General features: G+C 37.2%; 1 pseudogene; it reads left to right on the top strand.

Moving 5' to 3' along the window:
* Positions 1-39261: 39261 nt before the first annotated feature.
* LOC149177528 (uncharacterized) lies at positions 39262-67671 on the top strand (annotated as a pseudogene).
* Positions 67672-72089: the final 4418 nt, after the last annotated feature.

Below are 72089 nucleotides of genomic sequence, written 5' to 3'. Positions count from 1 at the left end.
CTCTCTCACTCACTCTCTCCCTCTACCTCTCTCTTCCTCCCTCCATCTCTCCCACTCTCCCTTGCTCCCTCTATCTCTCTCTTTGTCTTACTTATTTCCTCCCTCTACCTTCCTCACTCTCTCTTTCTTCCTCCCTCCCTCTACCTTCCTCACTCTCTCTTTCTTCCTCCCTCCCTCTCCCTTTCTACCTCTCTCTCTCGCTTTGCCTCACATATTCCCTACCTTTACCTTACTCACTCTCTCTCACTCTCCCTTCCTCCCTACCTCCCTCTCCCTTTCTATCCCTCTCTCTCACTCTCCCCCTTCTCTCCCTCTCCCTTTCTACCTCTCTCTCTCACTCTCCCTCCTTCCATCCTTCCCTACCCTGTCCGCTCTCTCTCTCCCCCTTAACCTTGCTCCCACTCTCTATACCTTAATCCTTCCCTGCCCCCACCTCCTCCTCTCTCTCTCTCTCTCTCTCTCTCTCTCTCTCTCTCTCTCTCTCCTATCCCTCTCCCTCTCTCTTCCTCCCCCCTCTCTAACTCTTTATTCGTCCCTCCCTCTCCCTTTCTCTGTCTCTCCCTCTACCTCTTTCCCCTTCCCATCCCTCATGCTTCCTCTATCTCTCTCTCTCATTTCTTCCATCCCTCAACCTTCCCCTCTCTCCCTACCTCCTTCCCTCCCTCTCCCTTTTTACCTATCTTTTCTCTTGTGCTCTACCTCCCTCCACCTTACTCTCTCTCTCTTTCTCTGCCTCCCTACATCTCCCATTCTCTCACTCTCCATCCTTGTCTCTCCCCTCCCTCTCCCTCTCTCTCCCCCCCCTTGCTCCTCTCTCTTTCTCCCCCTTCCTCCCCCCTCTCTCTCCCCCCTCACTCTCTCTCTCTCTCGCCCCATTCTTCCCCCCAACTCCCCCCTCTCTCTGTCTCTCTCTCACTCTACCTCCCTCCACCTCTCTCCCTGTCTCTCTCCCTCTTTCTTACTCTCCCTCGCTCCTTCCATCCACCCCTCCCTCTCTCTCTCCCCCTACCTCTCTCCCTCCACCCCTATCTCTCTCTTCGTCTCTCTCTCCCTCTCATTCCCTCCACCTCTCTGTCTATCTCTCTCCCTCTTTCTTACTCTCCCTTTTGCGTTCCTTCTCTCTCCCTTCTGTCTTCCCTCTCTCTCTCCCCCCTTACTCCCTCTCTCTCTCTCTCTCCCCTTGCTCCCTCTCTCTTTCTCTCCCTTCCTACCCCCTCTCTCTCGCCCTGTCCCACTTCCCTACCACCCCCCTCTCTCTATGTCTCTCTCTCCCTCTACCTCCCTCCACCTCTCTCCCTCCCTCCTTCCATCCACCCCTCTCTCTCTCCCTCCACCCCTCTCTCTCTCTCTTCATCTCTCTCCCTCTCACTCTCTCCACCTCTCTCTCGATCTCTCTCCCTCTTTCTTATTCTCCCTTCCGCTTTCCCTCTCTCTCCCTTCTTCTCTATCCCTCTAAAGGAAAAAGATAATTTTATCCTCTATCAAAAGAAATAATAATTAGAATATGCTAATTAAAACATAGTAATCAATAAATAATGACGTCACACTTGTAACAAAAATCATCTATATTTAATAATATTTGGTCGAACCTAAATAATCATTAAATTTTAATATTATTGATATATCACTATGATGTTTACTTCATAATAAGCACTCTACACTAAAAATCTATATTAAGTTAAAAGTATAATTAAAAATAATATAACTTAAAAACAAAATTATTATTTCAATACATATTAAAAATTTATTTTAAACATTAAATTTAAAAATTGTTCATTAAAATAAAAATTAAAACTTAAAATTAATAACCAATTAAATTTAAATAATAATAATAAAAAAAACATAACAAAGCTAACTAAAATTACAAAAATCTAAGCCAACAAAAAATTTTAAAACTTTTCAAGCTGTACCATCTAATACAAATTGTTACCGTACACGGAAAGACTCAACACGATGCAGAGTAGCTCAATTGGCGGTAAATGGGTTCACAAAGATTGGTCAAAATCATTAAAATCATATATATAAAAAAATTTATTTATTTGTAATTGTGTTTGCAATTTAAGGAAATATGTAGGATTGCATTTTAATTATAGACTCTTTCTGCAGCTGAATCTAAATTCTCATAACAGCTGTATGACTTAAGAGAAGAATCTTGGGCAAGAATTACATAGAGATAATTTAGTGACTATTTGGAATTATCATGAGCAACTGACCTCTTAAACAAGAAAACTAAACATGGTCTCCTTGCTATATTTATATTCAAATTTATAATAATTTATTGGAATAATATTTTAAAATAAATAAATAATCTGGAGGGATATTCCAACAACCACCGTGAAGAAATCCCAAAACTCCTTTTCACGGCATCTTTTTTCAAATATTTGTTCATATCGTTACTACTGAACGAGTAACGAGAGTAGCGACAGTATTTAGTTCGTTTTCCCTGAATTCATAATCTCTTTTTGCTCACAACTCACAGTCTATATTATCAATAATAAACCGGTAGGGTTCGTTTTCCCTTAAGTTTAGAATCTGTCTATCACGACTATTTTAGGAAAAGATAAGTTAAATTAGTGCTAAAACAAAATGAGGACGCAGAGGAAGAGGAGGCAAGTGGGGCTTGCTCTTAGAATATCAGGATTGTGAAGCCTAAACCAAAATTATTTCTGTTGAAACAAAGTTAAAAATATCAACTCGTTAACAATGTTAGCAAATATTTTAACTCTGTCAAACAAAGTTAAAAACTTAAAGCAAATACAACACGAGGAGGTTGATCAAATAATGCAGAGATTTGAAATTGAGATACACACCTAAGATAGCAGATTTGTTCAAAAACGGCCAAGGGTTCAGCAGCTCCCGATTTCAATGACAACGCTCTACTTTTCCCTTTCCTCTCATCATTTATTCATTCCGTCATAACCAAACCCTCAAGGCAAAGGAAGGCTCTGTGTGAGATTTGAACTTCATTGGAGATTCATGAAATTAGTTTACATAAAGAAAGAAAAACGGCTACCTCAGAACTGGGAAAAAAAAAAAAATACATAAAAATAACATAACAGAGACAAAACACCTATCATTGGGGATTCATGAAATTAGTTTACATAAAGAAAGAAAAACGGCTACGTCAAAACGAGGAAAAAAACAGATACATAAAAATAACATAACAGAGAAAAAACACCCATAACAGCGTTAGAGAAATGGCAGAATAGAACATATACATAAAAAAAATTACAGAATAGACCCAAAACACCCATAGCAGAGTTATAAAGAGGCTCCACAATACATACCATGTGACAGTGAGCATTGATCTTCATGTATGGAAAAATGATCCTTGAGCAGCTAGACCGCTTTGTTCCACCTTATCCAAACCCCTCCATCACATATAAACACACGTACCCAAGAAATAAAGAAAAGAAAACAGACACAAGGGACTCAAATGCAGGCACAGGGAGAAGCGCACTGAGAGACGTGGAAGAGATGGCCTAAAACTGTGGAGGACGTGAGCTATATATAGACACACATGCTTCTTTTTCAAGTTACAACTTACACTTCAACGGCTATAAGATGCCAACTCAACTTTGAGATAAGATAAAAATAGATTACTTTCGACTTTTATCGATGGCTATAGGAGAAAGCATTTTTTTTTTTTTCAATTTGCTTTTTTGCACTTTCTTCAACAACTACAAGATGGGGTGCGTTATCGTTTTGTAATCGATTACCTTTAGGCATTGGCCGTCTTCAGGGGACTTTTATCAACGGCTATAAGAGAGAGAGCCTGCATTTTTTTCTCAATTTGCCTTTTTGCATTTTCTTGAATGGATATAAGATGGGGTGCGTTCTCTCTCTTTAATCTAGATAAAATATATCACATTTAATTAATAAATAAATTTATTTTTTTTTATGTTTTTTTTATGTTTAATTTTGTTGAAAATTATTTTAAAAAATTAAGAATAAATTTAATTTATTTAATTTGTTAAATTGTAGTTTTTCAAAAACTATTTAGAGTGTTAAATTTATTTATACATTTTAAATATAAAAAACATAATATTTTTTTTTTTCGGAAGGTGGCAAAACTTATCAAACTCAGGTGTCAAACCAACAGTGAGGACAGCCATCTCTGGCTGCTATCCGCGAATGGCAGTTTGACTCATCACTGTTATCAAGGAAAACCACGCCACCTGTAATAACCCGCTGGTGGTCCGTAAGGGAGCAGGCTTTCACTCCTGCCAGATGCCTCTGGTCTTGGGCCGTTAACCTGTTTCCTTACGTCCGAGGAAAACGAGCTCTTAGCCAAGCAGAAGCAGTTTTACGGCATACTCCAGGCCATCCAAAAACATAATATTACTCCAAATTATATTGTGCCAAATATATTTTTCCGTTAAAATTGTATTACGCCAAATAAACCATTTTGTTATCTCTTATATCCGGTCTCTTTGGAAAAGTTTCACACAATGAAGCAAATTTAAAACATTTCATTCCGTAAGTGTGAAGTTAAAACAGCATTCTTCAAAACCAGATTTCAAAGTGAATATCATGGCACTATAATCAATCGCGCATTCAAACTGAATATCATGGCACTATAATCAATCGCGCATAAGTGTGTAAAGTTGAAGTAACATTTTTCAAAACCATATTTCAAAGTGAATACCATGCCACTATAATCAATCCTCTGTGAGAGATTTATTTTAATGAATAAATATCCCTATGTAATGTATGTTTGATGATTTGAAAATTTATCTTTTATCCTGTGATATTAAAATATGTGTATTTTTAGTTTATAGAATGAGATTTACAATGTGTTTATTCATTCATTCAAAGATATTGTGTACCAAATAACTATTTAACATGGTTTGAAACCTTAAATATATAAAGTTCAGATTTTTTAATTTTAAAGTACATGATCTGCATACAAGTAAACCAAAAAAATGCACCGTGGTATCTTTTTATTTTTAATTATTGATACATATTTTTATCGTGTGGGAATTCATTATAAAAATTTCTAAGGTTTGAAACCTTAAATATATAAAGTTCAGATTTTTTTTTTTTAATTTTAAAGTACATGATCTGCATACAAGTAAACTAAAATAATGCAACGTGGTATCTTTTTATTTTTTAATTATTGATACATATTTTTATTGTGTGGGCATTCATTACAAAAATTTCCTAGAGTACGTTTTAATTTCGTGGAGTAAGACATTCTCAATAGAAGGATTTATACCCAGCATAAATTGGTTTTTCTTCAATAGAGAGGTAAGAGCAAATATTTTTGAAGCTTTCATAAGGAGCTCATAAAAGGTTTTGTGATAGAAAGAAATACATTCTGATTGGTGTTAGTTTCTCTTATTTATGTTGGACACCTAATCCTCTAAGGGTTGGTGTGGAAGTTGAATAGTCTAAGGAAGTCAAAGAGACCTTGGAATACGAAACCAAAAGTCATGTGAATGTACTATAAATGTATATCATTTATTAATAATAGATATAATCTCATGCTTATCTTTAATATTCTGTTGTTGCCATGTATGTGTTTAACATGGTATCAGAGCAGGCGTACTCATGCCCTGCTCCAATTTGAGCCACTTGTTTTGTGGCATCTTTGTGCATGTCAGTTTTGCATTTTATGAATTCTAGCTGCCATCTCTGCCCAATTCTGTAGGAGCTCTAAGAAACGTTCCATGCACAGTTACATTGTTTTGCATAAACGCGTCTGTTTGTGGGAAATCACGAATACTGTCTTTTGGTCTGCACTGTACCCAGCTAGAGAAATTCTTGTATGCATGAATCCTTAACATTCTAGCTAGGCCTGCACACCCTCATCTTTGTGAAAAATCTGTGTATGTTGACCATTAAGTTTCGACCGATGAGGAGGAGGACAGAGATGTGTTCAATGTCTTTTGTGCCGATAGCGCCCGCAGGATTGAGTGGGTTTGTCTGTAGAGTCTTATGAGAAACGACATCACCACCACATGAAGCTCCATTTATTTTAGATATATCATTGTGGCACCAGTTCAAATTGGTTGTACTCATGGCATGGGTATGAGGAACTATGATAAGGACTTGAAGTCCCGATATTAATTGACTCTTTCTTGCAGCAGTAATTGCAATGAAAAAAACTACGATAAATCCATTGGCAGCCTGTATGCTACCTGGACGTTGGATTATGCACGCATTCAATTGTTGAGCCCCATGGTTTATTCTTTGTGCGTCGATTCATAGTCTCCATGACTGGTTTAAATGTGATTGAGTTGTCTTATCCTGTCAACTGGGTGCATAAGCCAAGCTAACATTGTCTGTTCAGGATTTAGGTCATTGACTAACTAAGCAACAGGTAATTTCTTGCCGAGAGTTGTAACCAGACTTGCCATGAATTTGATGAACGTTATGAAGCTCTTCATAATTGTCAAATCCCCCAACTTGTGTAGATAAGACTGGATGAATCTCATTGTAACTAGAAATCCCATTACCCTTTATGTGTTGTGGTGAAAATGAGATGCTCTTTCTGTGTTGACTGTGGCAAACATTTTCTGTTTTTGTTTCTCAAGTGGACCTTAAGCCCCTCAACCCTTGATAAGTATTCATTTTACCAGATCCTTATGTAGTCTCAAGCAATGATTCCCTTGTAATGCCTGTTGTTAGTCTCCATGACTCTGGTGTGTTGTTGAAGGTGGATTGGCTCAGAGGAAAGTGTTAGCTTCTAAAAGACTGTCAGTACAGAAACATGACGAGCGATGAAGCGGAAGCATGGTGATACCTCTGGTGCGAATATAATTTAGAGACAAACTAAACTTGGCGAAAGTGCTAGTCTTGGCGGAACAAGGAAACCCTGACAAATTCGTGATAAACCCAGGAGAAGATCTAAATCGTTCGATCTACAGATCCAATAGATCTAATGGTTATCACGTGCCAACAAGCGCAAATGTTAATCAGAATAGAAGAGAAATCTTCGTATGTGTAAGTAGTATCTCACATGGTCTCAAAGTGGTAAATGGTATTTTGCAAATTCACGCGATTAACCTGAGGGGTTGACACGTAGCACGGGAAAACCACTTTTCTCGCATGCTCTCGACTTGTTATGCATCGTGCAAGATTTCACGCGAGATTATGCAATAGCCATTGGATCAAGCGGGATTGATCAATGGTGGAGATCGGCCAAGCTAGTTGGTGAGCGGGTGACACGATAGTCGTTTGATTAGACGGGTCAGATCTAACGGTGATCACGTCGGAAGATGCAGGTGAGTTAATTTAAATTTCGGACGCGATAAGGTTATGAAATGGGGTTTTAATTCCTTTTGGTTCCGTGGAAAATTTGAAGGTTTGCCATATACCGGGTAAATTAAATAGTTCTGCTATTTTAGCAGAATAACTAAAATTGGAGGTTGATGATTGATACTCCAAAGGAAACCCGAGAAGAAGTTCCACATGACATCAGTGTAATACTCCTGGGGACCGTCGGAATCACTATCCGAACCAGAACCCGAAGGGCGATTGAGATCAGAGAGCATCCTAATGCCGCCGCAGGTTGGTCGTTCACCATAGGTTGGTCTATTAAACTTATTAGCACATAAATATCACAAATCCAACCCATATGAAGCGGGTGTTTATATACTTTGTCACGGAAAGGATCTCTGTTTTGTTGGAATCAAGAGACTTTGGGAAAGGCTTATCAATTTCTGAAGGTGAAGGGTGGAAAGCAGTAGCTTTGTTGTCTTCAACATTACCTCTAAACTAGAACATAGAATATCTACTCAAATGTGCATTAATTCTATATTGAAACATTGAAGTTTGTACACTCGTTCGTTGGATAAAACGCTAGATTGTGAACGCATATTGTCAAGTTGATTGAAGGCTAGTGTTATATGTGCATTGGAGTTACAATATATTTGTGAGATGGGTTGTAGAGTAAATGTGTTTATATGTACAGTGTGAGTGTTTAGGAATGTATGTGCATCTTTCTGCATTGTGTAGGTGTCATTCTTTGCGTTGTATAGTTGCAAACCGTGGTATGTGCGTTAAACACTAATCTTGGAGTCTATGTATTGCTACTGAGTGCTGGTGTACTAGCGTTGTGGGTCAAATATGCCTCTACTATGTATTGGAAAAACTCTATGATTGCACCAACGTTGTTTATAGAGTTGTCTCTATAAATAAATAGAACCATTGTTAGTGTATTCTCTGCACTTAAAGGATTCTTCGTTTCGGCCCTGGTTGCTGTTAGAGCTTGCGGCGGCAGGGCGACCTCGAATCTGTGCCGGCCCCATCCGTCTTCGTTCGCTTGGTGCTCAAACGGACAGCAGCATCGGGTGGTTTTATCAGCGGCTCCGGACGAGGTTTCATTTTCGGCCTCCACTTCCCTCTTCCTGCGGTTTTTTTCTCTGCGCGTCTCTGAACTACTTCGGCACCAGATACCCTCTTTCCTGATCCTCAGCGCGTATCTGAAGGGCTTTGCCTTGAGTTCAGCGTGCGTATCTGAACGGCTTTGCCTTGTGCACAGCGTTTGGGCGGCGGCGGAGGGTGATCTCTCTCGGCGGACCTCGGCTCGGTTTATAAAGCAGAGATCCGGTATTAAGTGCTCTGTTTTAGGGCGTCGGTGAAGTTTCTCTGACTCTCCTCGGATCTTTTATTTTGAGTTTACTTCCTAGCCTGTGCTGAACCTTGGAGCGGGAGCGGGGGCTTATTTGGCCCTATGGGGGCGAGGTGGCTGCCCTAGCCGCCTCTGCCCCCGGACTCAAATCACCATAGCTCCTGATGGGCCCTGATGGGTTCACATGCTGAGCTGTGGTTTACTTATTTTGGTTTTTTCGCCGGCTCTCCTGGACAGTTATTAGAAGCGTTGAGGGATCTGTGATGTGGATCTGTCTCTGCATCGATTCGTGCCGTCTCTACAATGGCTGGTTCTGGTTGGCTATGTCTTATGGCTTCTTTGGATATGGGCGGTATCTTCCTCTGGCTACCTCACAGCAGGAGAGTTGAGGGGATGGGGGGTGTGCTTTCGTGGCTGCCCTTTTTCCATTTCGTGCCTCTCCCCTTTGTTCTGGTGGTTTTTTGGAATTTGCTGCCCTGTTTGAGGGTTTTTGAGATATCGTTTATTTACTGTTATTAGCTGGTTGAGTAGGAACACTGCTCCCTGTGTTAGCTTGTTGAGCAGGAACACTGCTCCCTGTGTGGAGACAGCCTGCTTTGTTTTTGTTTATACAGTACCACAGACTGATCTTGTTAGGCACTGATGCCTATATATGAATGCTTCGGCATCTGCAAAATGTAATTTCTTAACTTTAATAGAAATTACGACTTTTTCCCAGGGGAAAAAAAAATTCTCTGCACTTAAAAAAAAAAATATTGTGGAGGAGAGAAGACATTTGTATTGGCTATAATATTGGTACATTTGTTGTGAAATGGTTCTAATTAGTGAAGTATTAGAGTTCCTCAATACTATGATACACTCAGCGACTGACAGCACATTCAGAATCAACAAATACTCTCTCCAAAATTCGGACCTGTCTACAACATGCATAAGAAAGCATTGCCTTTTTGTAGCTTGAATCTCAACTATAGCATGAAGAATTACAGCAGTGGAGTCATCATTCTGAACCTGTTTCTGTTCAGAAGATTGAAACAGACTCCCATAAATAGCAAGACAATAATGTTACAGTTGATTCAGATCCAGTCCCCAATAAAGCAACAAAGTTACATGCAGATGAAGAAGTTCAGTTTGCACTGCCCAAGCCCATCATCAGACCTTGGGAATAACTTGCCAGCAACAAGCACAGAACAAGTCTTGGATATGATAAGGAGGTTTCCTTTCATATTCTAGATTACTCAAAGCCCATTCAGTTTCAGAGTGTTGGATTCCTTCATGACAGTTCACCTCCAACTGTTTCAAATTCTACTCCTCTTCCACAGCAACAACAGATTGTGAAATGCCAACATTGTGACCGAGTTGACCATATGAAAGATCATTGTTTTGATCTTCATCCATGTAAGCACTGTCATAAAAGCAGTCATTCTTCAAACAGATGCTTAAGAAACAGATCTCCTGCAAGAACAAAAATTCATCTTGGATGGATCGCTTCTTGGCAATGGGCATCAACAGCCAAGAAGATATTCCAGTCATATGTCAGAACTTGTTCTAGAATATTGAACAGTCTTACAGTTGAATTTTCTCCATCATCTCACCTTGTATCTGACAGGGGGGGAAATGATGGTCATCTACAAGCTTCAAAGCCACATCAACTGAGCTTGAGCCACAACCTGCCATACCAGATTCAGAGTTGTAGAGTGAGACAAAGATGCCCCTGATCATGCCTTCAATTGATGATGCCTCTTCAAATAATTTGGGAAACTTCCTCTAGCAGAAGACTTCAGCTTCTTGCCATTTTTGGAAGAGTTCCAGGGATTGCATTAAACATTCCAAAGTTGTTGGTCATCCTTAAACCATCACAGGTTGAGACCTCCCTTTTCAGGTTGAGGTTCTCCCTTTTATGTGGGGTGAGACCTCCTTTTCATGGTTGAAGGTTTCCCTCTTCAAAACATCAAGAGCACTTCCTCTAGCAGAAGACCTGAGCTTCATGCCAGACTTGGAAGAGTTCTGGGAACTGCACTAAGCATTCCAGTGTTGGTGGTCATCCTTAAACCACCTCCCTTATACCAACATTTCAGATAACACATTCAGCTTAGTGCTGCCATGCATTTTTGCACGTTTTGTATTACAACTCTCTTCTTGGACTCATACATAACCCTTCGGATTAAGGGGGGAATGTTGGACACATAATCCTCTAAGGGTTGGTGTGGAAGTTGAGTCTAAGGAAGTCCAAGAGACCTTGGAATACGAAACCAAAAATCATGTGGATGTACTATAAATGTATATCATTTGTTAATAATAGATATACTCTCATGCTTATCTTTAATATTATGTTAGTGCCGTGTATGTCTTTAACAGTTTACATGAATGTAAGAGCTACCAAACTTACATATAGTACTAGAGAATTGTTTCAATAAATTACAAAATAAATTTTTAAATATAATTCTTAATATCTAATGTAATTAAGATTTTTCATATAATACTAGAGAATTATTTCAATAGATTACAAAATAAATTTTCAAATATAATTCTTAATACGTCAGATTTTTTTTTCATTGATCTCACTTTAAGATAATTAAAAAAGTAGTTATACGACCCCTCATGTGTAATACCCCTCATGTGTAATAGTGTAAAACATTATACTTAAGGTTTTAAACCAATAGTTATTTGATACACAAAAATTTTGAATACATAAAATACTTGATGTTTTAAACCAAGTTTAATAGTTGTTAGAGAATGGATATTCGTGAGATTGCAAATATCTCACTCTATGAACTAAAAACGAAATAAAAACGAAATAGATTTTAATATTACTTCATAAACAACACACTTTTTCCAATTTTATATATATAATGTGTGAAAAATGAAATTTTAATCATTAAAATAAATTAATTTACATATATATACATGGCATGCACATTTTAAAATATTGCCTTGAATAATGCTTTTAGAACTTTTACATTTATTACTTACCAAATGAAACGTTCATAATTTGTTTAATGTGCGAAAACTTTTAAATCAAAAAACATACTCGGTAAAAGTAATTTGTTTTCCTTGCCATGCCATGTGCTTTCAAAGAAACATAGTTAAAGGTAATATTTATCTTATCAAAGTTTGAGTTGAAAAGAAAGGACTTGTCCCATCTCATAGCCGTTTTATCTTATCAAAGTTTGACTTGAAAAGAGAGGGTTTGTCCCATCTCATAGCCATAGCCGTTGAGGGAAGTGCACCAAAGCAGTTGAGGGAAGTGTAACAAAGCAAATTACCGTTGAAAAAAGTGCCAAAAAGCAAATTGAATAAAAACACAGGGTTTAGATTATCTTATGGCCGTTGAAAGATTTCGAAGGCGAAAACCTATAGGTAATCCATCTCATTGAGAGAGGCTATTTTATAGCCGTTGAAGAAGGAAAAGTGTAAGAAAGCAACAGGCGTCTCTATATATAATTTTTGCAGGGCATATAGATTCCACCTCTCTCAGTTGTTTACAGTGTAGGAAGCGCTCCTCCCTGTGCAACAAAGTCTTTTGTGTATATGTGATGGAAGAGGCTGGAACATCACCGGCTGCAAATAACTCCAAATATAGGGTGGTAGAAAGCGGTTTCATGAAAGACCAGCGCCCACTATCACGTGGTATGCATTGTGGGGTTTAATAACTCTCATATGGGTGTTTTGTGTATATTATGTTCCTCCCTTGCCCTTTTTTTATGTATGTTGTGTTTCTTTTTCTTTATGTAAACTAATTTCATGAATCTCCAATGAAATTTAAAACTCATTCACAACATTCATTTCTTAATGGTTTTTTAGGGTTTGGTTAGGTCAGAATGAATATACGATTTGGAGCGCTGGGATGACAAAAATGGACGGATACAGAACTGATGAGCGTTATCATTGAAATCGGGAATTGCTCAAACCCTCAGCCATGTTCTCAGCCATCTTTGATGAGGTGAGTATCTTTATCTCAAATCCCGCCCCCTCCTCGACATTATTTGATGAACCTCCTTGTCCTGTGTTTGCTTTAAGGTTTGAATTCTGTTTGACAGAATGTAACTTTGTTAGTCAGTTGAATTTTTTAACTTTGTTTTAATAGATATAATTTTAGTTTAGTGTTAGCAATCCTCATATTCTAAGAACAAGCCCCACTCGCCTCCGCGTCCTCTGCTTCTCTCTTTTATTTAGCATTAATTTAATTTTTCCTTCTTAAATTGGGAAACCAACTAAAAACCTAACCATATATTTTCACTTATTTGTTTTCTCACTGGTTTATTGTATTTTCTTGAAATAGTAGTGACTATAGATTCTAAATTCAGGGGAAATCAACTAAACAACCTTACCATATATTTTCACTTGTTTGTTTTCTCACTAGTTTATTATTAATAATATGGATTCTAAGTTGTGAGCAAAGAGTCTTTGTATTTAGGAAAAACAAACTAGATACCGTGGGTTGTCACTCGTTCAATAACCAATGATATGAACATTCTTTTCAAACACTTTGAGAGTCCGTACATCTGAAGTACGCGTTCATTTTACTTCTCTTAAAGATGGCTTTTAGGGCGGTTGAGTGTGTTTATTATAAATGTTCACATAAATAATATTAATAATAAAATAATAATATTGTTAATTATTAGCACCAGTCTTTATTTAAAAGATTTAATAATAATATTTCCTTAAATATTTTGATAACTCAATTATTATAAATTTTGAGACCATGTCTGATCCGCTCGTTTAACAGTTTCCCTGCCCATGGAAATTCCAAAATGCCAATTACAGAAATTTAGATTCATCTTTTGAAAATTCAATATCTCTGTTTAAAAGCAATTGCACATATTTCATTATTAAAAACAAAACTACAATTACAGATAAATAATTAAAAAATAGATAGATAATTAAATTTTTTAATGATTTCTCTCTCATCAAAGTTACCAATCATTGTGACCCCATTTATGCCAATTAAGCCACTTTACATCGTGTTCAGTCGTTCCAACTTCCGTGTATGGTAATCAGTTGTATTAGATAGTATCGTTTGATTGTAGTTTTGTTTTTAATAATGAAATATGTGTAATGGTTTTTAAAGAGATATTGAATTTTCAAAAGATGAATCTAAATTTCTGTAATTGGCATTTTGGAATTCCGTGGGCAGCGAAACTGTTAAATTAAAAGTAGATAGATAATTAAATTTTTTAATGATAGTATCGTTTGAATTTTTTTAATTGGGTTACATTTTCCTACTATTAGTTTTCTTTGTTATGTTTTAATATTTAGTTAATTATAATTAAAAAGGAGTTGTTTTTAGGGAGATTTTTTGGAAGCTTTTTGGTGGGTTTTTCTGGTCAAATTTCTCTAAAATCCGGCGGAAATTTATTGAAATCGTAAGTTTGATAGCTAATTTATGCACAATCAAAGCGTCCTAGGGGTTTTTCAAAGTGCTGAATCCAAATATGCAGTTAAAAAACCATTTTAAATAATACAAATTAAGATAATAAAAGTCACACTAAAGACAAGTCCATTAAAAAACACACATTAATTATATATATATAACCTATCTATATATAATTCGTTATTAACTTTAGGTTTTAATTTCTATTTTAAAGAATTATTTTTTTATTTTTTATTTAAATATTTTTTATAATATATAATATTGGTTACTAATCATGATAAATTATTTTTCCTTTTAAGTTATATTTTTAACTATATCTTTCTCATAATAAAAATTTCTAGCACATACAGTTTATTATGAAATAAGCATCATAGTGATACAATTTTTATCAAAATTTAATGAGAATTTAGGTTGCGCTAAATATTATTATTTAGGTGATTTTTTTTAAAGTGTGATGTCATTGTTTATTGATTACTATCATTTAATTAGCATGTTCCAATTATTATTTCTTCTACATCTTACTTTTCTTACCTTAGAGCAAGGAAACTATATTTTTCCATTAGAGGGATGAAGAAGAAATGAGAGGAATGGTGGGAGGGAGATAGAGAGAGAAAGAGAGCAAGAGGGATCGAGATGGAAGGAGAGAGGGAGAGAGAAAGGGAGAAGAAGGGAGAGAAAGAGAGAGGGAGGGAGATAAAGAGAGAGCAAGCAAGGGATAGGGAAAGAGGGAGAGTGAGATAGAGGGAAGGAGAGGGAGGAAGAGCAAGAGAGAGAAGGAGAAAGGGGGAGGGGGCTAGAGAGAGGGAGGGAGGGAGACAGAGAGGGCAGGGAGAGAGACAGAGAGTGCGAGGAGGGAGACAGAGAAGAAGAGAGAGAGGGAGTGGGATCGAGGGATTGGGATGGAGATAGGAAGAGAGGGACGGAGAGATGGAGAAGGGGAGAGAGGGAGGGAGTGGGGTGGACGGGGGACAAAGAGAGGGAGGGAAGGGGATAGGGAAATAGGGAGTGAGATAGAGGTAATCAGGGGGAGAGAGGGAAGTAAGGGGAGAGAAAGAGAGTGGGGTGGAGGGGGAGGAAAAGGGAGAGAGGGAGTGAGAGGGAATCAAGGGGAGAGAGGGAAGTAAGGGGAGAGAAAGAGAGTGGGGTGGAGGGGAAGGGAAAGGGAGAGAGATAGAAAGAGAGGAAGGAAGGACTATGGAGAGAGTGAGGGGGGATGGAGAGGGATGGGGGATCAAAAGAGAGAGAGAGAGAACAAGGGTGGAGGGAATAGAGAGAGATAGAGAGAGAGAGAGAAGGGGATGGGGAGAAACAGACAGAGGGGGGGAAGGGAGGGATATTGAGGATGGAGAGAGAGAGAGGGAAGGGAGGGATATTGGGGATGGAAAGAGAGAGGAGGGGGAAGCAAGGGATATTGGGGATGGAGAGAAAGAGAGAGGGGTGGTTGGATGGAGAAAGAGGGGGGTGTTGAGAAATCAAGTGTAGTGTAGATTAAGATTGATTTCTCTTCTTGATAATTACTTGTGAATGTTTAGTTGTTTTCTTATTACTTGTTTTGTTCTCTTCATCAATCAATTATACAAATGTTCAAAACATAAAGATCACAAAGAGACAAGAGACATAAGAAATTAGGCTCCAAGCTAGGGAAAAACCCCACAAGGGGAAATCCCAACAATCCTTCTCTTATAGAATTAAATCAAAAATGATATATCTAGGACCAAGACCAAACTACCACAAAGATTCTAAGTCATCCCTCCAAGTCTTCTTCAACAAGATAAAGGCAATATTTGTCAACCTTCTTTAAATTTTGTCAAACTTCAAATTTCGTCCTTGCACTAAAGGCTAAATTTTGGCCTTGCAATACCTCATAAAATTCACACATGTGAGCAAAAATAGGGAATAAACTATGAATTTTCTCTCTCCTTTTAATTCCTTCTTTTTCCTTTGACTTTGGCTCTCCTTCTTCTTGTGTAGGCACGAAAATAGATAGATGATGCGATGAAGAATGAATGGTTCTCCAATAGGTCGAGTTGAATCAAGAGGGTCAAATAGGTGCCACATAGGCCAACTTGTCCAAGGAGGGTCGACTTGGTCTTTGTGTTGAATTTTTGACTCAAAAATAAAAATTCAATTTATTTTCTTTCAATGGGACATGACTCAAATACAATTTATTTTGACTCATAATAAATTATTTTCTCTTTTTTACTCTTTGAGCATGAAGAACATGCTTGGACCAAAATAAAATAATAATAATGAAAATGATAAATACATTAATGATAAAATTACATTACATTATGAATATCGACACTAGTTACAATTTCAACAAGGGGGTGGATGGAGAGAGAGAGGCGGGGTGAATAGAGAGAGTGAAGGGGGGAGAGAGAAAAGGGGATGGGGAGAGAAAGAGGGAGGCAAGAAGGATGGATATATATATATATGGATTTAGTGAGGGAGGGAGAGGGGGGGATGGAGAGAGAGTGAGTGAGAGAGAGAGAAATGTGGGGGATGGAGAGGGACGGAGGGAGAGGGGGCGAGGAAGAATGGGAGGGGGGAGAGAGAGGAAGGGAAAGGGAGGGGGAGGTGGAAATAGGGGAGGAGGGAGAGAGAGAGAGGTAAGGAGAGAGGGAGGGAGGGGGATAAGGAGAGAGGGGGGGAGAAGAGGAACAGGGGAGGGAGGGTTGTAGAGAGCGATATGGGGACAGAGAGAGCAAGGGAGGAGGATAGAGACAAAGAGAGAAAGAGTGTTTGTGTGAAGGAAAGAGTGAGCGAGTGGGATGGAGAAAGAGAGGGGAATTGAGAGAGAGGGAGGGAGGAGAGAGAGGGGGGAGGAAGGGAGAGATGGAGGGAGGTATAGAGGGGGGGAGGGAGGGATAGAGGGGGGGAGAGGGAGGGTGGATGGTAGAGAATGATAGAAAGGGAGACAAATAGAGAGGGAGAAGTATGGGGAGAGAGAGAGTGGGGGAGAGTTAAGGATGATAGAGAGAGAGAGAGAGAGAGTGAAGCGAAGGGCATGGAGGAGGGAGAGAAGGAGGTGGAGGGAGATATCAAGAAAAAGATGGGTAGGGAGGGAGTGAGAGAGAGAGGTGGATGGAGAGAAAGAGGGTGAGAGGGGGAGAGAGAGGTGGATGGAGAGAGAGAGGGTGGGGGGGGGAGAGGGAGAGGGTGGGGGGGGAGAGAAAAAGAGAGAGAGGGTGAGAGGGTGAGAGAGAGAGAGGGGAGAGAAAGAAAGAGAGAAGGGGGAAGGGAGAGAGAGAGAGAGAGAGTTGGGGATGAAGGGAGAGGAAGAGGAAGAGGAATACATAGTGGTAGGGAGGGAAGGGGAAGAGATAGACAGGAAGGAGGGGGGAGGGTGGCAGGAAGAGAGAGAAATAGGTAGGGAGTGTTAGAGAGCTAGAGAGATGGGAGAGGAATAGAGAAAGAGAGAGAGAAGCAAGGGATGGAGAGAGGGAGGGAGAGAGTGTGAGTGAGATATAGAGAGAGTGAGAGAGGAAAGTGGGATAGGGTGGAAAAGAAAGGGGGAGAGGGAGGGGGAGATAAAGATGGGGACGGAGTGGGAGAGAGATAGAGAGAAGGGGGTGGGAAGAATGGATAAAGAGAGAGAGAAGCAAGGGATGGAGGGAGGCAGGGAGAGAGAGTGAGTGAGGGATAGCGAGAGCGAGAGAGGAAAGTGGGATAGGGTAGGAGAGAAAGAGAGAGAAGGAGGGAGGGAGAGAGAAGGAGGGGGGAGCGAGGGAGAGAGAAGGGGAGAGAGGGGGAGAGAAAGAGGGAGGGAGAAACAAAAAGAAAAATAGTGAGGGATGGAGAGTGAGAGAGAAAGTGGATACAGAGAGAGAGAGAGAGAGAGAAAAGGAGAATGAGGGAGAGAGAGGGAGGGGGATTTATAAATAGAAAGGGAGGGAGAAATAAAGAGAAAAAAAGTGAGGGAGAAATAGTAAGGGAGAGTGAGAGAGAAAGTGGGGAGAGAGAGAGATAGGTATGGAGAGCGAGAGATGGATAGAGTGAATGAGAGGAAGGGAGAAAAGAAGGTGTGGAGAGAGAGAGGGAGAGATAAGGGAGAGATAGGGAGGGAGGAGGGAGAAGTGGAGAGAGATGGAGGGAGAGAGATAGAAAGAGAAAGTGAGGGGTAAATAGCAAGGGAGGGAGAGTGAAAGAGAGTGGGGTGGTATACATAGAGAGAGATGAATGTAGAGACATAGAGGGAGGGATGGAGAGAAGAGGGAGAGAGAGAGAGATAGTGAGAAGGAGGAAGCGATAAATTTGAAAAGAGAGAGGGAGGGAGGGAGTGAGGGGGGAAAAAATAGCAAGAGGGCAAGTCAAAAATGGGGAGAGAGGGGTGGGGAAAGATAGTGACAAAGAGTGAGTGAGGGAGAGAGGGAGGAAGAGTGAAAGTGAGAGGGGGAGAGAGGGAGAGTGAGGTAGAGAAAGGGGGAGATTGAGATACAAAGTGTGAGTGAGGGAGAGGGAGGGAGGAAGAGCATGAGTGAGAGAAAGAAAGACAGAGAGTGAGGTAGATAAAGGGGGAGAGAGAGAGAGGGAGGGAGAGCAAGGAACGGAGAAGGATAGAGAGAGGGAGGGATAGAGAGATGAAGAAAGACAAGGGAGGGAGGGTGTCATGATCTCGATTTGGCAAGCACCTGTGACCACCCACTAACTCATGGAGAGTCAAAAAAATGAATGCACATAACCAAAGGCGAGTTGGACCGACGGGCAATGGGCTCACTTAACCGAACGAACATGGAAGGTGAGTCGGGAGGGCACGCACATGCACAAAGGCGAGGCACCCAACACGTTCAATCAATGAAGTGTACGACAGGGTATAGCGGCAAGCGCCTGCCCAATAGAATGAGCGCGTGCGACATGTACCAGGAAGAGTGAAAGGTGAGCGTTGGGTGAGCACAATAACACAGGTGCAATGACTTGCGATGAGGATGAGCAAGCAAGGCAAGTGCGGATGGGTAGATGTATGTGGACTCGGCGAAGAGCATCCACCTGAACATAAGGCAAAAGGTCGACTTGTGGTAAAATGAAGGGGTTGTTCAACATGTTGGATGGGCAAGTTGGTCGGCTTTCAAGTCAGCCCAAGTAGCTAAATGGATGCGATGGTTCATATTCACTTGGGTGAAGGGCGTATAAATATGGAGGAGTTTCATTTGTCTAAGGCAACAAACAAAGTAAATCTTTCAAACATTATAGAGTGAAGGAAAGATAAAGGATAATCACAGGAAGGGTGAATAGGGTACATTCAGACCAGAACCACAAGCAGAAAATTGCAACCTGGGCCATGTGCCCACCCAGGGCAAGCAGGCCAAGCAGTTTCTGAATGGTTAAGTTTGGGAGGGAAACATTTTGGGGTTTCCTGAGGCTGCAGTGCAGACAGTGCACAATGGGCACGGGTTGAACGACCAGGGTGGGTCATTGCTGCAGAGTAGACAGGCACGGGTTGCATAGCCTAGACATGGGTTGTTGCTACACGACAGTGGCACATGGGTTGTACGAGAGATTTGGGCCACTGCTACACAATAAGAAGACACGTTCAGGCATAAGTGTAGAAGGTTACATGGTACAGACAGAGGTTGGGCAGACCTTCATGATAGGTTGCACGAGCTGGAAAACCATTGGGCAAATTGTTGAACAATTGTAAATTATGAAATTGTAACTTCGTATAATTGCAGAAGTTGATTTTATAAGTATTGTGAGTAAACTATTGGTAGTTTTCCCTCCCATATGTTTATTTATACATTGTTATTCATTGGATATTAATGATGAATGAAGATAGAAGATAATTGAAGCTATTCTTGTTGCATGTTAAAAGAAGAAGTGAACACTTAACAAAATTTAACTTTTGTTAAGTATGCGTAGTTTGTAAACTTGAGTAGTGGTGAAACGAAAAAGTTAGGCAGTGTCGCATGGCACTCATGGCGAACATAGAGATGCCACTAGCATGGGGGCGTGATAGATGGTATCATATCTTGGGTTAGGCAGGACTAAGCTGAATAAGTTGGTCGTAGTGCGACATAGTTTGGCAATGGAAATGAACAAGTCAAGGCCGAGTTGAACGAACCCATGGCAATTATAACGGTTTTTCAAAAACTTGAAGAGATGGTAGATTTTTGGAAGGTTAAAAGGAAACAACACTATGAGGAACTTATGTAGGAGTGGGAGCACTTGAACTGCATCAAGGATGGAATACTGGATGTGCATAGGACCTTGAATATTTTCCATGGAAAGTCTTCCAAACTTGAAGAAATTGATGAAGAACTACAACAAGGCAACCATAGACTCCAAGAACTCATGGTTGAATGAGTTCGCATAAGGGAGGAACAAGCCAAGTTGTAGGACGAATTCAAGGAACTTGAAGAAGGGATCAAGATGGACTTTCTTGATCACAAGGATTGCATTGTCATAGAGGAGGGTGAGATCAAATACATTGACAAACTTGGAGCATGGTAATGTTTGATAAAGGATGATTTGCAGAGGATCGGAACACTCTGAGTCGAAGATAACAATGTGTGTCGAGTAGGTGCAATTGGGCATCATGCGAAGAAGGACGAGATTTGTGGAACAAAATCCCCTCAAGATGGACCAAGTTCGAATGGCTCAAATATGTTGAATGGGGAAGTAGTATACCTCAAGAAGATGGTCAAGTCGAAACATAGGGAGAAAGACAATTCTGAGGAGGAAACTATCAAGAAGGTTGCAGAAGTAAGATGCAAAATAAGACCCATGTGTGGAAGAAAGTTTGTTGCATTGATTGATATGGGAACTACAAACAGTTTCCTTAGCAAGAAAGCAGCGAAATATTTGAAGTTGAAGGTTGGAATGGAAAGGGAGTTGAGTGCTTTCAAAGCTATTAACTCAAGCATGAACGTTGTAATAGGTATCCTAAGGGATACATAAGTGAAAGTGGGTTCATTGTCTGGATAATTGGATCTAAGGGTGATCAAGATAGATGATTATGTTATGGTCTTGGGGCAGGACTTGTTAGTAGCAGCACAAGCCATCCCTGATGGTTTGTGACATACTCTTGATTACAGCTGGTGGGAAAACCATGATCATGTCGATGACAAGGAAGAGTCACTTGGGGTATCGTCCAAGGATTTCTTTGATGATTTTGTATGAGAAAGACCCGAATGTGAAGCATGAACATGTGGAACAACAGGAGGTTGGATGTTTGACTCAAGTAACAAAGGAGAAGAGGATGATCGACTTTGTTGCACGAGCCATGAAAGAGAAAAAGGATGGGGGTGGAGGACATGAAAGAGAAAAAGGATGGGGGTGGAGGAGTGGTTCCACCCATCACAAAAAAATATGTGACTTCTACCGTAAGTCTTCACCAAGAAAGTGTCAAAGAGAGAAGAGGCATGAGTGCTTCTTCTAAGGCAAGTGAAGGAGGTAAGTATGTAAGTAGATATCCAGCTGGAATAGTGGACTATTGTAGATATGTTATGGGCATCTATGATTTTCAGTTGACAAAGGAAAGACTTGAGAATATTGGATGTATGAAGGAAGAGGTTGTTGTTATGCACGATTACTTGAGGACACAACATCAATTAGACACATGGGTGGATGAGAGTTAGGGAGGCAACTTCCTGGCCCTTGTCATGCACTAGAACTTTGGAGATAGGTAAGTGCAGTGCCTTGATTACAAAGAGGTGTTGCACCACCATGACAAAGGATCCTTGGGAGAAAAGGCCTTACAGCAAAAATGATGCTTAGATGGATGTAGTTTTTTGTCTATGACCATGGGCAACACATGGACGATAACATTGATGGACAACAGATCACAGATGGATGGAGACTTCTTCATGGACCTGGATATCACACATTGAGTGTGGAGATGGGAAGAATTCTTGATCGAGTTGGACATGTGACAAAGTGCTAAAGGAAATGACTAACGAAGGCATGAGGAGGTGCATTCTCATGGGTTGAGCATGACATTTGGGTTGATCACCCAACTAGTTCAAGTCATGTAGGTCGACAATGTACTGAGATGTGTTTGATTTGAGTTAGAGTATGGAAACAATAGTTCACATAATAACGATAGATGATGGATTAGTGTGATGTGAGTTGCAGTGATTCATTGCGATGAGTTGTGGCTGATGACCATGGATTGAGGACTCTTTCCCACCTAGAGTCATGGACTCTAATGTAGATTCGTGCAATGGAGGCAGAGAGTTCATGCAATAGAGATGGTGGACGTTGGAGTTGATGACACTTTGTGACACTTGGACATGGCAATGGAGTTTGCTGAGATGGTGTTTCCAAGGGTGACAACCTTTTTAAAGTGGGGGAGGATGTCAGGGCCTCGAGTTGGCGAGCACTCGTGACCACCCACTAACTTGAGGAGAGTTGAAAAACTAAAGGCACATAACTAAGGGTGGGTTGAACCAATGGTGATGAGTGCACTTAACCGAATGAACACAGAAGGCAAGTCGAGAGGGCATGCGCTCACACAAAGGCGGGGTGCCCAATACATTCATCCGATGAAGTGTGAGATGAGGTATAACAACAAGTGCCCGCCCAACACTGTGAGTGTGTGCGATGTGTAGCAGGAAGAGCAATGGGTGAGCGTTGGTTGAGCACAACAACATGGGCTCAATGACGTGCAACAAGGATGAGAGACCAAGGCAAGTGCGGATTGGTAGGTGTTTGTGGACCCGAAGGAGGGCATCCACCTGAACGCAAGGTGAAAGTTCAGCTTTTGGTAAAACGAAGGTGGAATTCAACAAGTCAGTTAGGCAGGTCAACCAACATTCAGTTCAGCCCTAGTAGTTGAAGGGATGCAACGGTTCATATTCACTTGGGCGAAGGGCATATAAATATGGAGTTTCATTCGTCCAAGGAAACCAATAAAGCAATTCGTTCAAACATTACACATCGAAGGCAAGATAAAGGATAACCGCAAGAAGGGTGAATAAGATGTTTTCATACTAGAACCACATGCAGAAAAGTGTGACCTATGCCATCTACCCACCCGGGCAGTTTCTGAACAGGGCTGCAGTGTAGACAGTGCATGGTGGGCATGAGGCATGACTAGGGTGGGCTATTGCTACACGATATACAAGCATGGGCTACATGACCTGGGTGTGGGTCACCACTACATGACAGTCTAGCATAGGTTGCAAGAGAGAGTTGGGTCGTTGTTGCACAATAGGCAGACACATTTAGGAAGAAGTGTAGAAGGTTTACACGATACAAACAGAGGCTGGGCAGACATGCACAATAGGATGCACGAGTTAGAAAACCATTAGGCATATTGTTGCACGATTGTAAATTATGAAATTGTAACTTTATATAATTGTAGAAGTTGATTGTATAAATATTGTGGGAGAACTATTAGGATTTTCCCCTCCCATATGTTTATGTGTACATTGTTGTTCATTGCATATTAATGATGAATGAAGATAGAAGATAATTGAAGTTAATTCCACTACATGTTAAAAGAAGAAGTGAACACTTAACGAAATTTAACTAAGTGTTGGTAGTAGGCATAGTTGGCAAACTTGAGTAGTAGTGATACGAAAAAGTTAGGCAATGTTGCATGGCACTCACGGTGGACTTAGATTTTCCACTAGCATGGGGGTGTGACAGAGGGAGTGTGAGAGAGGAAGAAAAATCAAGGTAGGAAGGGAGAAGGACAGAGACATGTAGAAATAGAAAGGGATGGAGAAACAACAAGGGATGGAGGGAGAGTGAGGAAAGGAGAGATTGAGGAAGGAATGGAGGGAGAAGGAGAGAGAGTGAGGATGGGGGGAAAAGTGACAATAAGGTAGGGAGAAAAAGTGGGTGGGAGAGAGTGGGGATAGAGTGATAGAAGGAGATGCAGAGAAAGAGAATGGGAGAGATGGGGAGAGAGACAAATGAAGAGAGGGAGATATGGTGATGAGGAGAGGGGTAGAGCAAGGGACAGAGAGTGAGAGTGCACATGGAAACAAGAGATAGACAAAGAGAGTGAGCCTAGAGAGATTCAAAGAGAGAGAGGAAAGTGGGATAGAGAAGGAGAAAGGGGGAATAGAGAAAAGAAATGTGTGAGAAAGAGAAAGGGAGATAGGGAGGGAGAGGGAGGGATAGAGAGAGGGAGAGAGGTAAAGGGAGATGGAGGAAAATAGAGAAGGAAAGAGGGAGAAGAATGGGGTGAGGGATTGGGGAGAGAGAGTCACCCTACCTCCCTCACTCCCTTGCTCCCCCTCTATCTCTCTCTCCTTCTCTCCCTACCCCCTCCTCTCCCTTCCTCCCTTCCTCTCCCTAATCCCCTCTCTCTCCCTCCCTCTCACTCTCTCCATCCCTCTCCTTCCCTCTCTCCATCCCCCTCACCCTCTCTCTCTCTCCCTCTACCTTTCTCATTGTCTTGCTCTCCCTTCCTCTCTCCATCTTTGTCCCTCTCCCTCTCCCTCTCCCTCTCCCTCTCTCCCACTCTCCCTCTATCTCTGCCTCTCCCTCCCTCCCTCAACCTCTCTATATATATATATATATATCTCTCTCTTTTTCCCCCTCCCCCTCTATATCTTACTCTCCCTCCCTCCCATCCGCTTTCCCTTTCTCTCTCTCTCTCTCTCCCTCTCTCTCCCTCCTCTCCCTCTCTCTTTCCCGCTCCATCCATCATTACCTTTCTTCCCCTGCCTCTCTTTTTCTCTCTCTCTCTCTCTTCATACCTCCCTCCCTTTCCTTCCCTTCATCCCTCTATCCCTCCCCCTCTCTCTCTCTCTACCCCTCTCTCTATTCTATCTCTGTCCCTCCCACCCTTCTCTCTCTCTCTCTCTATCTATCTATCTATCTATCTATATATATATATATATATATATATATATATATATCACTCCCTCTCCCTCCCCCCTGTATCTCTCACTCTCTCCCTCTCCCTTCCTCCCTCCCTCTCTCTCTCTCTTCCTATCCCACCCTACCTCTCTCTCTCCCTCCCACTCTCCTTCCCTACCTCCCTCCCTATCTTCCCATCTCTCTTCCTCTCTACCCCCCTCACTCCCCTCTCTCTCTCTCTACCCCATCTCTCTCTATCTCTCTTTATCTCTCTATCCCTCCCTCTCTCACTCTCTCTCTCTCTCCACCCCATCTCTCTCTATCTCTCTTTATCTCTCTATCCCTCCCTCTCTCACTCTCTCTCCCTCTCCCACCTCTAGCTCTCTCTCTCTTTCTCTTCCTCACTCCCTCCCTCTCCATATGTCTCTCTCCCTCCCGCTCCCCCTCCCTCCTTCCCTCTTTACGCAGGGTTGCCCCTGCTTTTGCCCACAGAATGCATAAATATGCATAATCCATCGTCCCAGGAAATTAACTCACAAAGGAGTCATATATTCAACCATATAATGGTTAGAGCCCTCTCTATCTACAGTTCCTTTGTATCAAAACCAATCACCCTGCCAATACCTCTTATCGGGACTTAATTTCCCCTCAACCTTCATATCCTTACTTTATTAAAGGCTCCCTCTTAAATCTTTCTATCGAGACCTTAAATAGTCCTCAAGCCTTTGTAAAACCCATATATATAGCCTTCCACCTTAAAGCTTGGTTATATATGGTTTTACATATAAAACCCTCTTTCAGCGCTAATTCCTATATATCTCAATTACAAAGGAATTGTCCCGCAAACATACCTTTCTCCACTTACCATACAGACTTTGCACAGTCCCCGAGGTTTAACCTCATCGCAATCACTATCGGCTCCTTTCATAGGTCCTACACATATATATGTTTTCATCACCCCTTCCGCTCTGATATGCGATATCGGAACGATAACATGTATTTTAACGTTAAACCACTTTAACGCGAATATATGGATTACACAGGGAATCTGCCCGAATCATATATAGCGGATCTCAAATTTTATAGTTCCACCACTATAGATCCATCAGGTCTGGCTCTCCAAGCCTTTCCATTGCACCACTCCGATCTCCGCCAACGCCGATGTGTGATGGCCAATTTAATCACAGTTGTCAATCAGGATCGTGATCCGACGGTCGACGATTAATCGCCTAATCGCCAATAGAACCCGACGCCGATCGCCGATAAATCGCAAACGTCGATCATTGATTATCGCTGTCGACGATATCGCAACACACATAACTATTGACCCTTGGCACCTCCGATCGCCGATATGCGATTAGATCATGACCGTTGATCTGGCCAAGATCCAACGGTCCACGATTAATCGCGCTCATTCATTTCCATTTCCCCAAGGCTTGGTTGCGATTCGATCTTTTAATCTGGGTCGTCGATCTTCAAGATCTGACGGTTGCTGAGCGTTAACACTTAGCTCCTTCTGTCCTTCCTTTTACTTAGAAAATTTCCGTGTTTTCTCCAGTTTCTTCTTTGTAGTTCGGGTTTCTTCCAAACTCTGATCTCTTGGTGTTTTAACTGCGCACTCCCTCCTAAGCTTGGATTTAATCATTGTAATGGATTTGAGACTCCATTATGGTCCGCCTTTTCATATATTTCTTTGTGTGTTTGCCTCGATTCTGCCTGCATAGATTTATATTATGCAACTTTGATAAACTTAAATTATCATTCAACACTTGAAACACGCATTATACAACTTGGAATTAAGTCTCTGCGCATATATAAATCCACACATAATTACAAAATAAGACTCTGTCCCTCAGGCCTGATTTCTCTTTACAGTGGCCTTTGATTTACAAATCTTCCCGTAGGCTCAAACCACACTTTTGTTATCTATCTAGCCTAACTTATCTTCAACATCTAACCCCTATCTCTGCCTTTTAGGCTTACATTTATACTCAGGGATTCTAAAACCAATTCTGGTTTAGATCCATGAATTTCTTAACAAAATTCCTAAATCTCTTCCTCATTCCTAAAACTTCTCTCTAATCCCTAGATTCATGAACTGACTCCTAATCTAAGATTTACAATTAATTCTTAATCCTTCAATCTCTCAACTATCCTAAATCTCTCATGTTCTCCTATATTCGAGAACATTTACAAATATGCCTCACATTATTTAATTAATTCCCTATTCTAGCTTCTCTCATTAAAATCACTAAAAACATTAATAATTACATTTAAGTCACTCTTAGGAAACCAAATTCCTTGAAAACACAATACCCCTATGTCTACTAAAATACAATGAGTTTTCTTGGCCTGAATGCTCCTGCATCACCTCTCCCTCGCTCCCCATCTGTCATTCCCTCCCTCTACCTCTCTCTCTCTATCTCTCTCTCTCACTCTTTGTCTCTCACTGACTCTCTCTCACTTCCTCCCTCCATCCCCCTCCATCTCTCTCGCTCTATCTCCATAGCTACGTCCCTCCCTCTCACTCTCTCTCTCTTTCACTCCTTTCCTTCCCTACTCTCTATCTATATCTCTCCCTCTCCCTTTTCTTCCCCCTCTCTCCTCATCCCTCCCTTTATATCTCTCTCTTCCCCTCTCTACCTCTCCCTCTCCCTCCTTCTATCCCTCCTTCCCATCTCTCTCTTTCTCTCTCCTCTCCCTCTACCTCCCTTTCCCTCCCTCACTCCCTCTCCCTCTCTCTCTCCCTCTCCCTCCACCTCTCTCCCTCTATTTTATCCCTCTCTCTCACCTTTCCCCACTCTCTCTCTAGATCTCTCCCTCTCCCTTCCTCACACTCCTTTCTCTCTCCCTCTCCCTCACTCCCTCCCTCCATTTCTTTCCTTGCCTCCCTCCCTTTCTCTCTCCCTCTCCCTCGCTCCCTCCCTCCATTTCTTTCCTTGCCTCCCTCCCTTTCTCTCTCCCTCTCCCTCTCCATCTACCTCCTTGCTTCCCTCCCTCCCTCTCTCTCTCTCTCTCATATCTATTTCTTGCTCTCCCCTTTCCCTCTCTCTCCCTCTACTTCCCGCTCTCCCTCCCTCTCCCTCTCTCTCTCCCTTCCCCACACACACTCTCTCTCCCTTCCCTACTCTCTCTCTCTAGATATCTCCCTCTCTAGCCCTTTCCCCCCTCTCTCTCTCACTCTCTCCCTCTCCCCTCTCTCTTTCTCCCCTCTCTCCCCCCTCTCTCTCTTCACCTTCCCCCTCCCTTTCTCTTTTCATCTCCCTCTCCTTCTCCATATACCTACCTCCCTCACTCCCCCCTTCTCTCTGTTGCTCACTCCCTCTCCCTCCACCTATATATATACCATCTCCTTATCTCCCTTTCCCTCCACCTATATCTATCTCCCATCTCCTTCTCTCTCTCTCTCTCTCTCTCTCTCTCTCTCTTTCTCTCTCTCATTTGCTCTCTGCCTATCCATCTCCCTCCTTCCCTCCTTGACTCCCTTCCTCCCTCCCTCCCTCCCTCCCTCCTTGACTCCCTCCCTCCCTCCCTCTACCATGCTCCATCTCTCTCTACCTTAGTCCCTCCCTTTATCCCTAACCCTCTCTTTCTCTATTTCCCTCATTCTCTCTCTCTCGCTCTCCCTCTCCCTCATTTCTCTATTTGTCTCTCTCCATCCCCCCTCTCTCTCTTTCTCTCTCTCGCCCTCACACTCCCTCTATATTTCTCTCTCCCTTTCCCTCCACCTATCTCTCTCTCCACCCTCCTCTTTCTCCCTCTCCCTCTCTCCCTCTCTCTCCCATCCCCACTACCTCTCTCTAGCTTCTCCCTCTCCCCCTTGCCCCCTTTCTCTCTCTCTCTCCATGTTCATCCCTCCCCCTCTATCTCCCCTTCCCCACCTCTCTCTCTCTTCCCTGTCCTCCCTCCATTTCTCTCTCTGTATCCCTCTCCTTCTCCATATACCTCTCTCTCCATGTTCGTCCCTCCCCCTCTATATCTCCCCTTCCCCACCTCTCTCTCTCTTCCCCGTCCTCCCTCCATTTCTCTCTCTATATCCCTCTCCTTCTCCATATACCTCTCTCTCTCTCTCTCTCTCTCTCTCTCTCTCTCTCCCCCTTCCTCTCCCTCTACCTTCCTCTGTGCCTTCTTCTCTCTCTCTCTCTCTCTCTCTCTCTCTCTCTTTCCCCTCATCCTCACCCTCTCTATCTCTCTCTCTCTCTCTCTCTCTCTCTCTCTCTCCCCCTTCCTCTCCCTCTACCTTCCTCTGTGCCTTCTTCTCTCTCTCTCTCTCTCTCTCTCTCTCTCTCTTTCCCCTCATCCTCACCCTCTCTATCTCTCTCTCTCTCTCTCCTCATCCTCACCCTCACCCTCTCTCTCTCTCTCACATCCTCACCCTCTCACTCCCTCTCTCCTTATTCCTGCCCTGCCCCCCCTCTCTCTCACTCTCCTCCTCTCTCTTTCTCACTTAGTCTCCATTCCTCCCTCCCTCTCCCTTGCTCCCTCTCCCTCTCTCCCTCCCTCTCCCTTGCTCCCTCTTTCTCTCTTTCTCTCTACCCACCTCCCATCCCTCTTGCTCCCTCTCATTCCCTCTCTCACTTCTTCCCTACCTTCCTTCCTCTCTCTTGCTCTCCCTCCTTCCCTCTCTCCCTCTCCCTTGCTACCTATCTCCCTCTCACTCTCCTTCCCTTCATCCCTCTACCTTACTTTCTCTCTCTTTCCATGTCCCTCTCTCTCCCTCTCACCAACCCCCCACTCTCTCTTTATCCCACCGTGTCCCTCCCCTCCCTCTTTGTACCTTCCTCTCTCCCTCTCTCTCCCCTCCCTCTCCCTCTCCCTTTCTCTCTCTCCCTCTCATTCGCCCTCTCTCTCTCTCTCTCTGTGTCTTTCTCTCTCTTTGTCTTTCTCTCTGTCTCTCTCTCTCTCTCCCCGTCTCGCTCCCTCTCCCTCTCCTTCTCCCTCTCCTTCACCATCTTCCTCCCTCTCTCTCCCCTCCTTCTCCCTCTCTCTCCCCTCCTTCTCTCTTTCTCTCTCCCTTTCCCTTCCTGCACCTGGCTCCCCCCCTCTATCTCTTTATCTCGCTCTCCCTCCCTCTCTCTTCCTTGCTCTCTCTCTACCCCTCTCTCCCCTCCTCCCTCTCCCTCTTTCTCTCTATATCCTTCCCTCTCTCTCCCACTCCCTCATCCTCCCTCTCCCCTCTCTCTACCTCCCTCCACCCCTCTCTCTCTCATTCCTTCCTTCTCTCTCCCTCCAGCTCTTTCTATCTTTGTCCCTCTTTCTTACTCTCCCTCCCTCCTTCCGTCCCTATCCCTTCTTCTCCATCCCTAAGGAAAAAGATAATTTTCAAGCTCTAATGTAAGATGTAGAAGAAATAATAATTAGAATATATTAATTAAATCACATGAATCAATAAGCAATGACATCACACCGTTGGTGGAAACTAAATAATCATTAATTTTGACAATAATGGTAACACTGTGATGTTTACTTCATAATAAGCACTCTATACTAGAAATTATTATTATCATAAAAGTATACTTAAAATAGTATAACTTAAAAGGGAAAATAATTATATCAATAGATATTATATATTATAAAGATTTATTTTAAATAATAAATTAAAAAATCGTTCATTAAATAAAAATTAAAACTTAAAATTAATAGCTAATTAAATTTGAAAAAATAATAAAATATTTTTTATTTATAATGAAAAAAATAATAATAAAGATTTTAAAAAGTCCAGCCAATAAAAATATTAAAACCATTCAAGCTATAAAAATATTAAAACTATTAAAACAAATGGTTACGCAAATTAGCTCATTAAATAAAAATTAAAACTTAAAACTAATAGCTAATTAAATTTGAAGGTGATTAAGATTGATGAATGTGGAGAAAGGAGGAGCGCGCGGCGAACCATAGGGTTTCTTCCTTTGGCCCTGGTTGCTGCCTGAGCCTGCGGCGGCAGGACCTTCCGCGGGTGGGGGATCTGGTCGCCCTCAGGGCTTCCATCACCTGACCTTCGTTGCAGCTGCGGGTGGTTTCGACGGTTCCGGGGTCTCGTGGCCTGCTACCTGCGGTGTTTCTCTGCGGTCGGTTTCATCTGCGCGGCGGCGGCTTCTATTCTTCGTGCAGCTCAGCGCATCAACAGCCCTTTGCTTTGGCGGTACCGGCGGGGGTTATTGGCTCTTTTCTAGTGTGCGGCGGTGCTGTGTGGGGTCTTGTGCTTCGGGCCTGACTCCTTCTTGGGGGCGAGGTGGCTGCCCTAGCCGCCTCTGCCCCCGTATCGACCCGACTTTGCATATTGGGACCTGTTCGGGCTCCATTGCTGTTGCTGGGTTCATTTTTTGGGTCCTCTGCTTGCCTTCCATTGCAGCTTTGGAGAGTGTTGAGGGATCTGCAACGATTCGTGCCGCTCTTCTAGGGCTATCTATGATTGGCTTCCTTTCTGGCTTCACTGGATAGATGTGTGGATTTTTGCGGGTTTTTGGTGGAGAGTTGAGGGGATGGGGGTATGGCCCCATTTCGTGCCTCTTCCCTCTGGTTGCATCATTTCTGCACATCCCACTGGAGCTATCGTTTATTTACTGTTTGTATTAGCTTGTTTAGGGTAGGAGTTTACTCCTGTTGGGGTTTGCATACCCGGTTTCTGAGCTAATGTTTATTTACTGTTTATTTTAGCATATTGGGTAGGCGTATACTCCTCTTGGGGATACATACCCAGTTTCTGGTTACCCCTGTGGGCTTTACTCGCCTTGTTTCTGGAGGCCCTGTCTGAGGGCTGTATCTGCATACTTCTCAGAAGTATTGGTATTGTAAGTGGTATTTACCACACTACGGCATATGCTTTGGCATCTACAACATGTAATCTCTATTATCTTCTTTTTAATAGAAATTACGAACTCTATTTTCCCCGGAAAAAGCTAATTAAATTTGAAAAAATAATAAAATATTTTTTATTTATAATGAAAAAAATAATAATAAATATTTCCCAAAATTCCGGCCAATAAAAATATGCTAATTAAATTTGAAAAAATAATAAAATATTTTTTATTTATAATGAAAAAAATAATAATAAATATTTCCCAAAATTCCGGCCAATAAAAATATTAAAACTATTCAAGCTATAAAAATATTAAAACTATTAAAACAAATGGTTACGCAAATTAGCTCAATTGGCGTAAATGGGTTCACAAAGATTTGTCCTTGGAAGAAAAATCATTACAAAATTTATTTATCTATGATTTTATTTATTTGTAATTGTAATTGTTTTTGCAATAATGAAATATGCATGGTTGCTTTTAAACAGAATTGTGGAATTGTGGACTCTTTCTAGAGTTGAATCTAAATTCTTGTAACTGCGTTGTGGCTATTCGGAATTGCCATCAGCGGCTGAACTCTTAAACAAGAGAACTAAACATGGTCTCCTTGATAGATCTATATTTAAATTTATAAGAATTGATTTGATTAAAATAATTTAAAACAAATACTAATATGGACGGATATTCCAACAACCATTATGAGGAAATACCCAAAACTCCTTTTTCACGGCATCTTCAAGTATGTGTTCATTTCATTATTATTGAACGATTGACGGGAGTGGCGACAGTGTTTAATTAGTTTTCCCTGAATTCATAATCTATTTTGCTCACAACTCAGAGTCCATATTATCAATAATAAAGTGGTAACAGAACAAACAAGTCAAAATATGTGATAAGGTTCGTTTTCCCTTAAATTTAGAATATGTCTATCACGACTATTTTAGGAAAATATAATAATACTATGTAGTTTAAAATACACATTAACATAAAATATAGACAAGTGGGTTTTCTCTTTAAATATCAGGATTGCTAAGCGTAAATCAAAATTATTTCTAATGAAACAAAGTTAAAAATATCACTCGCCAATTATGTTACTAGAAACAGGAAACGAAACGAGAAAAATACCAAAAATGGAGTTTGGAGGTTTCGCACTCAAGAAACTAGGAGAGAAAATGAAAATAAAAAAATTATATCAATTTTTCATATAGTTTTAACTAAATTTCTAGTCCAAATTTTATTAAAAACCTAAATAATTTGAATACCAAATTGATGCTTGACAAATTGACTATTAAATATATACATTCTTATGTCTCCTAGTCAATTATGTGTATACATTTTTATGCATTTTACCTTGGCTAATTATTGTTTTCTAAAAAAATCCAAATAATTATATATATAGATAAAACTGTAATCAATAAATAGAATTTGCAATTAAATGTAAACTTCTTGAACCACATATAAAATAGTGTTTAAATTATGAATTTTAACAATATTCATGTTAAAGGAAAACAAATCAACTCAAAAAAAAACAATAGCATAAAAATGATCAACTTTCTGTATATTTGGCATAGGCACTTTCTGTATATTTCTATATATTTGATGGCATAGGCCTCTAGGTTATTGAATGAATACATGCATGAAATCTACACTATGACCTGTAAAAAGTTTCCCATAAAATTTATCACCCGTTAGCTAAAACGACCCTAGAAAACGGCGTTTCTTACACGTTTTTTACGGGGAACGGTGGCAACCGTCCCGTTTTCGGTAACATAGCTCACCAACAATGTTAGAAATATTTTCAATGCATCAAACAGAGTTCAGTCCATAAAGAAAACACAACACGAGGAGTTTGATCAAATAATGCAGAGGTGGGAGCGGAATTTGAGATCGAGATACACCTGGGAGTGCAGATTTGTTCAAAGACGGCAGAGGGTTTCAGCAGCAGACCCTGATTTCAATGACGACGCTTACTTGCTTTACTTTTCCCATTTGTCTCATCACACTGATCAGCATTCCAAATCATTTATTCATCCTGTCATCATAACCTTTCCCATTTCTCTCATCACAGCATTCCAAATCATTTATTCATCCTGTCATCATAACCAAAACATTCCAAATCATTTATTCATCCTGTCATCATAACCAAAACCTCAAGGAAAAAAAATTAGGTTTGAACTCCATTGGTGATTCATGAAAGTAGTTTACATAAAAAAAGAGAAACTGCTAGCTCAGAATAGGGCAGAATAGAGCAGATACATAAAAATAAAAATAGCATAACAGACACAAGACGCAAAACAATGCGTACCATGTGACTGTGATCACTGATCTTCATGAAACGAAAAAAAGTTCGTGGGCAGCTCGACCGCTTTGTTCTACCCTACCGTTGGAGTTGTTTGCAGCTGCTGATCATCCAGATCCAGCCTCCTCCATCACGCACCCAAAGAAAATAGATAAAAGACTCAAACACTTTAGAAAACAAACACAAGGACTCAATTCATGCACAGTGAGAAGCGCTTAACAATAGAGAGAGGTGGAAGAGGGAAATAGATTGAAACTGGGGATGACATGATTTTTATATAGACACACCTGTTGCTTTTTCAAGCTACACTTCAACGGCTATAAGATAGGGTAGGCAACACACTTTGCTTTTTCAAGCTACACTTTAACGGCTATAAGATAGGGTAGCCGCCCCCCTATGTTGCCAACCCTATTTTGAAATAAGATAAAAATAGATTACCTTTAGGCATTGGCTATTTAAGTTAGACTTTTATCAACGGCTACGAGAGAGAGTAAGCATGTGTTTTTTCTCAGTTTGCTTTTAGCACCTCTTTCAACGGCTATAATATGGGGTGGGTTCTCTCTTTCTAATCGATTAACTTTAGGCATTGATAATCTACGTTTGAATTTCATCAACGCCTATAAGAAAGAGTGTTTGCATTTTTGTTCTCAATTTGTTATTTGCACTTTATTAAACGGCTATAATATAGGGTGGTTTTTTTTTCCTTAATCTAGAAGCTGTGGGTTTTCTCTTTCTAATTTAATTTTGTATGGATAAGATATATTATTTTTAATTAATAAATGAAATTATTTTTTATGGGTATTTTTTAAGTGAATTTTGTTTAAAATTACAAGCAGAAAAGATTAAAGATCATAAATATAGTTTATTTATTCTATATTTTTGTTTAGATAAGATATATCATTTTTAATTAATAAATGAAATGACTTTTTATGGGTTTTTTTGTCAATTTAAAAGATTTATAAAAATCATAAATTTAATTTATTTAATTTATAAAAAGTTTTGATGATGTTGAATTCATTTATGCATTTAAAAATACATTTTAAATAACAAGAAATCACGATCTTGCTTGAAATTGTATTGTGGCAAAAAAAGTCATTTCCTCTATAACTTAAGCTACTCCAAAATATATTACCTTTGATTATCTCTCTTTGAAAGCAGCGCATACTCTTTAAAGTAATATTCTTCAACGCCAGATTTTAAAATCAATCTATAATTTTGTTTAGATATGATATATCATTTTTAATTAATAAATGAAATGACCTTTTATGGGTATTTTTCCTGGTCAATTTTGTTCAAAATTAAGAAAAGATTTTTATAAATCATAAGTTTAATTTGTTTAATTTATAAAGAGTTTTTAGAGTGTTGAATTCATTTATGCATCTAAAAGTATATTTTAAATAACAAAAAAACACAATCTTGTTTGAAATTGTATTGTGGCAAAAAAGGCATTTAGTCTATAAGTTAAACTACTCCAAGATATATTCTTTGATTATTTCTTTGAAAACAGTACATACTCTTTAAAGTAATATTCTTCAAGACTAGATTTTAAAATTATATATATATGAATGATTAAATCTTCATATTTAATATCAAACCACTTTTCAAAATCAATCATATGTTAATTTATTTTAATGAAGAAATATTCATATTTAATATATTTAATGTATGTTGACGATTTGAAAAATTATATCATTTATCAAGTGATATTAAAATCTTTTTCATTTTTTTTTTGATCTTGCAATTAGATTGTAACTGGATAACATTAGTTCTTTGTTGGGGACGGAGACCTTGAGAAGAAAAAATGCACAGAACTAGGTTTTGCAGCAGGATTTCGGTGTTGGGCACCATGGAGGGGCGAGAAGGGGGGAGTTCCACTCCCTCCTACAGTCATGTAGTCTCAAATCGCTTCAAGAAGCCCATGGAAGTGGAAATCGAGTGTACAGAAAGAGGAAAACAGGAAAACAGCAGAGCACAGAGGCTGGCAGAAACGCAGGAGGAAGTCAGAAGAGAGAAACGTACAGGAGTAAACAGTCAGAAAGCTAACCCCAGAATTCGGACAAGACCATGTAAACTTAGGGCATCCATCACACTCCGAGTGGTGTTAAGTGATCCAGCGCTATAGGCGCACAGGAAGCACATGGCGAGTTATGCAGTGATATGCAAATTCATGGGGTTATGGCCAATGGAGAAGGCCCTACACACATGGATAAAGAACCATTGGAAACCTAAGGGAGAAATAGATCTGCACCTTGGATCCAAGGGTTTCTTCACAGTTGTGTTTACAAACCTAGAGGATAAGGACAGGATGTTTGAAGGAGGACCTTACTTCTATGCGGCTGCAGGTCTCTATATGCGGCCATGGGTGATGAACTTCGTCCTGGAGCGAGAAACATTTACATCAGTGCTGGTATGGATAAGACTTTATTCCCTACCTCTAGATTATTGGCTGCCATAATCATTAAAAGCCATAGGTAATAAACTAGGGCATTTCATAAAAATATCAGAGGCCACATTGCGCGGAAAATATACCTCCTTTGCCAGAATATGCGTGGAAATGGACCTTTCTGGGGCTTTTCCGAATGAAATAATTCTAGAAGTATATGATGAAGAATGGGTGCAGGCGATGGATTGTGAGCATATACCCTTCAGATGTCACAAATGCCATGAACACGGGCACCTCTTCGAAGACTGCCCTTTAAATAAAATGGAGAGCAGTATTAAAGCAACCTCAGGTAAAGAGTCTGAAAGTTTTACCAAAGTGGGAGGCAAAGGAAAAGGAGGGAGAAAGAACCAAAAAAAAATCTATGAGGAAAAGCAGCATAGTCGTAATAGGTTCAAGATATTAGAAGAAGAAGAGGGGGATGAAAGAGCGTATCAAGTATTGAAGGACAATCCTGTAGAGAAGGAAAAGGATGACAGCATGGAGGATAGACCTGATAAAAGCCAACAAAAGGAGGATCAACCCAGCACGATGGAACGTGATAGGGACCAAGAGATGACCCCAAGCGAAGTGGGAACGGAGGAGCATGAACTGCGAGACATACTGGAAAGGGAGCATCTCGATCTAGAAAAGTTCCCGGAGGAAAGAACTACCAGAGGAGTGGATTCACTACCTCAAGATGAATTTAACAGAGTACAACAGCTCTTCCTCTGGAGAACTCAGGCAAAGGGTTCTGGGGTCAAAAGAAACCATGATACTCAGGATAACAGAGGAGTTAAACTATGGAGGAAACAGAGGGACAAGCTCCCAAGAACCCAAGAAGGAAAAGAGGAAGAAAAAACAGAATGAGTTGCTAATTGAATGTGGAAAACTCATGATCAACTCAGGTAAGATGAAAGACCTTTACTCATTTACAAATCTTTCTTAATGAAGCTTACAACATGGAATATTAGGGGTCTAGGAAGTAAAAGGAAACAACGAAATCTCAACAATAAAATGAAGGAAGAAAAACCATATTTGGTATTTATCCAGGAAACAAAATGTTATGTAGACAAAATAAGAGAGATACATAGCAAGTGGCTTATTAAGTATGAATATCTAGATGTTAAAGCATACAATGCAGCAGGAGGAATTCTTACACTGTGGAACCCTCATAAACTTGGAATCCTAAATGCTGAAGCATCCAGGAACTACCTATCAATTGTCATCTAACCTTTGGGGGACAAGGAAGTTTATCTGATCACAAATGTCTATGGTCCACAAAAGCTTGAAGATAAATTCAGGTTTCTAACCTCTCTGGAGGAGCTAAGAGAAAGACATCTAGGCATCCCCTGGATTCTAGGAGGGGACTTTAATATGATCAGATCTCTCAGAAAAAAAAAAAAAAAAGTGGTACTAGATCTCTAGGCAGAGATTCCATAGCTTTTGAGAACTTCATAACCAACATGAGGCTAGTAGATACAGAAACCTATAATGGTATCTTCACCTGGAATAATAAAAGGGGAGGGGCTTCTCAAGTGGCCTCTAAACTAGATAGATTCATTATCTCTGAGGACCTTATCCTCTCAGGCCTTGACTTGTCAGCTATGATCCTCCCTTTTGGAGGCTCGGATCACTGGCCTATTCAATTAGAAGCGTCCTTTATAGGAACGCCAAGAAATAGACCTTTCAGGTTTGAAAACATTTGGCTTACCCATCCTGACTTCAACAGCAATATTGAAAAATGGTGGATAGAAGATTTCTTCAGGGTACTAAAATGTTCCTTCTGCAGCAGAGACTGAAACACATCAAACTCAGGCTTAAAGATTGGAATAAGAATGAGTTTGGCAATATCTTCGAAGCCAAAAAAGTAGTTGAGGGGAAGCTACAGGAAATTAACCAGGAGCTCATCTCAAAGGGATTCACCGAGGAGGGTAAGAAACAAGCTGACTCGCTTCAACAAGACTAGGAAGGCTTATGTAAGCAAGAGGAAATCTTCTGGAAACAGAAATCGAGGGTTCAATGGTTAAAGGAAGGAGAAAGGAATACAAGGTTTTTTCACAAGTCTACCATGGATCATAGGTCTCATAATAGGATTTTAAAACTGAAAGATACGTAAGGAAAACAGCTCAATACCCACAAAGAAATAGAATCTTCTCTGGTTCAACATTTCCGAGGCATAGCAGAGGAACCTCTCATAGACAGATCACAATTCATCAATGACTTAACTAAGCACATTCCTAAGCTTGTGACAAGAGAAGACAATTATAATGCTAACATGCCAGTGAATGAAGAGGAGGTTAGCGAAGTCATTAAAGAGATGCAAAATTGGAAAGCTCCAGGCCCGGATGGTTTCAATGTTGAATTCTTCAAAGCATGCTAGAACATAGTCAAGCAAGATATCCTAGAGGTGGTGGGGGACTGAAGGAAAAACAAAATTGTTCTGAAAGCACTCAACACCTCTTTCATATCCTTGATTCCAAAGCAGGAAAATGCTATGACACCAGATAGATTTAGACCCATTTACGCAATGTGGTGTACGAAATTATTTCCAAAATAATTGCAAACAGGCTTAAGCCCCTTCTTCCAACTCTAGTGTCTAAGGAGAAAACTGGATATGTGGAAGGTAGGCAAATTCTAAACAATATCATTCAAGCTCACGAAGTGGTCCACTCACTGAAGAGGAATAAGCAAACAGGTATGATCATACAACTTGATCAAGAAAAGGCTTATGATAAGCTTAGTTTGACATACATCAGGGAAGTTCTAAAAGCATATGGCTTTGACCATAATTGGATAAGCTGGGTAATGGCCCTTGTTACCACCTCAAGATTTTCAATATTGTTGAATGGCTCACCATCCAAAACCTTTAAGCCTTCAAGAGGACTCAGACAAGGAGATCTGCTTCCACCCTTCCTCTTTATTCTCATGATGGAAGGGCTAGGCAATGTGATCAAAGCTGCCAAAGTAGAAGGCAAAATTTAGGGTCTCAAACTCACCTTGAATGGGGATGCTTTGACTCATCAACAATTTGTGGACGACACCATGCTGCAGGGTATACCTATGGTCAAAGAAGCTCATGCCTTCAAACAAATTCTGAAAGACTTTGCTATGGTTGCGGGTACTGAGGTAAGCCTTACCAAATCAAAGATTTTCTTTTTTAATATTGATAGTGCTATATAGAGAAACCTCACCAGAATTCTAGGTTTTCAAAGAGAAATGCTACCGTCCAAATATTTGGGAGTTCCTCTATCAAACAAACCTCTAAGCAAGATAGTTTGGGAGCCTATTATTAATAGACTCCATGACAGAATCTGGAAATAGACAAACAGGTCTTTGAATTTGGCAGGAAGACTAGTGCTTACAAAATCCATCCTACAAACTGTTCCCATTTTCATTTTTTCAACACTTCCAACTCCTAAAGAAGTTATGCAACACATTAGAAATATTCAAAGAGATCTTCTTTGGGGCAAATGGGAAGAGAAAAAGAAATGGTCTTTGGTAGCCTGGAAAAGATCTGTAAACCTAAGACACATGGAGGTTTGGGACTTGATGACCCTGAAACCCTAAACAAAGTTTTGCGGGCAAAACTATGGTGGAGATGGAAAGGTATGGAAACAGAAATATGCAAACAATTGGCAAGAAAGGGAGCACATCGGAATGTCTGGAATCATCAAAGGCTCCCACATATGGAACAAATCTTGGGAGAATAGAGCTATTGTTCAAAAACACAGTTTCTGGGAAATCAGAGATGGAAACCTTGCTTGGTTTTGGGAAGATAATTGGCAACATGAACCACAACTGTTGAGAGAAGATTTTGACAATCTTAAGAAGGATACTGATGATAAAAGGTTACACAGGGTAAATGACTTCTAGTAGCAGGATAGAAACGAAGGAAAATGGAGAGTATGGAAGAACCTAATTTACAGTGAGGACTCTTCGTTGAAGGCCCAGGTAGAAGCTCTCATAGTCATCTTGGAACAGAGAAAGATTATGATTTCAATATCTTCAGACCAACTAAGATGGGGCAAAAACAATGAAGGCAACTTTAACCTTAAAGAGGCCAAGCAAACAGCCCTTGGGCTTGACTTTCCAAACCCTGACATGGTATGGAAGAACCTATGGCAGAATCAAAACTGGATGAAAATCAAACTGTTCATGTGTTTGGTGAAACATAAAAAGATTCTAACTTAGGAAAAGTTGCGAAAGAGAGGTGTAATCGGTCCATCAAGATGCCAGCTTTGCAAATTACAAGAAGAAACTATGGAACACCTTCTCAACCTATGCCCATTCACCTCCACCTTGTGGAATTGGGTGGCTTCAATCTTCAAACATTCTGACAGTGACATTTTTAGCATCAACAACACATTGAGGAATTGGAGGAGACATTTCTCTGCAAATGAAATAATCAACAAAGCTTGGGAGTTGGTTCTTGGCTTTCTAATCTAGGATGTCTAGAAAGAATGCAACAATAGAATCTTCAAGAAAAGGATTGGTTCTACCCAGAGCAATATGGATCAGATCATAAGACAGCTCAAAGAGATTGTAGGAAGCCTTATAAAAACCCCCCTGAGAACCAACCTCATGATCAGGATATGCAGATACTTCTGCATTTTGGCCTTCAGGGGCTCTTCCCCTAGGGAATAATCAAGAATGCAAGTCATATAACAGCTGATAAGGATTTCTGGAAACCCCCCCCCCCCACCATGGTTTTATGAAATGCAATATAGATGGGGCCTCAAAAGGAAACCCTAGAATTGCTGGTTATGGAGGAGTAATAAGAGATGAAAAGGGTTTAATAAAAGTCATCTTTCACAGTCATTTGGGTAAAGCCACTAATAATATGGCAGAGCTCATGGTCCTTGAGAAATGCCTAGAAATCTTAAGGGACTCAAATTTACATAATACCATAACTGAAGTTGATTCTAAACTGATAATCAATTCAGTCAAGAAATTATGCAATGGCACAGCACCAGACAAAGTATCGAAACACTAGAGATTGTTGCAAGTCTATCAACTTATTCAATCCCACCTGCACACCATGAGAACCCTTAGTTTCATTCATGTGCGAAGAATAGCCAACAGGTTAGTGGATATTATGGCTAATGAAGGCATACTCTGTGCCAAAAGCAATAAAATATATGAATGGACAAAGACTCCACAAGGTCGATTGCGGGATGAGTGCCACAAACAGGCAACCTTCGACAGGGAGTTCTATCAGAGCAGAGGAAATAAGCAGGATGAAGTATGATGAAAACAGAGGACTTTTGGTCGACATGAGGAAGAAGTATGAGCAAGAGGTCTAGGACAGATCTAGAGTTTTACTCTGGTTATTAGGCAGGAAATTGGACACGGAACACTATATTCCTAAGTTTCTCGGGCGGGAAACTAAATATAGGACAAGTCTTCAAATGTATCAGAAAAACATTAAATGTTGCCTTTTAATGTTTGGTGCCGAGAGCTTAATTAAAGAGTGGGAAAGTCAACGAAATCACAGAAATCCAATGTATTTCATGCAGTAAACAGCTAGATGGTTAACCTTCCAAATGGACCCGAAATGCAATTAGGCGATGTCTCTATCAGGCTTCTGGTCCAAAGGAGCAGTTAAGTTCCGCACTTGTTGGAAAGTCCTTCCAAGTTCGCCTGCATCTGGTGTATTTAAGGAGGTTAAATTGTTCGGAGGTTATCTCCCCAATTGGACCCGAAATGGTTTCTAAAGGTAGTTCACTTTTCTTTTTGGGTCCGTGTTTGTTGTTAACGTGTGAGCTTGAAGGAAACCTGAAATAACACCTGGACCATTAGATCTTCGGGGCTTGATTGAACGGTTATGTTGTTCGGTGGGTCTTCGGTAGTAACGTGGAAAGGTGGTGTGGACCCGAGTCTTGGTTTGTGGGCCCGTGGACCGAGGCTTTGTGAGGCTCGGCTTTTGTTTGGGCAACTGCTCCTCATTATGTACATTATGTAACTTTTATTTTAATTGGAATAGAAGGACCTATGCTTACTTTAGCTATAAAAAAAACAAAACAAAACAAAAACTTTTTCATTTTTAGTTTAGAGAGTAAGATTTACAATCTCATGTGTATTCATATATATATATATATATAACCACATTTCAAAATCAATCATATGTTAATTTATTTTAATGAATAAATCTTCATATTTAATATATGTTGATGATTTGAAAAATTATATCATTTATCAAGTGATATTAAAATCTTTTTCATTTTGAGTTTAGAGAGTGAGATTTACAATCTCATGTGTATTCATTTAAAGATATTGTGTAACTAGAAACTATTTAACATGGTTTAGAACTTTAAGTATATTGTGTTTAAAATACTTATTGAAATTGTTAAATTTTTCATTTTTAAGTAAACTATACAAAATGTAAAGTTGTATCTTTTTTTTTAATTATTAGCACATATTTTTATAGAATTATTAGAGATCTATTTTTTTCATTTGTAGGAACTTTTTGTAGGCTTTCTCCATAATAAGTTTTAATTTCTTGGAGCAAGACTCTCAATAGAAGGTTTTATACTCACCATAAATTGATGTTTCCTTAGTAGAGAGGTAGGAGTAAACATTTTTTAATCATTCATAGGGAGCTCATAATCGTGGTTCTTGTTAGCCGAAGAGACACATTGCGATTAGTGTTAGTTTCTCTTGTTTACATGAATGCAAGAGTTACCAAACCTACATATAGCACTAGAGAATTGTTTCAATAGATTACAAAATAAATTTTGAAATATAATTCTTAATGCATAATGTGATGTTAGGGTCCTACACCAACTCCCTTAAGTAGATAGACATACTGCTATATATTGAGGCCATTTTTATTAAAAGTCCTTATGTAGAATATTTAATGTAAGATTAATAATTGTAAGAAAGCTTGTTAGAAAGGTTTGCTTACTAGAAGTGTTATGAATAAAATATATATATATATATATATATAGTACAAATAATATAAATAATAATAATTAATTAACTAATAATTAGTATTGAAGAGACATGTATCTATGGATATGATCATTCATGAAGAGGCACTTTCTAGGTGTGTAAGTGGGCCCTCAATTGTAATCTCATATCTCATATATTCTATGCATCTTTATATAAATATATTATTATCCTATCATGGATATTTACATATTTCAGATCCTCTGAGTATTTTGCTTTGTATACAAACTTTGTTTGTTATAGAATGTGCCTAGGACATTAAATATAAACTATATAATCATGTAGAATCAAGGTAATGGGATGTTTTCTAAAGCGTATTATATTCATTTTTTTCTCATCTAGAGGTTTTCCCTTAAAAGTGGCAAGTGAAAATTACTTCCATCAATAAAGGTATTATTATTTATGATACTCTAGTTATTCTACAATCTACTAGTTATTATAATCAAACATTTATTCTCTAAATTTTGCTATATTTTGTTATTTTTCTCTTATTTTTTTATTTTGATAATAAAGAACTCCATACTCAAGATAAAAATTGTATAAAAGCTCTTAGTTATGCATGCGATAATGTTCCTTATACTTCTAACCTCAATAAGTTGATTCAAGAATATTGATGTAGAGCCTCATAAACATCCATAATATATGAGCCAAACTAGATAATAAATAGTGATTTTCTTTATATTTTGTATTATTTCCCACTCATCCATCTAAAATACTTCATTTAGGTCAATATCTATCTCTATTATGGTAACATGGTTCTTAAATTTCTATATAGTTATTGAGAATAAACCTCTATAAGGAAAGGGATAATAATTCTAGTTAAGGGACTAAAAGCATCAAGGATCTATAGATTATATGAATGCCTCATTAGGATCATATTGATAGTCCAACCACTGAAATACACCAAAATTGGAAAAACAAGTGTCAAGGCCTCCTTAGCAACAACATTGTTGATTTTCTAAACCAAATTTGGTAGAATCCAAATAAAGAAATTAATGTAACATTTCCTAAGAAAATGCAACTAAATACTTGATGCACAAAAGACCTTTTTGGTGAATAAATTCCTTACATGTCTATCAATTTGTTGAACCATCTATATTCATTAGTATCTCAGTGACTTTGATTTCCTTTTGTATCCCTTGTGTATCACTCAAAACTATGCATTTGAAACTTAAATACATAACATAACCAATAAAGATGATTGACAAGCACCTTCCTTTGTTGAACCCGAAATATTTCTCTATAACATAACTTCCAAATACATTGGTCATAACTATCAAGTATTTAGGTAAAACTCCATGGAAAATCCTTAGTTACTCTTTAGAAATATTATTTCCATTTATTTATTTATTTAGTTATGAATGAAAAATTGGGTTCAATTTTTATCAACAAAAAACATATGCATGTTCAACAATATTAGACAATGAAAAATTATGTCTCTTTTATTTTAGTTCATCTAGCAATAAAAAATAATTATATAATCTAATATTTAGCCTCATCTTTGTGATTGTGAACCAAGAAAACCTCCCACTAATGTTTCTCTCTTGAATCCCACTACATCATGGAAGCTCTTCTCATTTAATCTTGGAGGTTTGTAGCCACTAATGGATAACTTGATAACCTTAAGTCATTAATGGTGAGATGGGATAATTTATTATGATGCTTCCACTAAAATGACTTCCAAAATATGTTGCATTTGTATAGTTACTATTGTTATCAATCATTATACTACATCTCAAAAGTGGTATCTATGTTTGACAATTGTACACCAATCCATGGAAACCTTCTATAATGACATGTGATCTATATCATCTCTACCAACAATCCCTCTAGTTAGAGATGGAATTATAAGGGGTACAACATTGGTTTCAAGTGGGTTATTACGAATAATGAACATCACAAGGATGGTTATGGAGTAGGTCTAGACAAATATTCCTTCGATAAAACAAAGTATGTTTTCATTTCTACATGCTCTAATACACAAAATAATCATCAAAAATAAGAAAATAATAGTCCCTCTTAGTTTGGAAACCAAAATAGTATAGTTCTCATAAGGAAGTTAAATTGTCACTTGTTCTTGGTGTTAATGGGTACTTTGGAAGTTTTAATTAGATTTCCTTTATGGTGAGTTTAAGGTGAAAACTTGCATCTATGAATAGCACACCTTCAACATCATCTATGTAAAATAATTTCATATAGGATTCTCAAAATAAAATTAGTAAAAAATTTCTAAAATGAATCATGTAACCATATCCTCCTAGAGTTTTAACACAAGTCTACTGATGAGAACCCAAGACCTTTACTAATGATCCTCAACCTTATTAAATTGTAGTTGGCTTTTTGAAAATTTTGCATTTATAACTGTAATTTATTTTACTTTAAACTAAAGGAAGAGGCATTGTTCACCGATAATTTGACATATTGTTAGGTGAAATTATGACCACAAAGGTCCCTTAATGATCGTAGGGTACAATTTTATAAACTCCCTATGTGAGAACTACTTCGTTCTCCCCATTAGGCCTTTCACATAATGAATGGTTTTACGATCAATACATTTATAGTAATGTTTTTTCATAATTTTATATAAACATATAAGACACTTATGCTCTAGAATATTAATATGGAATCCCCTACACTACATTAACTTTGTTTTTCTACAAAAGGATTTAATTGTCTATATATATATAGAAACTCGATAATTGTTTGAACCATATTCCAAAGGCATGTTGTCAACAAGGAGGCCATAGAACAAAAGTTCAAATTAGTCAAGTCCCTTTGGTTTCATAGCCACTAATGTGATTAGAGGTTGAGCCACTCTCCATCCAGATATTTTAGGGAAGTGGAAATTTCCTAAAGTATATAAGTTTTTAAATATCTGTGTAGACCAACAAAATTGAAAAGAAATTATCTATTGGCTCTACCAATTTTTTTTTGAACTGATATAATTTCACGAAGAATAGTAGTTAGGTCTATTAATTCATTATTCTGAAAATAGGTGGAATAAAAAGAAATAAAAATTTTCAAGTAAATCAACCACTTCCATCTTATTTTCTCCCAAATATGTTGCAAATATAGAGGATAGAACCATTATCCAACCTAATGTATCTAGATAAATATATTCTTATCATATCACTCTAAATTAATTACAGTTATACCAATCCCCTATTATTTTTTCAAGAGTTTTCTAATGTAGGTGACAATTTTTTTATTAGGTTGTTAGATTTAATTAAATTTAGTTCCTATCAAAGGTGCTTACATTCTTTAGACATCCAAAATTATAATTTTGATGGTTTAATTGTTATTGAGTATCGAACATTACTTGCTAAAGCTCATTATTAATTTCACACTAGAAGTGAAGAAGCAACAACATGTTGACATTGTTTATGCTACTACTCAAGATATTATGAATAATCATTAGCTAATAGTGAAGTTATTTTAGTATATATCAATTTCATGTGTCTTGGAATTTGTGGTTTTAAAAGTGATTTTTAATATTTTGATATATGGAATTGGATGCTATAATATAAATTCTAATAGCATTCTATGATTCTCATTTTCCATATTGTTCCTCATATGATGGTTTGGCATCCATAGAAAAAATATTGAGAAATAAGGTTGGAATTCAATATAAGTATATAATCATCAATGCATTGCTTAAGGTATATAATATAAATATTGAAAGTAAACTTATACTAGGATGAGATCATTCAAGTTGTGCTAGAAATGATAAATCCCCTCTTTTACTGGTGCTAGTGTGTTCACCTAAAATTACACAATTAACAACCCTTTGTACACTATGAGGGTTTACTTCTCCTTAGATTTATGGATTTATTAATTATTTTCTATTTCATATGCATGAAAAATATAATTATATAGAAAATAGATAAAAATGAAATAAAAAATAGCAAAACACAATTGAGAAAAGATATATCCTTGGAAACATTTTTAGGAGAAAACCCAACTAGAAAATGAGGTCACTCTATTGTCTTTTTCTAAATAGATGATAGATACAAATACAAAGAATTAAGGAATGTGACTTATGGGCTACTATAGTGAAAAATACTCTCAGTGTTCTCTCCCCCTATCCCTCTCATATTTTCTTCTCGTTTATGGAACAAAATTCCCTCAAAATGAATGGAATCATTTTTCCTCCTAGTGGCTCAGTTATAACACAACCTGATAGCCTACTAGTGGTTAATTTTAACTCCTTCAAATCATAAATAGAGCTAAAATATGGACTCTTATAGAGTTTATTCATAATCATTATGTCCCTATCCCATTTTCCATGAATAATGGGGGCTAATATGGCATCGTCTCGAATTATGGTGGTCAAAAGATGAAGATCAACTTCTGAATGGCATAACTTTTTCATATGTGCTTTGATTGAGGTGATTCTTGTGTCATTGGAAAGGTATCTATGTGTATAATAACACCAAAAGTATGACGCACTTAAGCAGAAAAACTTTATCCCAAAAATGTCATTTAATGCTTCAAACTACTCTAGGATGTTTTTAGACCCAAATTTTCCAAACTAGGTGTAACCAGTAAAAATGGTCTTCTGAGTTGATTCCTCCACTTTTTCCACTCTAAAATCATTGAGACAGATAAAAAACAATACAATGATATAATATAGATCACCCTAAACATTCACTACAATTCCCCTCATCCACCACTTATCAACACTTTTTTGTCCCTTAAGGCATCCCCTGTAATATCCTCCCTCGCTCCTCCTTGCTACCCATATTCAATATCTAAAGGTGAAGGTGGAAAATATCCAAAAAAAGTTTCAAATGGTAACTTAATAGTAGAAATGTGGACTTATCTATTATAAGAGTTTTGTATATATACCATATTTACATCCCAGGTACTCAAATGCTTCTTATTGTAACCCCACAAAGGCTACACCAAAGTCCTATTGACTAATTATGTCTACCCATCTATTTGTGGATGGAATGTTGTAGACCTCTTTAACTTTTCTTCCATCTTCTCCCATAATTTAGTCCAAAACACACTAACAATTCTTGTGTTCATATCTAAAATGATGCTCCTTGGTATGCCAAAGTGTGCATAGACCTGCCCAACGAACAAGCTGACAGATCCTTTCCTACTAATGATCTATTTACAGGGAATCAAAACACACATCTTGTTGAACCTATAAACTACCAAAAACAGGTTGTCATGTACCTTATTGGTTTTTGGTAAACCTCCCACAAATTCCATGGAAATTCTTTCCCAAGGACAAGTGGGTACAAGTAAGTGGTGATATAGACAAATTTTCCTATTACTATGCTTGCTAGTACAACAAAGCATGCATTCTCTTATGAACCTAGCTACATGTTCCTGCATCTTGGGCCAATACACATACCTTTGCAAGTTAGTCATTGTCTTCCCTACACTAAAGTGCCCTGCAACTTTAGAGGTGTGATCTTCTCTAATCAAATGCAATTTCTAACCTTTAGGAACACACAACTTTTCCAACCTATAGATTATCACATCCTAGAGATGGTAGTCAATTTTTTTATCACCATTGCGCACATGAATCTGGCTCTACAACTACTAAAACACCTCCTTGAATTCCTCATCTTTTGAATATGTCTCTCTATATGCATCAAGGGTGAATGGATCCATGTGCATCATAGTTCCCAAATCTATGTTCTTTGATTTGGGTGGTCTTGAAATCATGTTGATCGACTTGTTCATGTTGATCTTATTGTACTTGATCATTAAATGAAATTATTGTAGAAGCTCGATCCACTTGTAATGCCTAGTATGTTGTAGCTTACCTTGGGCCTGTAGGTACTATAGTGGATGGTGATTTTTGTGGATTACTCTCTCCTTTCCCATTAGATAGTGTTTCCACTTCTTCACAACTTACACTAGAGCATAGACTTCCTTGTCATAGGTAGGGAAGTTAAGAACCACCCTATGAAATACTTCAAAATGGTAGCATATAGGAATTCATCTCTACTTCAATATTGCTCCCATAGTATACCCACTCACATTTTTCTCCATTATGAAATTCTACTGCAATTTTGGTAATGCTAGAACTAGTGGTTGAATAATATTCTTATTTAACTCCTTAAAGGCCCTCCACCACCACATTCCCCACTATAAGCTCTTTCCACTCAATGTTATAGTGTGGAGTGGTGTTGATACTACAGAAAACAAGGCTATGAACTTCCTTAGGTACTGCATTTCACCGAAAAACTCCTAACCTCGGAAACATTAGTAGACACCAACCACTTCATGATGGCCTCCATTTTGGTAGGATATATCTTCATCTCTCCTCCATCTATCACATACCCGAGATACACTAAATACTATTGTGCAAACTCACACTTCTTGAGATTTTCTAGTAACTAGTGCTTCTTTAATGTCTCCAATACCTGCATCAAATGTGAGGTGTGCTCCTCTGATGTATCATCGAATACCAGTATATTATCCAAATATAAAATAATAAATGAATCTATAAAAGTATAGCATTCATTAACCTCATAGACATAGTTGGTGCATTGCATAAGCCAAATGATATTCCACTAACCACTCATACAAACCTTACCTGGTTTTGAAGGTATTCTTTTAGGCATCTTCTTCTCAGTTTCAAACCTGGTGATATCTAGACTTTAATTACATCTTGGTGAAGTATTTCACTTGATGCAACTGATCCGACAGATCATCTATTCTGGGTAGGGATACCTATACTTGAGCATAATTTGTTTTAATGCCTTGTAATCTATACACATTCACCAAGTCCAGTCCTTCTTTAGATACAATGATGATTGGTGACCCACATGTTGATGTACTTGGTCGAATGACTCCTTATTCTAGTAGATATTGCAATTATTTCTTCATCTCACTTGCTTCTATAAAAAACTTCCTATACAACCCAATGTTTGGTAATGGGGAGCCTGGAAATAGTTGGATCTCGTGTTCCACCTCCATCTTGTGCAGTATCCCTTTAGGGTCCTAGAACAAATCCCTATATTCCTATAGAAACTCTTCTAGTTTTTGTTTTTGTTTCTTAGTACATCCCTCTAGGGATGCCTTTTCTCTCACTAACTCTTCTACATACTATTTTTTGGGAATCATGAATTACTGAGAGGGGGACTGAATCAGTAATTATAATTTTTTTCTTCTTTAAACAAATACCACACATTCACACAACAAAATGCATTCACAATTGTACACAATGTTTTTAACAAGGAAACCCTTCTGGGAGAAAAAAGAACCACCAAAGCTTGTTTTTATTATGATGTAAATTCAAAGCACACATTATATTTATATCAATTTATTTGTTTGCACCCACTCATAGGAGGCCCAAACCTCCTTATATTAGAAAGCACCGACTTTCTTAGAGTCACCAAACTCGTATCAATACAGGCACCAGCTTGTTAGTGCCAATTATATCTACTCTTTCATATGATTTTCAAATTGAGGCCTCCAAAAGTGTTTTTTAATTTACTTATAATTTGTTATTGCTGCTCACACACAACCACTTCAGCTTCTATGGATCACATATGCCTTATCATTCTCTTCACTCTTCTATATATGCACGCACATATGCAATCTGCAACATTGTTCTTTTTCAACAAACTCACTATCTAGTTATGCTTCTATCAATTTGCATTCTCTACACATTGTGCACTCACTCTAGTTGACTCACACACACACATCTTCACTTCTCTGTTGTTCTTCCTTTTTATTCAAATTTTATACTGCTCGAGAAAGGTACTTTAATTAATTCTTCTTCATCTTGAGGAGTTTCTTCAGTTCATTCCAACTGTAGTTTGTTGTATATCTCCTCTGACACTTTATTCCTTCACCTTAGAATATCAAGCACCTCTCACAATTTAATTCCACCAACCACACTTTACATTTAAAGCTTCTTTATCTTCAGTTGTGAATGTGCCATCTAGCAAACTCAATCTTGTGCTACATTCTCTACGGGTGGTTATCCATCACTTCTCAACATGAAATTGGATCCCATCCTTTTCTTTCTATAATTTTCCATTATCAAACAATGCAACAAAAACATTTAATTTCATTACTGATATCGGTGCCAAATTCTTAACTATCCAATCACTTTGTGACTTGAGATCCTTTTCAATATGACCTCAATTGTGACCAAAGCCTAGACACATGATGAGCTTATCTTCCTACTCAGGTTTAGGCTTCCTTTGTTGCTGCACTAGAGCAAACAATTTTGATGACAGAACTATGGAACAACTTAGGTTTCAGGCCCACTTCCCAATTCCAATGGAATTCAACAATTTTATAACACATAAAATCTTCCACAAATGTAACCAACTAGCACAACACCTGATGTTACACCTTGTCACCAGGTAATGATGCTTTTTCATCATGATGACATCACCCTGCCACATGGCATCCTCTGAATGGTGCCACATTCCATATGGAATTAGCCCACTTGGCCATCCGTAAACTCTAAAATTGTCTACCACATGTCACTTACATAATGTTCCATGTCATCATCCATGCCTAGTTACTGCCACCTTATTGGCCATGTCTTTCTGTCATGTCATCAACATGTAGGAAAAGGGAAATCGAGTTCGAGTGTTATTCATGTGTTTCCTTTGAACCACACCTTTAGAGTCAAATTCCCAAATGACATTAGAACTTTTCCATCACATAGAACTCTGTCTGAGTTTGGGTTTGGGACACTTATGCACCTACACCCCTGAACATCTTGACTGGCTCGAATAGTTGGATGGCCTATAACTAGCTCAAAGTTCAACCCTATTTGTTGTGTACTCCTTATTTCCTTCTCAAGTGGTGTGAACCTCTGAACTTCTTCAACTAAGGCCAACTTCAAAACTTCAACCTGCAATATTTCTTCAACCCTTAGGATATTTACTAAGTGTAACATACCATTGGAAAGGTCTTCAAAAAGGCTATCCATTTAGGCTCTTTGTAAAGGAATTTGAAATGATCTTCTACCCATAATTTTTTTGCAACAAACAAGTCTTAAACCATGCAACCACCAGTCATAGTCATATTTTTTTAAGGATTCTTCAATTACTCTAATACTATGATAGTTCTCTACTAATGGCCTAAACATCCATCTTGATACTATCTTTGACATCAATGACTACACAACATCAATCTCCAAGACTAGTCATAGGTGCCAATCAATGACAACATTCTGTCCAACAATTTCTAACACTGCCTCCAACAATCTCCAACATTGTGTCCAACAATATCCCCCTTTTTCATTTATGGAAAATGTGCCAAACATGTCTAAAACATTGCAGGCAATGGCATGCAGCAACAGCACATATTACAAAGCATGCAAGAACACTCCCCCTAACACTAATCAGATTCGCTCTTCTCTACGGCCAATACTCCCCTGAACGTGACACTTACCATGGTTGATTATAGATTATTTCCTTTCATGGGTTTCCTCTCCCCATAAATTATTCTTCATGATTGATGTTGGATACTCTTTTCCCATTTTTGATACATTGGATTCTTGAGATGTATCAATGTTCTCTCACAACCTCTTTCGCTTGAGCGCCTAGACTACATCAATGTCAGAAACATAAATGTTTGGTTTCCTCTGCCCCTTTAACATTAATGAAAAAGAGTATGCATAACTAACATATCTCCCCCTGATATTAGGCCTCTTCACAATAAACACTGTAACTGAATAATAATTCTTCTTGCAGATATACAAACAAAATAGAAAATTGAACATTTCATCGTTCTTCTCCTACAACTCACTCGTTAGATTATTATGGGAACAAAGAAGCTACCAATCCTCAAACACTAGTCATTTTGATGAAGGAGAGATCACTCTCAGTTTGTGTCTAAGGTGCTCGAAGGGCTCCCTAGATAATGGCTTTGTAAAAATATTTGCAACATGTTCATTAGTAGCCACATATTCCAATCTCACAACACGATCAACAACTTGATCTTGTTTGGAGACTATATTGGAAAAACTAATCTCATAGAATCAAGGTAGATTCATGTAACAACGACATATTCTAGATAATGTTATCCTGGTATAAGAAGCTCTACACTCCAATTTACAAAGAGGAGAACCATGTATTGGAATAAAATTGGATATGGTTAATGCTTTTGATCAAGTTCAACACTCTTTCCTCTATTTAACCATGGAAAAAATGAGATTTATCTTAGAGTTCATTACATGGATAAAAGAACATACAACATATCCTTCGATAGCTCCTTTAGGCAAGGGCGTCCACTTTCTCTACTTTTATACCCTTCTGAGGAGGAATACTTTTATACCCTTTTGAGCAGGAATTTAGAATAAGCAAGAATGGATGGACATATAATGGGTCTAAGTATTGTAAGGAATTCCAAGGAAGTTAACCATTTTTAATTCATGGATGATATGATCTTGCTTAGAGGATCATCCAAAATTATAGCCAACAGGTTAAAAGGAGTTATTGCCTCTTATTTGAATTTACATAGTGGTTTCTTTAACAAAAGCAAGAGTAGCCTCTATGGTTGGAAAAGAAACGTTAAGGGAAATCTCCAAATCCTTTGAATTTCCTATGGAAACAAGATGGAAATACTTCAAATATCTTGGAATACCAATATCAATGGGTCCCTCAAACTTTGAATATTGGGATGAGGTGCTTCGAAAACTCAAGAAAAGGATTTATGGTAAGGTGAAAAAAATTGAGAAAAAGTTTCATCTTGTTCATTGGAATGTTGTTCAACTTCCAAAAATATTTTGTGGGATGGCGATCAAAGATCCATATCTTATGAGGTTGGCAATTGAGGCCAAAATTGTTTGGAGATTTCTCTTTGATTTTGAGGAATGATAGAAGCGAGCTTTTATTAAAAAATACTTTCACAAAAATAGGTTTCTCAGGATTAAAAAAGTTTACTATAATGGATCTGGTTCAATGATATGATGGCTTTGCAAAGAAGCATCTCCCATAATTTTAGAGAATTTGAGTTGGAGAGCCTGCAATGGAGCGCAAATAAACTTTTGGAAGGATAGCCTATTCTCAGACAAGCCATTGGGAGAATGAGTTGAGATAGGCGATTTGGAAAACTAGATGAAGAGCATAGGACAAATGAGGTTGAAATATATCTCAAATTGGGATAGTCATGGCATCTGGAAAGGTTGGTCTTGCCCTGATTTGCCTATAAAGCTTTTTCCTCAATGGATGAAATTAACCTCCTTGCTAAAAGGATTAGCTCTAATTTCAACGATGAACGATAAGTAAAGATCAACGCTCGTGGATTTCCAGCCTAGATCAGGCATATTCAGTAAAAGTCAGATATGTGTTGCTGGTGAAAAGGATTCCACATCATGTTCCTAATAAACTATCGAAAAAATTATGGCAAAGAGATGGAATCCCCAAACTAAATACATTTGTTGGCCGTTGATACATGGTAAAATCTTAACAAAAGAAAACCTTAAAAAATGTAATATACAGAGACTGTAAAGATGTGTGCTTTGCAAGGCTAATGAGGAGAAAATTCCACACTTATTCTGGTATTGCCCTTTCACCCTGGAGGTTTGGAGAGAGATTTTTTAAAATATAGCTAACATCAACAAAATTCTAAATTCTTTGCGTGAGATGTTTGAAAATTGGAAGAATAATTTTTCTTGGTCCAGAAAAGCAACATCAATTCCAATGAGATGTTGGGAATATGTTCCTAATGCATATGTTGGTCAATTTGGCTCGCTATAAATAGAGCAATTTTCGAAGTGGAGCAATCTTTATCCATGATGGTGGCTCATAAAACATTGTGTTTATTGTTTGAAGCAATTACAGCTCATGGATATAAACTATGTGAGCTAGAAGAAATCTCTCATCTGAAAAGGAGTGGCTCAAATTAGGTACTCCTTCCCATCAAGTCGGAAGAACTAAAATTAGACCATTTGCCAATCAGAACTAAATCATTAGAATGGACTCCTCTGAATTTCAACGTTGGCAAGCAAGCGAAGGGCAACATTTTATGGTTTTTAATGGAGCCTCCAAAGGCAATCCAAGGGTAGCACGAGCAGGAGCCGTTATCTATCATCCTGATGAAAAAAGAGTTTAAATTTGCCTAGGGATTGGTCATTTCAACCAATAACCAAGATGATGAAAAAAAGAGTTTAAATTTGCGTAGGGATTGGTCATTTCAACCAATAACCAAGATGAATATTTAGTGCTGTGGCAAGGTATATAAAATTTTAGTTTTTTGGTGATTCAATGTTTATGATAAGCAAGTTCCGAAACCCAAAAAAAAAATAATCCATCCTTCTCTTAATTTCAAAAAAAGGTATTCTACCAGAGCATCAATTTGAAAATATAGAATCAATTTCAAAATATTAAATTCTATAATGTATATAGAAACTATAAGTTTGAGACAAATGAAATGGCTAATAAGAAATCTAAATTGGCTCAAATTGGCTCAAAGGGCTACGAAATAGAACCACATAAAAAAATTATCAACCAATGCCATGAACATTATGAATTCAAATTCATTTGATATAATGAAATTTTCTGGTCATCCTCGACGGAATTTTTTTTCAAAGTAAAGCAGTTTCAACGGTAGTGTCAATTTGAAAATATTAAATTCTATAATGTATATAGAAACTGTAATTTTGAGACAAATGAAATGGGTAATAAAAAATCTAAATTGGCTCAAACGGCTATGAAATAGAACCAGATAAAAAAATTATCAACCAATCCCACGAATATTATGAATTCAAATTCATTTGATATAATCAAATTTTATGGTCATCCTCGACGGAATTTTTTTGTCCAAATAAAGCAGTTTCAACGGTAGTGTTATCGGGTGATGAGAATATTTACGAGTGTTGGAAGGCATCTCAATTACGAGTGTCATAAGTGCAGAATTAAGGTGGAGCTCGTTTGCAGCATGGGTAGTAACACCTAGAGTACCTAACCCATCCAAAACATTAATAGGTGGAGGCAGGCTCTATCTCCAATAAGCAGATTAAAGCGGTGGTCGATGAATCATTGGTATTGAAAATGTGCAATGGTGTTGAAAATGTGCGAGGGGCCTAAATTCTTCTTGGCCACCTCGCTACGCTCTTCCCTCGACATTCAATTCAGATTTCTATTAGGGAGGTTCACACGATCATGGCATATCTACAATCAATTGTTCAGCAATGGCACCCAAGGGGTGGAAGGAATTATATATTCGGCTCAAGCACTCTGCTAAGGGGCTCAGATAATTCTTAGCTGAGAAAAATCAGTAGGGGGCAGGCTCATTATCAAATATTTTGCAGAGCTCTATCACGTCGAGGTCTAGCAATGGAGGGAAAAGAAGATGAGGCCCATAATCTTATGGGCAAGAGATTGAACACACTATAGGACCGGTTATCGAGGGCCATTGAAGGGTTGATTTAGGTGATGTCGACGACTCGCAGGCCTGGAATTTGACGTCTTGTAAGACGTATTAGACTGTTTTTGTAAGTTTTTTCACGTCATATTTGACTTGTGTTATACCTCTTCATCCCGTCATTTTTGACGTTTGATTTCAAATGTAAACCGTAAAAATTTATGATACCTCCATCCTGCCTAAAGTTACAAGCAATGTGAAATTATGAATGGATGGGACACTCGACGATAGAGTTCGACTTCAAACTTCAAGCACGGTATTTTTTTGAATTCGTCAAAACATGTAGTTGGTCAGAGAATAGTGTAACGTCATGAAGAAGTGTTAAGGCGGCCCTTGTAATTTAAAAATAACGAGCCTGAGCTGTTTAAAGGAAACTGGAGAAATGGAGAAATAGTAAAATGTAACAGTTTCTAGTTATTCAGTGATTTTTAGGAAATGGTTTTAGTTTTATTTGTGAAATTAGTTTTTATTTTCAATTATTTATTTTTATTTGAGTTAAACTATTCTTTATCTCCGGAAACACAATGTCTTGTTCAAAGCTATGACAATTAAAAAGTATTCATCCCATCAAAATCATCAAAAATTACACTCATGTCCTCGTCAATTAGCACATTCACTGCAAGTGCCCCAACTTCTTGTTTAACCACAATCGGGATTTGATATTCCTTTTCCATATGACATTCCTTTTCCATATAAAGTAGCCACTTGAACGTGTTGGGCCTTTATAACTCGGCTTCACCAATCTCCTTCATTTGGTTGGCCTGGTTAGATCCCGAGTGTCAAATCTCTGTGTAAATCACTCATTACGTTGTATATTGAGGTATATTTAGTTTTTGGAGCAACTTTTTAGGGATTAAAGTTATGGATTGTTATTAGTATTTTATTTTATGAGAGGAAAATAAATTAGAATTCGTTTGTAGTAATGTCAAGAATGTTAATAGTCTCTCGACACAATTTCTATTAATTTATTTTATTTCTATTAATTTATTTTATTTGTTATTATGGAAATTTATTTTTTAATGGCTCATGGCAACTCATTTTAGTTAGGTTTGCATATAAATTGAAGATTCTCTACATAGTCTTTTTTCTTCTTTCTGCTTTCACTGTTCATAATAAACAACATTTTTTTCCAAATAATACAATGAGGAATTTTAAATGTTATGATATATTTACAGATAATACAGGAATGCATATCGAATGCTGCTACATATCTTAACATATCCTAATGAGTAAAAGAGGGCATGGTGATAGTTATATATTTTCTGGTATCAAGTGGAAGCTATATGCTAAAGTTCTATATAGTTGTTTTTTTTTCAAATCTCCTTGTGGAAAAAATTGCAATTTCTATTAAAAAAATAGAAATCACATCCGGAAATCACATGCCTAATGTGCTTTAAGCACAAGTACAAAGGTAGTTGAAAGTAAAAAGACTAATATTTTGCCCTGAATACATGTGGATCACAAAAATAAAAAAATCCCACCCTACACTCCACTCTAGAAGCTTTCCTCCCCAAATAAGCCCCCATAATATAAATCTCATGGCAGTTTTGAGTTATAAGGAATATATATTACAATTAGAAAATAATATAAATCTCATGGCAGTTTTGAGTTATAAGGAATATATATTATAATTAGAAAATAAAAAATTAGTGAAAATGACTCATCAAAACTAGACATCAAATCAAAAGATAGAATACCTTGATTGTATCAAAGTTCCAAATATAGAGTCTTTCAAAATAGTTCATCCAGCAGAACCAAGATATTGTTTCATGATTACATGAGCCCTACAGTCCACTCTAGAAACTTTCCTCCCAAAATAAGCCCCCATAATATAAATCTCATCGCAGTTTTGAGTTATAAGGAAAATATATTATAATTAGACAATAAAAAATTAGTGAAAATAACTCATCAAATCAAATCAAAAGATAGAATACCTGATTGTATCAAGGTTCGAGATATAGAGTCTTCCAAAATAGTTCATCTAGCAAAACCGAGATATTGTATCTTCCCTTTCATTTATTGAATAACCAAGGAAGAATCTTATATATGTCGAAACTCATTCATTTTCCTACAACTATCTCTAAAAGAAGATTGAATAACCAATGAAGAATCTGATATATGTCAAAACTAACTCATTTTCCCAGGGCTATCTCTAAAAGAAGACAAAGGCCATCATTTCAATATAATAGTTTTTCTTCCAATATTTATACTATAGTAGTTGAAAAATAATTTTCAAATAAGGGAGTTTGACACTTATAAATTTGTGTAGAACTTAAAATGAAGGGCATGAAAAAAGAAAAAACGTCATCAAATTTTTATTTGACGGGCAGAAAGAATTTAAAATTCCGCACCTGTTGAAGAAGATTGAAATGGAAAAAAATAGATGCAAACAAAGTTGCAATGGCTGGAAACAAAGCATATTCCACTGAAAAGAAAATTTGAAAAGTTGGAAATGGAAAGTTCAATAAAAATGGCGGCAATGGAAATAAAGATGAATGAGCTGGAGGAGAATTTGACCATGTCCTTTAGGACAAGGACACAGATAGAGAGTCCACTAAGTATATTGAGAGAAAGCAGATTAACTTGGATTGGGAACAGCAGAAAGAAAGTCTAGGCATCTGCCCAATGAGTTGAAGCTCTAGCGAAGGGACATCGCAATGTAAATTTGTTTGGAAAGTAATTTGTTTGTCAAAAATTACTTTCCAGTGTATATTAGTTTGTCAAAAATTACTTTTTGTTATGCTATGTAAATATATATTGATATTTGGTGTCTTTACATTCCATTGTAAATTGTAAATTAGTTCGTCAAAGATTACTTTCCAATGTAAATTAGTTTGTCAACAAATATTTTTTTGTTATATAATCTAAATATATATTGATATTTGGTGTTTTTTCCAAGTTTGTCAAAGGTATACTCATGGAATTATAGGTAAAAAGAGTTTAACAGATAGGATGTTTGTATTTTGGAATAATGAATATAATGATTATAAAAAATAGTTTGAATTTTGTAAGGGATTTTGTCTAGAATCTTGGATCAAAAATTATTTAATTTATTGTACTAAGAGGCGCTTTACAACCAACTATGAGAGTAGATCTCACATAAACATGTAAACGTAAATGTAAATATAAATTTAAACAAAACATAAATGTAAATGTAAATGTAATTATAAATCTAAATATTAAACATATAATGTTTAACATTTAACATTTTTAATCTAATGTTGGCCCTATTTAGAAATCAATCTAATTATTATTATGTATAAACACAATCTAAATTTAAAATATAAAGAGGTTTATGAATACCAAAAAAAAATAGGTGTGGTAAATAAATAAAACTATAAATAAAATGGAGGTATGGTAAATAAATAAAACCTATTTTTACACTTACTCCAAAAAAATGGTAAATAATTATAAATATAAATAAACTAGAGGTATGGTAAATACATAAAAACTATTTTTATATTTAGTCCATAAACCTCTTTATATTTAAAGAAGAGTGAAAAAATGTTTTATTTAAGTGAAGTGTATGGGCCAAATACCATATAATAAAATATAAATAAACCAAAGGTATGATAAATAAATAAAACATTTTTTTATATTTACTTCATAATTCACTTTATATAGAATACTCAAAAGAAGTTTTATTTAGGTGAAGCTTATGGGCCAAATTATTATTAATACCATGCAAAAACACATTATTAATCTTAATATTAATAAAAATAAAGATGGCACATGGTATTGACCCATGGTATTGATAACCAATAGTGTTTGCCCATGGTATTCATGTGGAATTAAAAAAGGGAATTAAACCAGCATAAATCTATCTTTACTTTGGATCTCCTAAGATCCGAGAGGAATCAAATATCTTGATATGCAAACTAGCATAAAATGAAAAAAAAATTGATAAATCGAGAGTAAAGATAAATTACTCTCGTAAAATAGCGTTCATGATGAAGGCTTTTCCAATTTGTTTTACCCTCTATGGTTTAGGGTTGGTTTAGGGTTGTTTTGGATATGATTTTATAAGATATGCATCTTCCCTTAATCTGCATTGCATCTCTGAAGGAAACAGATCCAGGTTCCTAAAACAAGCTGCTTCCTTGTAATACAATGAGGCATATAGTTTCTGGTGACAGAAGCTTCACAAGACATCCTCGCAAGCACAGCAATGGTGGAGTTGCTTGAAATACCATATCCTGTATCCATGTAACCGAGGGAAATCCATTAATTTCTTCCCTTCGTATAACAGATGTTTCCATTTCACAGGGACGTCAGTCCAGTGCTCTATCTTGTGTTTTACATCTGCCACCAGTTCAAATACATTCACCCATAGCAGGATTGAGTTTCCGCTTAAGGTCTTCATGAAAAGCTGGTAACCCCTCCAGATCCCGATTTTTAATCTGAGATCCTTCGATCTATTGAAAATCCTCCTCCATGTCGTAATAAAGTTAGGCACTCGTGAGCACAGACATCTGGAGCCCTTCATGGCTCTGTCCACTTCGATACACATTGTCCCACTCCATCTTGTCCCTAAGGGTCATACCACTGACGTGTCTGCAATCCTAGCAATGTCTATTATTTAGTTGATCTGTGGATCCATTTGCACATCGATCCTTATTGCAGAAGATTTTCGCGGAGCCGATCACACCTTTGTCTTCTTAAATCTTATGCGCAATCTAGGGGAACTCCATTTCTTCATAGCCACATTCAATATTGAAACCCTTCCTTCATCGTGAGGAGAAAAGATACCTTGCCTTCCTTCGTTGCCTGTAACACACTCCCCTTAAGTTTTCACCACTATTGACTATCCAAGTTCTAAGTTATATTTCAATGCTAGAGTTTTTTTATGATATAATTAAAATAGCTATTTATTTAAAACTATAGATAATAGGTTTAAAATTTTTTACATTTTATAATATTTAATTTAATTTTATAAAATAAAAAATAGTTTTTGGACATATGGTGTGATGTGATATTGATAAGTCATGGTATTGGCTAGTAAGATTTAACAAAGTTTATTTACATATTATAATTTCTATAGAAAAGTAGGGTTGAATCTCCATGACTAAGAAATTTGTTACATGTTTTACAGACATATACTAACTAGTATAAGTTTTGGAGGTTTTTTGGGCATATTTTTTTGGTCAAATTTATGTGAAATCCATAGTTAAGAATCTTGTTACATGTTTTTTTACACATGTAGACTAATTGTTTTGGAAGTTTTTCGAGCATAATCACAAGTTTGATGTATGAACTCTGCATAATTAGAGTGCCCTGAGGGTTTTTCAGGGTGTTGAATTCATTTATTCATTCAAAAATGGATTTTAAATAACAAAAATGTATGATACTGCCAAAACTTGTTTGGATAAATTCCTACTCAAAACTCTAAAAAATAAAATAAAATAATAATAGTGATAGTAATTTAAACTAAAGTTGTCCACATGTCTTGGATCTTGGATAGAGGGTGATTGTGTGCTTTTTGATTGGGGTGATATATTGGACATGATGAAGATGTATCATGTCAAGCTTACCAATTTTTTTTAATTTAAACTAAAGTTATAATTTAGTTAATTTTTACAATTTTTTAATTTTGGTCAGTTAATTCTTATGATTTCTTAATCTTGACAACATGACGTGTATTACGAACCAACCTACATCCATGTTAACTCAAGAGCCTAGAATGATCAAATCTCTTTTCATGTTAAAAGAGGTTTGCACCTCAAAGATATTTGATCCCTATAGATGTTTGGTAGATTTAGACTTAAAATGAATCTAGGTTGGTTTAACTATTAATAATTATTAATTATAATTATTAATCTTATTTTCTTTAATGTAATTTGACTATGTTAAAAAAAATTAATTAATAATTATTATGTTTTTTTAATTTAAATAATTATTAGGATTTCTTAATCTTGATAACATGACATGTATTATGAACCAGCCTAAATCCATATTAACTCAAGAGTCTAGAATGATCAAATCACTTTTCACTCTAAAAGAGGTTTACACCTCAAAGATATTTGATCCCTATGGGTGCTTGGTAGATTTAGAGTTAAGATGAATCTAGGTTAGTTTAACTATTAATTATTATTAATTATTATTATTATTATTTTATTTTATTTTATTTTATTTTATTTTTATGTAATTTAACTATGTTAAAAAAATTAATTACTAATTATTATTATTAATTATTTTGTTTTAATTTTTAATTTAAATAATTCTTATGATTTCTAAATCTTAACAACATGACATGTATTATGAACTAGTATAGATTCATATTAACTCAAAAGGCTAGAATGATTAAATCTCTTTTCACTCTAAAAAAAGTTTATGCCTCAAAGATATTTGATCCCTATGAGTACTTGATAGATTTAAAATTAAGATAAATTTAGGTTGGTTCAACTATTAATAATTATTAATTATAATTATTAATTTTATTTTTTATTTCATTTTATTTTTATGTAATTTGACTATGTTAAAAAAAATTAATTATTAATTATTATTATTAATTATTTTGTTTTATTTTTTAATTTATTAACAACAATTATTATTAATTATTTTATTTTATTTTATTTTTTAATTTAATTTTTATTTTTATATAATTTAATTAATTCAAAATATTTAAATAACATTTAACTAATAATATGAAAAATTTAGCAGTGGAATATCAACTTCTACCGATCTTTTAATTTATATAGCTGACCTATTATATTTAAATTTGTGATTAATTATATAAATTATAATTACTTGAATTTATTATCTATATCTTCAATATTATTAAACTTTTCAAAAATATTAAAAACAAATCAATTAAATGGTTTCAACTATCCATTGTAGACAGTATATTTTATAACAATGCACAATAAAGGACACAAATATTTTAATAATCAAATCTAGTTATTTTCGAACCAAACGGAGTTACTTGTAATTTGTAAATTCCTTATTAATTTTTGAATGGCCTACCCTCACTCCAGACACTCAACATATGCATAATAGAAAATAGCAATTAGCATATAACATTCGACTCATATTTGCCATTTGTATGCAGGTTTGTCAATGAGCAAATGAAGTTATCGCCGTCTCTTTACACAGCCGATCAGCATAATGGTTAGAAAACTGACCATATATAATCTTCACATTTATTCTTTGAATACCAATTTGATATAAAACCAGGATGCAGAGTTTATCTTTCTTTTATAAGAGTTTGTTTATTTGATGGTTGATTTTAAAATATTTTAGAAATATGATAAATAAGAGTGATTTCAAACCATTAATTTTATTTTTCTTTATTAAATTTTCAAAATATTATTGTTATTTTTATTTTAGTTATAATTAATTTTATTTTTGGTTATCAATTTTCCAGAATATTATTGTTATTGTGTTAACTTAGTTCTAGTGCTTTAGCAAATTATTCATTTCAAATCTAAATTGTAACCCACCAATTTATGACATTTATGAAATAGTTATATTTGATATTATAATAATATAGTAGCGACAACCAATCAATTTTTTAAGTTCATTAAAAATTCTCATCTCTAATTTATATTAAAAAAAAAATCAAAATATTATTATATCTCCAAAACAGAGTTTGTCTTTTTATTTTTCTTTATCAAATTTCCAAAATATTGTTGTTATCCTGTTATTTTAGCTTCAAACAATTAATTTTATTTTTGTTTATCTAATTTCTAAAATTTTACTGTTATCTTAACTCTAGTGGTTTAGTAAACCATTAATTTCAAGTTTAAAGAAACATTATAACCCATTAATTTATAACATTTATGAAATAGTTATATCTAATATTATAATATATAATAAGGACAACCAATCAATTTTTTAAAATTATTAAAAATTCTCATTTCTAATTTATATTTTAAAAAAAAATCAAAATATTATTATATCTCCAAAACAGAGTGTGTCTTTTATTTATGTTTTTGTAAATCTCAATATTTATAACATGATGACATTGAAAATTGCCTTCTAAAATTTTCCATATACATGAATGGAATAAAACTACTTTCAGAGAAAAAATGGATCTCATGCATTTAACCACAGATAAAAGATTTGATCCCATATAAATTAAACATTTTCTTCTCAACCTTATGGTCATAAACCCGGATTAAATCCATGAGCATAGTGGAAATGAGAATAAAACAATCCACACCAATTCCAAAGATATAGTTTTTAAGGGTAATTTACAAAGACTAATAAGGCTTAATTCTAAGAGTGTCCAGAGAATTAACAGTGTTCAAGAGGTATGACCCTGTGACTTCCCGATAAATAAGATAATTAACAATAAAAACTCGACTAACTAAATTTTAACTAAACTTAAACTTTAAAACTATACAGAAAATATAATTAAATTTTAACTAAACTTAAACTTTAAAACTATACAGAAAATATAATTATGCCTCTTTTAAATACATTTCTAATTAACTACCAATTCCCAATATATTTTCAGGAAAATATATTAGAGATCTACAAAATATAAACTCTGAACAAAATACAAAATATAAACTCTAAACAAAATACAAATTATTTTATTTGATACTATAGACTCATCCATACATACAATCTGGACTAGCAGTATCCTGCTCTCTAATCCAACCGGCTCAGCGTTCCCCGCGGGAAGCCACGGAGACTTTGCTCAACCTGCTTGGCATTCTCTGAAAATTCTTTCTATTTTTTCGACTAAAGCTACCAGGTTGAATTGACGGTGAAAGGGCTCTCCACGCAACTTCTCCATACCCAGCGCTTGACTTTATTGTAGTCCTCGGCCTGCCAATTTGGTAAATTTGCATTTTCTGCTCCCAAGCTATGGAGTCATCGTGGTCATCTGAAGAGCAATTACTCGGCCTTGGCGTCCTGTGCAGGCTGCATTTGAAAGAGCCAGGATGCGTGGCAGGTGCGCAGACGCATTTTCTGACTCCCATTGCAGCCAACCAGATTTAGCCGGAGAGAATTTGATCCAAAGCTGGTTGAATATGTCTCTAAATAAAGGGAAGGAGTTGCTAGGAATAATCGGTGCGAGTTTCGTGAGATTCAGTGCATACATGGCAGATCATTAGAATACCTTTTCGATTTTGATTTCTCCATGGTAAAAAGCACACGCGCAGCCATTTCAATATTTGAAAGTTGTTTGGAATTATGGTCAGAGAATCCGCCCATCAGAATCCATGCGCAGAGGTAGCATGAACCCGTGTCAGTGTTTATACCTTTTGGTCATCGAATCGTTCATATCTAGTCAAAACCCTAGCCTAGTTGGACTCGCTTTCCTTCGTATAAGATTAGGTGGCAATTCACCTCATTTAATTTTGGTTATGGTTAGTTACTATGGTAGCAAGCTTGAATTTGCGCTGGTGTAGCCAGTCACTGGAAAATTTAGAAATTTTATTTTCTAGGAAATGTTTAGTGTTGAAGTTTATAAATGTTAATTTTTTATTTTCTTTTAGGTGTATAGTTTGTTTTTTTTTTCCGGTAAACCGGGTTTAAACATGGAGATTTGAAACATAGGTTTCTCAAGTTTAATAGTCAATTAATAGCTATTAATAATAATTGCAGGTTAATACTCAGTTAATAGTTAACAAAAAAAAATTAGAAGTTTAACTCATGCAAACTCATTTTAACTGTTTGACTTCTATGTCTTCATATGGAAAAAGGTTTTAGCATCACTAAGGAAAAAGAGGATGCTTCTAGAGAGTTTTGGGGCATGTTGCATTGTGATGCCCTGGCATGTTTCACATGCATGTTACGAAGAGCCCTCGTAGGGATGTTATGTTCCTTTTCTGCATATTGGTGACTGCATGGCGGGAGAATTCAAGGAGGCAAACTTGAAACCCATTGAAACAGGAAGCAATGTGAAGATAGGGCTTCTTGGTACTGAGGTGACCTTGAGAGTGGGGTTTTATCAAGAGATTTCATATAGGTGCATTTAGGGTTTATTAAATAGGACATACTCATAATTTCAATAAGCATGAGTTGGGTTTCGGAAAACAAATTAGGATATAGTCAGAAATGTAGTTTTTGAGCCTTTCTTAATAGGTTACATCGTTCCAATGTGGTTGCATATGGTTTTGGGGATAGGTCATGATACTTGATAATGGAAATATAGGTGAGTGAATACAGAGTCATCTTGAGAATTGTCCAAAGCTAGAGAGAGTTCCCATGAACTATTAAATATAGATCTTAAAGAGATGCACAATGAGAGTTCTACTCGCTACCAGATTCATACTCGCTAGCATAGGTGACTTGGGGTATTTGGAATGTTCATCAATATTAAAATGAAAAAAATCATTTCTTATGGGAGAAAAAGAACTTATGTGAGTGAAACAAGTATCGACTCAAGATTCTTGACAAACTCAATGAGCAATGCAAGAACTGAGAATTGACACCCAGTTCTCTATTGACACGAATATGGTTGGGTACTTAGATAGATGCCATACTTGGTATATTCATGAGTCATGAGTACTTGTGAGTCATGCTCGCAAGTGTGGTAATTTCTACAAACCTAAAATAGTCACGGATACTATGAATTTAGTAACATGATAAATCCTCTTAGTTTTATGCTCAAGAAGGTTCTAGAAGAAGTTCATGGACTTGAAACCATGGCTTGTTTTCATTAACATACATACCTAAGCCAATTTGTTAACGAGTCCAAGAGTTTGATGGATGCCTTTAGGATATTAATGTATTTCAGCAGATCACAGTAATTTGTTGTGTTTTTTACCAAGGAACTTTCGGTAGGATATGCCTGCTTAAGTTTTTCCAGTGGTAGAGTGAACCATAGAAGTTATATTGCTATAATTCTATTGTCAGATTCGTCATTTCAAGGCAGCTAAACTTTTTTTTTATTGGGTGATTTGTAAACTACATGGTTTTGAGGTGGTTTTGCCTAACCATGCAACAATGGAGCACATAGTTATGCCACCTATTGGGGCACTGCAAAGTAAATACATTAAAGGATCCAGGATTCTATTGAGAATTGCATTACATATTCTTTTTGTTAGGGTTGTGAGTATGGTGATACTTGCATCTTATGATATGCACTCCCTTTTAGCTCTAGATGATCCACTTCTTAAAAAATGTATCGACCCCACTGATACTCTTGTAAGGGCCACTGTAAAATGGCTCTTGCAAGGGCCACTGTAAAATGGTCTCTTTCTGTAAGGAACATTTAAAATTTAAGCATTTTCCAACTTGGTTCCGCCACAACTCTTCATCATTTTGGTTGAGCTTGGGGACAATATTGTTATGTTGTTGAAAGAATCATATCATGCCAATACTTGTCATTGTCTTCCTTGACATAATAACTTAGATACATCTTGTAAATGATAAAAAGGGGTTTCTTTTTGTATATGTGCTTGTTGCTTCTATTGCACAGTTGACCTGTATTTTCCCATTGAATGGCTAGCGTCTCTTGTTTTAGTTACCCTTTCTTTGGATTAGAGATTTGTTTGTGAAATGGGACATGCTTCACTGTGTTCTTAATTTTGCACGATTATAAGAACCATCCTAGAGGTTGCATTTATAGAAATGAAATAAATTTGTTTACTAAAATTAAGCAATCCATCTTGAAAATCTTGTATACTTCCTTTACTCCTTTGGTCATGTGGCATGCCCCAAAATTTCATGCTTTCTTCATTTTGACATTGTCCTTGCAATGGGATTAAATATTAGTTGTATTGCCTGAGATTATGTGCCTAGATTTAAGATTTAAGCATGTTCCAACTTCGTGCCGCCAAAACTCTTCATCATTTTGGCTGAGCTTGGGGACAATATTGTTTTGTTGTTAAAAGTAGCATATCATGCCAATACTTGTCACTATCTTCCTTAACTTAATAACTCAGCTACATTTTGTAGATGATAAAAAAGGGTTTCTTTTTGTTTATGTGTTTGTGGCCTATATTCCACAGTTGACCTGCATTTTCCCACTAAATGGCATCCAAAAAAATTTGTTTTAGTTACCCTTTCTTTGGATCAAAGCTCTGTTTGTGAAATGGGACTAGAAAATACTCTTGGTTCTATGGTCAAGCACGCTGCAAAACGAGTCCATGGACTTGAAACCATGGCATGTGGATAGATCATTTATGTTAACATACATACCCAAGCCAGTTTGTTAACAAGTCCCAGAGTTTGATGGATTCCTTTAGGATATTAATGTATTTCAGTAGATCACAGTAATTTGTTGTGTTTTTTACCAAGGAACTTTTGGTAGGATATGCATGCTTTGGTTTTGCCAATGGTAGAGTGAACCATAGAAGTTATATTGCTATAATTTTATTGTCGTAATTCGTTATTTCATGGAAACTAAACTTTGTTTTTTATTGTGTGATTTGTAAGTTGCAAGTTTTTGAGGTGGTTTTGCCTGACCATGCAACCATGGAGCACATAGTTGTGCCAGCTATTGGGGCACTGCAAAGTAAAGACATTGAGGGGGCAAGGATTCTGTTGAGAATTATATTATAGATTCTTTTGGTTAGGTTTGTGAGTATTGTGGTCCTTGCATCTTATGATATGCGCTCCCTTTTAGCTCCAGATGATCCACTTCTTAAAAAATGTATCAACCCCATCGATACTCTTGCAAGGGCCACTGTAAAATGGTCTCATTTTGTAAGAAACATTATATAATTATTGACACCTAATTGAGGACATGCTTCATTGTGTTCTCAATTTTGCACAATTATATGAACCATCCTAAAGGTTGCATTTAAAGAAATAAAATAAAGTTGTTTACTTAACTTAAGCAATCCGCCTTGAAAATCTTGTGTACTTCCTTGGCTCCTTTGGTCATGTGGCATGCCCCAAAATTTCATGCTTTCTTCATTTTGGAATTGTCCTTGCAATGGGATTAAATATTAGTTGTATTGACTGAGAATATGTGCCTAGATTTATGATTTAAGCATTTTCCAACTTGGTCGCACCACAACTCTTCATCATTTTGGCTGAGCTTGGGGACAATATTGTTCTGTTGTTGAAAACAGCATATCATGCCAATACTTGTCACTATATTCCATGACATAACTCAGCGACATTTTGCAGATGATAAAAAAGGGTTTGTTTTTGTTTATGTGCTTGTGACTTATATTCCATAGTTGACTTGCATTTTCCCATTGAATGGCTAGTGTCCAAAATTTGTTATTTTAGTTACCCTTTATTTGGATCAGACATTTGTTTGTGAAATGGGACATGCTTCATTGTGTTCTTAATTTTGCACAATTATAGGAACCATCCTAGAGGTTGCATTTAAAGAAATAAACAAAGTTGTTTACTAAACTTAAGCAATCCATCTTGAAAATATTGTATACTTCCTTGGCTCCTTTGGTCATGCAGCATGCCCCAAATTTTCATGCTTTCTTCATTTTTACATTGTCCTTGCAATGGGATTAAATATTAGTTGTATTGCCTGAGAATATGTGCCTAGATTTAAGATTTAAGCATTTTCCAACTTGGTGTCACCACAGCTCTTCATCATTTTAGCTGACCTTGGGGACAATATTGTTCTGTTGTTGAAAACAACATATCATGCCAATGCTTGTCATTGTCTTCCTTGACATAATAACTTAGCTACATTTTGCAGATGATAAAAAAGGGTTTCTTTTTTTTTTATGTGTGTGTGGCTTTCATTCCACAGTTGAACTACATTTTCCCATTGAATGGCTAGCATAAAAAATATGTTGTTTTAGTTACCCTTTCTTTGGATTAGAGATTTGTTTGTGAAATTGCACTAAAAAAAAAAAAAAATGATGCACTTCAATTGTTGTAGCATTGCTTGATCTCTGCTCCTCAAATAGAGTATGACCATAATTATTTGTCACCTAAGGAAATTTGGCATTTCAAATTATGTAATTCATTTGTTGTAGATTACAAATTGCTTATGGCATATCTTAAGCTTTGTAGGTTGGTAGATTACCTTTTTTTTCTCAAAACAGAGAAACGAGAAGAGCAAAAAGGGATTATTGCATTGGGAAGCTTCCCAATGAATTCTTAGGAAAAGTTGTACAAGTTAATATCTTGTCTTCACAAATCCGTTTTTTTAAATGTTTGTACTTATGGAAATTTGTTTCCTCTAATACAAGTTGATTTAGTTCAGTGATAAAGATCAGTGTTTGTTGACTATTTCATCTACTTGCAGTTGTGGCAAGGTCTTTTGCAAACAACACTCCTTGACTATTTCATCTACTTACAGTTGTGGCAATGTATTTTGCAAATAACACAATGCGAATAGATAATGTGATATCAAAGACAATTCTATGCTTGCATAGCTTTATAACTAATTTTATAGCTTACTTTTAAGAGGCTTTGAAATGTTTGTTTAAAGGGGTGTTGAGTTGCTTCAACATTTTTATTTGAAATAGTTGGCTTGCACATGAAGAATGCCATAGTTAGGATAAAACAATGAGAAATTATTGTCCATTGTAACATGCAACTTTAAGATGCAATGAGGAGAGATACTTGAAATGAAAGAAACTGGGTTATGAGGCATACCTTGGTGTAAATCACTATCCAAGTCATCCTCAATGACAAGTGAGAAAGGGTTTTTAATGGAAGAAAAGGAATGGGAAGATGAAGTACTAAAATACAAATTAGAAGAGATGCGATTACAAATTTCTAGAGAGGAATTCATTACAGGTGTGAAGGTCAAGGGTTTCAAGACAGGATGGTTGTTGATTGGCATAAATTGGAGGCAGAACTAGCATGTCAATGTCGATTTCAAGGGGAAAGCCCTGTCATTTGAGGTTACCACCAGTGACAGTGGGGGAAGAACTAGCACATCAATGTTGATTTTAGAGGGAAAGCCCTATCGTTCTAGGTTACCACCAGTGATGGTAAGGTTGTTACTTGTTACAACATTTCTCCCTCTGATTGGCAGTTCGTTCATACCTACAAGGGGAAACAATTTGGTTAAAATGCACTACAGGCTTTATTTTTGGGTGTTGTGGGTTTCGAACCTCGAATATCTTAATTTATTGGTTTTAATCGAGCCAGCCAACGGTAGAAAATCAGTTGTCGATGGGTAAGAATTGGGGGTAGAAATGGCACGTCAATCCAAACAGAGAAACCGGAAGAGAAAAGAGGGCTTATTGCACTAGGAAGTTTAAAATATTACAGTGTAGGGAATTTGTATTGAGTATTTTGTGAAAATTGTATACAGAAACAGTGTAGGGGGTTGCTCAGGCCATTCTTTGGGGTCATATAGATTTCAAAAATGATCCATGGCCAAAATTTTCTAAGCATGCCAAGAGTCTTGTCCGACAAGTGCTTGAGCCTAATCTTAAGGTTTTGTTAACTACTCAAAAGGTTCTAGGTATGTTGATTTTTGTCATAACTAAATTCTAGCTTGAGGCCTACAGAGTGCAGGTTTAGCTTGCAGGATTGAGTTCAGTGTCCATCACTTCTTTACATTAAAAAATTTGTTCTAAGACCTTTTCAGGATTGAAATTAACCACCCAAAATTATTTTTGGGTTCCTTGTGTTGCACCTTGTCTGTCTCTATTCATTTATTTTTTATTCACTCTAGTCAAATATGTTTGTTGAAACTCATGTTATTTTAGATTTGTAAGTGTATG

The sequence above is a fragment of the Pinus tabuliformis genome, chromosome 4_1 (assembly GCF_031772625.1).
Source record: "Pinus tabuliformis cultivar Carrire ecotype Pingquan chromosome 4_1, CPIR1, whole genome shotgun sequence".
Classification (NCBI taxonomy): Eukaryota; Viridiplantae; Streptophyta; class Pinopsida; order Pinales; family Pinaceae; genus Pinus; species Pinus tabuliformis.
This window is presented reverse-complemented; position numbering and strand designations above follow the sequence as displayed.